A 72,089-nucleotide genomic window follows, 5' to 3' on the forward strand; every position below is an offset into this window, starting at 1 on the left:
GGACCCTTCACATCATTCTCGTGATGTGGTTACCAGATTTCTGCACAATACTGAAATTGTCTCTTAACCAAAGTTCATCTAGTTATCGCCCAACTTTAACAAATACCTCAACTCATCGTTAGCACGCTACCAACTGTGTTACCTCTTTCATGAAAGCTATCCATATCCAAGACCCGTCTGTACAACAAACTTATTAAGGGTCCCAGATTTCAGTGTGCACATCGCTAGCGAACTTGACCTCCCAAAGTGCAACTTCTCATATTTGCCAGAATTAACTCTGCCTGGTGACAGTCTGTTCATATTTCTAATTCGATGCTGAGCACTTTGAAAACAGTCCCAAATTTACTCAACACTGTCAACTGTGTAAATCGACTAATGAGTGCGCCCACGTGGTGTTACAAAGTATATCATTTTGAGTGATGCATAGTTTATTATGAATTTATTTAAATCACACACGACGCATGGCGAACCAGTGATCTTTGAGGACACTACTGGTCACACATCTTCAGCCAGAATAACGCTCCTCCTGTCCTGATTCTTGAAGCATTTCCAGGAGATCTTGGTGTCTGACAGTGTCAAAAGCTTTTGTATAGTCGATTAAACATAGGTAGATGTCTTTTTTTACCTGGATGGCTCGTTCACAGATCATTCGTAGCATGAAAATTGCATTTCTGGTTCCAGTGTTTTCCACAAAGCTCCATTGTTCTTTAATGGATTCTGGTTTTAAAAGCGTCTTGCTCTCATTCTGATTACTCTGAGAATAATTGTTCCCACCTGGTTCCTCAGGCTTATTGTACGATGTAACTCACATTCTGTTGCTCCCTCTTTCTTTGGAAGTGCGACGAACACTGATTTACTTAAATCATCAGGTATCTCCCCATGATCACAGATTTCATTTGCTATTTCTGTTATTTTCTCTATTCCAAATTCTGCTAAGGCCGGTATCATTTCAACAGCGATGTTGACTGGACGAGTTGCTCTGTTACGTTTTGTTTTATTTATGGCTGCTCGAATCTCTGATTTTAGAATGTTAGGTCCTTCAAGATTCTTCTTTATGTTCGGCTAGACTCGGACCAGACAGCATCCATTAGAATAGAAGGAGAAGTGAGTGAGTATGAAAATACCATGACAGGCAAGGTTGTGTCTTTTCACCTGACTTCTTCAACCTGTATAGTAAAAATGTCTTGAGAAGTATCAAAGACATCAAAGGACTCACAAATTGGAGGCCAGAATATAAATAACATCCGATATGCTGATGACATCGTACTAATAGCTGACTCGGAAACAGAATTTAAAGAACTACTCACTATAGTGGCAGCACAAAGAAATTGAAGAGGCCTCTAAATCAACACTAAGTGGACAGAAAGCATGGGCATCTCCAGAAAGACAAACATCCCACAATGTGTGATCAAGATCGGAAATACAAACATCAAACAAGTCAACAAATTCAGATATCTTGGCAGCCAAATAGCAAGCGATGGCAGGTGCGACACAGATATCAAATACAGATTAGCAATGGCGAAATAGGCTTTCCTGAAAATGAAGACCATATTAACAGACAGAAAGATGAGTCTGTACACTAAAAACAGAATACTGCAGTGCTACATTTATTCTATCCTGACTTATGGAAGTGAATGCTGGACTATTTGCCCAGCAATGGAAAAGAGACTAGAAGCAGCTGAATTATGATTATCAAGAGAATGTTAGAATATTAAAATATCATGGGCTACACACAGGTCAAATGAAGAAGTTCTCAGAAGAGCACAAGCAGTTAGATCACTCATAACAACAGTAAGAGAAAGACAACTCAGATTCCTAGGACACATCATGCGGAAAGATGAACTACAAGAACTTATACTGTCTGGAAAGATCGACAGGAGCAAACTCAGGTGGCTGCATATCGGGGAAATGAAGTCATCCAAAGAGCGAGGGATAGATCCATGTGGAAAGCAATGGTCACCCACACCCGCATCGGACATGGTACCTAGACAGACAATCCTATTCTATTCGATGTGCCCAAAACAACTTTTAAATCAATGTACAAATTCTCTAATTAAGATTCCTTAATTCCTTAAGATTCCTTAACCTGAAACGTTGATACTTAATTTCTCTTTATAGATGCTAGCTGACCTGCTGAGTTCCTCCAGCATTTTGTGCGTTGCCTTCTCTACTTATCATTTTGTTTTACTTTAATCTTATTCGCCAAGGACATTTCATTGCTTCGGTAGCCCTCCCCCCCCCCCCAGATTCCCTGTTTAAAATTGCTTCTGTTCACTGCATCCCGCATCCAGTCGGTTCTCCCTCAATATAACGTTCTTTAGCTCGGCCACAAAAGACAGACAGCGGGAATCTCCGCTCAGCTCCATTGTGCAACAACCCGGAAATCCGGGGAGAATTCACCATTGTCCTTCCAAACGAGAAAACAACATCTGTTTTTCACACTGGCTGTTGGAGGCATTTTCCACATCAGTTTGTACCAAATATTCTGTCTGTTCCCTGGATTGTTGCATTGCCCGCTGCTGTATTCCTGAGCTTCATCTACTTATTCAGAAGCTCCTTCTCCTTTCACTCAGGTGAAGATTTGCCTGGTGAGCGGAGCGATTCGACCATTCCCCTTGTTAGGTCCTTGTGCTGGAGCTGCTGAATTGTTCCAGTGCTCAAAGTCGCTTTACCAGTAGGATCAATGACCCCGTTTGATGGTACTTTTTCCCTGCCCCTTTATCGCCTAAGTTTATTCCACTGAACTATTGATGACTTGACTACACGTCTAACATAAGGACAGGGTTTTAATAAGAGCACAGTGAGCATACCTGTGTCCATTCTGACTCTGACTGAAGTTAGTTGATTGTTGTCTTCTTGACTGCCGTCCGAGTGGAAGAAAGCCCCACCTGCTGGCAATGACCTGAATTACACAAATAAAAGAGAGAATCAGTGACTCTGAACTTCATGATTTTAACCACTTTTGCAAGGTCACTGCTCACTCTCCGACATTCCTGGGAGTAAATGGAGATTGGAACAAAGACCTCCAACTGAACACAAATTTCAAAAAGATAGCAAGGAAATATAAGGAAACGTTTTTAAAGGAGTGATGCATTGAAGCTGAAGAAGCCAACAGAATTGGACAATGAAACTAGATATCTGTTGCGGAAGATTAGAGAAATCAAAGGAACACTTCATGTAAAATGCATATAGGAAAATGAGTACAGGGAAGGACCTTACAGAAGCAGAAGACATCAAAGGGAATTGGCAGGAACACACAGAAGAATTGCAGACAGATCCAACAGCGAAGACACCTGCAATGACTCCCTCAGCGATCCAGAGCCAGACATTCTGGAAAGTGAAGTCGAACGGGAGATAGAAAACATTGCCAATAATAAAGCTGCAGGATATGACGGGAGTCCAGTTGAATTGTTTAAAACTAAAAAAATTTGATGCTGTACTGAAAACAAAAACAACAATGAACTTAAGGCTGGATATAGATCCGTTTTTATCTCAATTCCCAATAAAGGAATGTTGAAATTACCAAACTATTTCACATGGTAGCAAGTTAATGCCAAAGATCATTCAAGCAAGACTCCAGCAATATATAGATCGAGAACTGCCAGAGGTGAAAGTTGGTTTTAGAAGAGGCAGAGGCACCAGAGACCAAATTGCTAACCTACGCCGGATAATGGAGAAATCGGGGTAATTCCAATAAGGTATTTATCTATGTTTAATTGACTGCTCTAAAGCCTTCGATAGTGTGGACAATAATAAACGATGGCAAATTCTTAAAGAAGTGGACATATAATCTGCCTTGTGTGAAACGAAGATCAAAAAGCAACAGTCAGAACTGAACACAGAACAACAAACTGATTCAACATTGGGAAAGGAGTGCGACAAGGCTGCTTACTGTCACCATACTTATGTAATCTATATGCTGAACACATCATGGGGAATGTTGGTCTCGCGGACTCAAAGTTGCCAGATGAAAAACTAACAACCGCAGATTCTACTGTAATGGCTGAAAGTGAGGAGGATCTGAGGAAGCTTCTGATGAAAGTGAAAGAAGAAAGTGGAAAGCTGCCCTCTTGATCAATATTAAGAATACCGGCCAGTCCTATCAGCTCCGTGGTAATAAGTGGAAAGGAATTGGAAATAGGAACAGATTTTGTCGGTTCAACGCCTTTTATAGATGGCAAATGTAGCCACGAAATTAAACATCTCATGTTTCTGGGGAGGGCAGCAATGGGAAATTTATATAAAATATGATGAAGTGCAGAGACGTAACAATGCCTACGAAGGACCGTAGAGTCAAGTCTATGGTATTTCCAGTTGTGATATATGGCTGTGAGAGCTGGACTATTGGTAAAGCTTAAATGCAAAAGGAGCAACGCCTTTGAACTTGGATGCTGGAGGAAAGTGTTAAGCGTTTGTTGGACAGCAAGTAGATCCAACAAGACTATACTTGGTAAGATACAGCCAGAATGCTCACTAGATCCAACAAGACTATACTTGGTAAGATACAGCCAGAATGCTCACTAGATCCAACAAGACTATACTTGGTAAGATACAGCCAGAATGCTCACTAGATCCAACAAGACTATACTTGGTAAGATACAGCCAGAATGCTCACTAGATCCAACAAGACTATACTTGGTAAGATACAGCCAGAATGCTCACTAGATCCAACAAGACTATACTTGGTAAGATACAGCCAGAATGCTCACTAGATCCAACAAGACTATACTTGGTAAGATACAGCCAGAATGCTCACTAGATCCAACAAGACTATACTTGGTAAGATACAGCCAGAATGCTCACTAGATCCAACAAGACTATACTTGGTAAGATACAGCCAGAATGCTCACTAGATCCAACAAGACTATACTTGGTAAGAAACAGCCAGAATGCTCACTAGATCCAACAAGACTATACTTGGTAAGATACAGCCAGAATGCTCACTAGATCCAACAAGACTATACTTGGTAAGATACAGCCAGAATGCTCACTAGATCCAACAAGACTATACTTGGTAAGATACAGCCAGAATGCTCACTAGATCCAACAAGACTATACTTGGTAAGATACAGCCAGAATGCTCACTAGATCCAACAAGACTATACTTGGTAAGATACAGCCAGAATGCTCACTAGATCCAACAAGACTATACTTGGTAAGATACAGCCAGAATGCTCACTAGATCCAACAAGACTATACTTGGTAAGATACAGCCAGAATGCTCACTGGAAGGCTTGAAAAGCTCAAATATTTTGGCCACATCATGAGAAGACGGAATTACTTGGAGAAGAATCCAAGGTAAAATAGAAGGCAAAAGAAGGAGAGGATGACAGAGACTATGATGGATAGATAATATTATTCAGGAAATGGGTTTGACCTTGGGGGATCTTAGAGAGACAGTTTCTTATAAGAAGGCTTCGTGTGCAGAAACACTGTTTTATTTGGCTGAATTCATGGATTTTCATTTATGTTTGAATGACTATTGAATTTGAACATAAGTTGGACAATGATTGTATCATAAACAAAATACAGAATAAATATAAATGTTTTCGGTCAATAACAGACTTGTAATTGTTGCAATTTGTTCTTCAGATAAGTTGATAGTGCAGACAGGGAACAACTAAGCACCAAGTATCTGACCCACAGCATCTAATACCACAGTCTGCTGGCCCGATGTGGCTCTGTTTACTCTGTTATTTAAACCCAGACACCTGAAACAAAGACCAACCACAGGGTTCCTCTAGCTCAAGGTGCCATACAGTAAGATCATCCCTTGCCCTCAAAATCACCCCAGCACCGCAATTGCCGGTCAACACTTCACCAGTGTCCCCCACAATATACTGAATCCTTTTTCGTCCTCGCTAGTTCAGAGGATATTAACCCCTGTTTTCCCACTTCAATCCGTCGCCTTTACAGCTCCGCAAACTCCTTGTCGAAGATGAGTGACATTTAAAAGAAAAGAGCTTATTGGATTTTTCCCATGAGTCAGGATACTAAACAAGTAATGGGGTCTACGGGAAGGGACTCCTTAATGGTGAAGCCCATTGGCTGCTGTGCTAAAGTAACATTTGCTGCCATTAATAGGAGATAAGATAAATCCCGTCACTTCACGGCAGTTATCTGAGAAACGCCAGGCACGCGCAGCGTGAACAAATCGTCTCAACCTCAGCCCGGGAGCGCGCGGGTGACGATGCTCCGCGCGAGGGCGCGCGTGGGCGGTGGGCGGGGCGGTGAGCTGGTGCGTACAGTAGATGTGGAGACGGTAGAGTCAGGGACAGGGAACGGGGAGCGCGGTCTTCGGTCCCGTACTGTGCTGGCCAGCTCACCGAATGAGTCAAAAGTTATACCCACTAATGCAGCGGGGGCATACAATTAATGCACAAAGCTGAACGCAAATCATTTAATCAAGCAAACGGCTTGTGTTCAGCTCAACTATTCTAAGTAAAATCATATCTCCTTCCACATACGAGTAAGCTTACATTAATTAAGTTGTCAGAATTTTTCCAGTCAACACAACAAAACACAGAAGTGGACCACCCGGCCCCTCGAAACTGCTGTGCAGATAATGAGATCACGACCCAACTGATCTAAAATTTCATTACATATTCTCTCTTGTCCATCCCTGTAACACTTCAATCCCGCTGTTTATCAAAAATATAGGCCTTCAACAGAATCACAGTCTTTGCCTCCACTGGCCATTGAGCAGAGGAGCTCAAAACACCCACAATCGACACAGGATCAGTCGATGCACTCGTCTGAAATCGTAAATTCTGGAAAAGGAACAGGTGTTCACTGTAAATCTCTCACACCCTTGCTTCGAATCAGATGGCCGTCGTTCTTAATCTTTACCTAAACTGTGGAAAATGTCAAGCATGCAAACAGGAAACAGTAGGAACACATAAATCACCACCACCAGAAGTGGCTTAAAAAAAAACAAATATCTTCTTGATCGCTGATCCAATGCACAAACAACTGATTGTTTCGAAATAAAGGTCCGAAATAAATATCAGAAGATGAATTATTCTCACCTCAATTCCCGAACGATATTCTGACAGTATGGATACTGTGAATCGTTACTTACAAATAACCCCTCCCACTGCCCGACACGGATCTCTCATAACCATGGCAACACAGACAATGATGGAGGATCTCAATAGGTCAGGCAGTATCTCTGGATGAGTGTAAACTGTCGACGTTGCGGATCGAGTCCCTCCATCAGGACTGGACTGGAAAGGGGAAGAGGGCAGATGATTGACTGATTTGGAAGGTCCGGCTTGTTGTTCTGTGAGACTCGGGCTTCAGGGTCTACGAGCAAGCGGCTGCCTGTCCGGTCACATTCCTCAGAACAGGGAGCGGCCGCTCCGCTGAAATCAATTCCAAACCGGTTCGACTAGAGACTGTTGTTCAAATGTGAAGGAAGTTTAATATTGTATTTACCCTTTCTGCTACATGGCGCGATGTAAAGAACATGACCTATAGCCTTCAAGGTAACAGTATCTTGTTCCATAGATGCTGCCTAGCCTGCAGATTTGCTCCTGCATTTTGTGTGTGTTGCTCCGATTTCCCGCATCTACTGTTTTCTTTAGTTTGAGAAAGATCGGTGGCGGGTCACTGCCCTGTGAGATATTTCATATGTCACTACCGGGGTGAAAGATGCCTTCTGCTCGCACTCAGTAGAAACCACCCTGAGGAGTATTTGTGGTTGACGGCAAAGTCTTCGTTTCTCTTAACGATTTGGACAATGATCGACTCGTTACCAAGAACATATCAAGACACCGCTCTCCCACAAAATTCACTCGCGATCACGACCAAAGCCAAGCCTCACAGTAAACGCTGTATAATTGTACAGAATCATAGACAACACTTACCTCTGATATTTAACCGGACGGCGTTCAGTGTGGTCCCGGGAAATCACAGTCTGACTACCCGGGTGATCGACAATGGTCCTGCACTGGTGTGCTTGCCCTGTACGGAGAGTTGAGTCTGAGCTGCTGCACTAACCTGTCCGTCCGGATTTCCGTGTAGATCTCTCATTTTTCTTTCACCGCTGCAGTGGGGTGGAGTTTCTCTGTTTAACTCAGCGAGTCCCAGGCTGCGGATTTGATCCAGTTCGAGTTCTGGGAGGGTCTGAGCTCCTCCCCGTGTGTAAACAGGACTGCCCGGCGTAGGTACCGTTTCAGTTCAAATGTCTCTCACCTGTTTAGGTGTTAAGTCCAAGGAGACAACTTTCTGCTGAAATTAAACCAAAGTGTTCTGCTATATATAGATAGATAGATAGATAGATAGATAGATAGATAGATAGATAGATTGATAGATAGAAAGATACGTCTATATATATATATATATATATACACCAAAAATCATTAATTAACACTATCATTGAGATGTTATTGCATTTCCACCCGGATTACTATTGTCACAAGAGTCCCACTCGCCCACAGTTAACGAGGGGATCATTTCACAAACAGTCTTTGTTGATCCACACCCCGCCGGAAATACTTATTGAATTTGTTTCTCATAAAATGTCATATGTTCTAAATGGCCAGAAGTTTTACTGAGAGGGCTGGGGAGGGATGGGCTGATTGAAAATGGGCGTTACTGAGAGGGTGATGCAAAAACTTAAGTAAAACAGTTGTCAGAATGGCCGCCTTGGAGGGGGTAACGTATTATTTGAAAATCAGCGCCAGGGAGGGAATCGTGTGCTTGTTTAAAATGGAAGACTCACTCCCCACTATACCTTGATCTACTTCTTACTCTCCCTATCCCTCTAACCCATCTAGCACATCTATACCCCTCATGATTTTGTAGACCTCCGTCAATTTTCTCCCAAAATCTTCTGCGTTTCAATGAACAAGTCGTAAACTACTCAAACTTCCCCTCTAACTCAGGTCCTCTAATCGCAGCAACATCCTTGTCAATTTTCACTCTACCCTGTTAACCTTATTTAAATCTTTCCTGTTGGTACGTGACGCAAACTGCACTCAACACTCCAAACTGGACCTGATAAATCTCTAATGCAATTTTAACATAACATCTACTGCTCAACCTTCCTCAATGTGTTTAGTCACATCCACAAAAAATTCAACCAGGCTCGTAAGACACAACCTGCCTTTGACAAAACCATGCTGACTATTCCTAATAATATTATGCCTCTCCAAATGTTCATAAATCCTGCCACTCAGGATCATTTCCATCAACTTACCAACCACTGAAGTAAGATTCACTGGTCTATAATTTCCTGGGCTATCTCTACTCCCATTCTTGAATAAGGGAACAACATCTAGACACTAGACACTAGAATACTACAGCACAGTACAGGCCCTTCAGCCCTCGATGTTGTGCCAACCCATTTATTCCTTTAAAAAAAGTACTAAACCCACTCTACCCCGTAACCCTCTATTTTTCTTTCATCCATGTGCCTGTCCAGGAGGCTCTTAAATACCTCTAATGTTTTAGCCTCCACCACCATCACTGTGAAGTCATTCCAGGCACCCACAACCACTGAGTTGCTTCCTGTACTGAATAATTTATGAAGGCCAATGTGCCAAAAGATTTTTTTATTACTGTATCAAGGTGTGCCGCCACTTTCAATGACTTATGTACTTGTCTTCCAGACGGCTTTGCTCGACCGCACTCCTCAGTACCCTACGGTTCACTGTGTAAGACCTACCCTGGTTGATCATACAGAACAGGAACACCTCAGACTTGTCTGCATTAAATTCTGTCTGCCATTTCCAGTCCACTTTTCCAGCTGGTCCGGATTCCACTGCACGCTAATAGTCTTCTTCGGTGTTAACTAGACCCCCAATCTTGGTGTCATCCGCAAACGTGCTGATTCAATTAACCGTTTTGTCATCCACATCATTGATATACATGACAACAGCATCGGACCAGCAGCGATATCTTCGGTATTCCTCTAGTCACAGGTCTACACAGGAGAGGCAAACATCTATTACCGCTCTCTACCTTCTCCCACAATGCCAATATCTACTCTAATTTATTACCTCACTCTGAATGTCAGGCAAATGACTTTCCTCGGTCAGCCACTCACGTGAGAACTTGTCAAATGCAAAGTAGACTGCATCGACTGCCTCCTATTGTGGATGTAACAGGTATGATTGATCGGATAGGTTGTGTGTATATTTTAATATTAGGAGCGTTATGGGGAAAGGTGATTAACTTAGAGCATGGATCAGAACATGAAACTACGATGTTGTAGCCATGACTGAGACTTGGTTGAGAGAGGGGCTGGAATGAGTGATTAATGTACCAGATTTTCGAAGTTGTAGAAAAGATACAGGAGGCGGTGGAAGTGGCGGGAGGGAGTTGCACGACTAACCAGGGACAATTTCACAGCTGTACTCGGGGAGATATAATGGATGGGTCAGACAGAGTCCATTTGTGGGAATTGAGGGAGAGGCAGAGTATAATCAAACTGATGTTATTGTACTACAGACGCCCTAATAGCCACCGGGACATTGAGGCAAAGATATGTAATCAGTTTAAGGAAATGTGTAAAACATATATTTGTTGTCATGGTGGATTTCAACGTCCCTAATATAAACAGGGCCTTTTTTAGTGTCGGGGTTTAGTTTGGGGCAGAATTTCTTAAATGCATACAGGAAGGTTTCTTAAAGTAATATGTGGACGGTCCAATGAGAGGATGGGCCATATTGGACCTGGTTTTGGATAACGAGTTTCACCTTTCAGTGGGTGAACAGTTAGGGAACATTGAAAATAAATCCTTAACTTTCAGGATAATGATGGTTAAGGAGAGGCATAGTTACAGTGGAAGTGTTTTAAATTGAAGTAGGACAAACTTCGAGTGTATTAGACAGGAACTAAGAAGCGGTAATTGGGAACATATTACATCAGATATGTACAGGGTGTTTAAAGTTTAATTGATGAGAACAGGAAAGGTGTGTTTCTGTTAAAAGAAAAGACGGGGTTGGAAAGACAAGAGAAAGTCAGATGTCCGCGACGTAATAAATTTAGTCAAAAAGGAAAGGGAAACCTATTTTAAGATTCAGAAGTTAGGATGAAAACACATGATGAGGTGTTGGGCCTCCTAATGAGTATTAAGACTATAGGACCGTAAGACGTAGGAGTAGAATTAGGCCATCTGGCCCATCAAGTTCGCTTCGCCATTTAATCGTGTCTGATCGTTTCTTTTTACCTCTCAGACCTGCTCCCTGCTGCTCCCCATAAAATCTGATAGGTGGATAGATTCCCAGAGCTTGATGGGGTTTACTCCATTTCATTGAAGGAGGCAAGACATGAGATTGCTGGGACCTTGCCCAGTATATTTCTGTCCTCTCTAGCACCGGCGAGGACCAGGAGAACAGGCAATCCGATAATTTTCCAACTGTCTTTATGAAAGGAGTGAGGGACAAATCCTGGGAACTGTAGACCGGTAGGTCTCACCTCAGGTGGAGTGAAGCTGCTGAAAGAAATTATTCGGGTTCGGATTTTTGAGCATTGGGAAACCATGGCCTAATTAGGGAGAGCCAGCTTGGCTATGTGTTTGTTAGGTCGTGTCATACCAAATTGATTGAGCGTTTTGACAAGACGATGAGAGAGATTGATGAGGGTGGGGCACTGGATGTTGTCTACATGGATTTTGGTAAGCCATTTGGCAGTCCTTCGTGGATGGCTAATCCAGAAGTGGAGTATTCATGGGATCCGCAGTGAATTCGCTGTTTGAATTCAGAACTGGTTTGTGTATAGACGGCAGGTGGTAGCGGCTGAAGAGACTAATTCGAGCTGGTGGTCTGGAATTAGTGGAGCTTCGCAGCATCTGCATCGGGACATCTGCTGTGTGTGCTGTGTATAAATGATCCGCATGAAAATGCAAAGGGGTCGGTCAGTACATTTGTGGATCATACTAAGACGGGTGGAATTGTCTATCGTGTAGAAGACTGGCAATAAATACAACGTGATATAGAATAGTCACAGATGTGGCTGAGAAATAGCAGACGGAGTTTTTACCCAGATAAATATGAGGTGCAGCACTTCGGTAGGGCAATATGCAAGGAGACAGTACACTCTTAGGAACAAGATCCTTAACAGTTTTGCTGAGCAGAGAGATCTGTGATCCAGGTTCATAGCTCAATTAAAATGGCTACACAGGTCGATAAGGTGGTTAAGGAGGCTTATGGAATGTTTGTCTATATCAGTCGAGGCATTGAGCTGAAAAGTTAGGAGACTGTACTGCAACTTTATAAAACTCTAGTAAGGCCACATCTGGAGAACTGGTACATTTGTGGTCACTCCACTATGGAAAGGATGTCGAGGCTTTGGAGAGGGTGCAGAAGAGGCTTACACGGATGCTGCCCTGCACAGAGGGTATGAGTTATCATGCGAAGCTGGATAGATGAGCTGATCACTGGAGTACAAAGCTGAGCAGAGATCTGATAGAGTTTTAAAACATTATGAGAGGTTTAAATGGAGTGGACAGGGGTTATCGGTTTCCCGGGGTTGCAATGTCTGATACCAGAGTGCATGCATTGAAGGCAGGAGGGGGTAGCTTCAAGGGGGATGTGAGGGGTGAGCTTCTTTATTCAGAGTCGTGTTCAGAGAATGTGCTGCCTGGTATGAGGGAGAGGCCAAGACATCAGTGGTTTTTAAGAGACGTTTGGATAGGCACATTGAAGTAAGGAAGACTGGGGATATGGACATGGTGTTGGTGGGAGGGATTAGTGTCTGTGTGCTTTGATTTGCCTCTGAGGTGCTTCAGCACTACATTGAGAGCCGCATGGTCTGTTCCTGCGATGTGCTGTTCTGTGGAAGAGTTTTCCAGTCCGTCCTGACTGAGCAATGACAGAACATTTTCCCTGACTAGTAACGCCGCAACCCCCCTTTAATCCCTCCCACTCTCGTGCGTCGAAAACAACGGAACCCCGAAATTCTGAGCTGCCAGGCCTGCCGTCCTGTAAACAAGTCTAATGGCTACAGTAGCTGATCTGCCTATCCTTCAATAATTATTACACGGAATTATTAGTTATACCATTAGGACATGATGAAGTCGTACTTAACCTTTTGATTCCTCACTCTCTCTCCACTCCTTACTCCCTCACCTTTCCACCTTTCTCTCCTATCCAAGTCACACGCTCTCTACCTCTCACTCACCCTCTCATAATCCTTCAGACCCTTGCCCTCACGGTCTCCTCCTCAAACACCCTCTCTCCCCTCGCTGTCGTCCGCTCTCTCCCTCTCCTCACCCCTCACTCTCTCCTCTCTCTCCATCTCTCTCCCTAGCTCGCTCTCTCGCTCCCCCTTCTCACTCCCTCTATCTGCCCCAAATAGTGAAACATCTTCAATTTTCCCCTCTCCAATTTCCACACCCACACCCTGCCCTTCCCCTGCCCTGCTCACCCCCTGACTATTCCCGTGTACCTTTTGCTCTCTCTCACATGTACACCAAACCCATTTAAAAGTTTACTGGTAACTGTGACCGGGACTGAACCAGGTTCCTGATACTTGATAATGTTCTTTATATTGTGCAATGTCAAGGATGGGTATGCCAAGGGTTGAATTATTTAAAGGGATCTTGAAAAAATAGTTTTTAAAACAGCAGCAGATTCTGTGAGTCTCAGGTGAACATAAAATACTTAAAATCGCAGCAAACGGGGAAGCAACTGTAACTGCTGACGTGGCGGGTTCACGACTCCAAGCAATTTACTATATATCACTTGTTGTTTTATCGCATTATCCTGCAGCGGAAATGATTAAATACATTATTGAAGTGACTTTTTTCACACCCGCATGAGGGTGAATTGTCAAAGTGGTCCGATTTGATTTCAGCAAAAAGGCCCTTCCCTGTTCTGCGGAATGCGCCCGGAGTCAAACAGAACAACAACCCATATCTTCCAAATCAATGATCTGGCCTCTTCCTCATTCCTTTCCATTCCACTGACGGGTCTTGGTGCGAAACATCGATTAATGGTTCACTTCCATGGATGCTACCAGACCTGCTGAGTTACTGCAGCATCTTCAGTGTTACCATGGTTACGAAAAATCGGCGCGTGGAAGCGTGTGGGCCAGTGGGCGAGGCAGTATGAAACTACTTCAAACCACATCCACGCTGTTGAATTGTATTGGGGGGGGGGAGATTAGTTGTGAATAATTCAACTTCTGATATTTATTTTGGACTATCATTTAATCACCCCATTGTCTGCATTATGGATCGGACATCAGGGAGTCATAGAATCATAGAAAAGTATAGCACAGAAATAGACGCTTCGGCCGAGGAATTTAAACTGCCTAATCTCATCGACCTGCGCTGGGGCCATAGCCCACCATCTAAATTATTAATCCCACCGACCTGCGCTCGGGCCATAGCTCGCCATACCCCCACCATCTAAATTATTAATCCCACCGACCTGCGCTGGGGCCATGGCTCGCCATACCCCCACCATCTAAATTATTAATCCCACCGACCTGCGCTGGGGCCATATCTCACCATACCCCCACCATCTAAATTATTAATCCCACCGACCTGCGCTGGGGCCATAGCTCACCATACCCCCACCATCTAAATTATTAATCCCACCGACCTGCGCTGGGGCCATAGCTCGCCATACCCCCACCATCTAAATTATTAATCCCACCGACCTGCGCTGGGGCCATAGCTCACCATATCCCCACCATTTAAATCATTAATCCCACCGACCTGCGCTGGGGCCATAGCTCACCATACCCCCACCATCTAAATTATTAATCCCACCGACCTGCGCTGGGGCCATAGCTCGCCATACCCCCACCATCTAAATTATTGATCCCACCGACCTGCGCTGGGGCCATAGCTCGCCATACCCCCACCATCCGAATGATTAACCTCATCGACCTGCGCCGGGTCTAGTGCCCTACCATCCAATCGATCAGTTAGACAGTGATATGGTGTTCTCATGCACTACTCTTGCTGGCCGCTAATTCCAGGATCCTCTGAGTCAAGAAGTTTCCACTCACGTTCCTCTTAAACTTATCATCATTCACTCTTCACCCATGACTTTTTGTTGTAGTCCCACTCACCATCAGAGGAAAAAGATTCTTTAGACTTACCCTATATGTATCATAATTTCGTATACCTCGATCAAATTTCCTCTCAATTCTATTGAATCTGTCCTATACCTCACGTCATCCTGACCCGGCAACATCATTGTAAAATGTTTCAGTATCCTATAACCGTATTCACATCTTTACTGCAGGTAATCTTTCACACTGTTCTCCAAAGTCTTATACAAATTCAACATAACATCGCATCTCCTGTACTCAATACATAGATTTATGAAGGCGATTGTTTGAAAATGTATTCTTTACGACCCTATCTAACTGTCACGCTACATTCAATGAATTATGGAACTGTAACCCCAAGTCCCTTCGTTCCTCCACACTCCTCAGTACCCTATCTTTCACTGCTTCAGTCCTACCCTGGCTTTTCCTACCTAAGAACAACACCTCACACTTGTCCGCGTTAAATTACCATTGACGGTTTTAGCCCATTTTTACAGCTGGTCCAATTCCCTCTGCAAGTCATAATAACCTTCCTCGCTTTCGACTACACCCCTAACCTTGGCGTTCTCTGCAAATTTGCTGACCTAGATAACTACATTGTCATGTAGATTGTTGTTTTCGATGACAAAGAACAACCGAGCCAGCGCTGATCTCTGCAGCTTTCCAGTCAGAGAGGTAACCATCTACAGCTACTTTCTGGTTTCTCCCACCAGGACAATATCTTATCCAGCTTATTGAATGCCGAGTGACTGGACCGACTTGGCTATCCTCCCATGCGAGACTTTGGCAATCCCCTTCTAAAGTCCATGAAGACTATATCCACTGCCTTGTTTTCATCAACTTTCGTGGTAACACCCTCAAAAATATCGATAAGATTGCTGAGACAAGGCCAACCACGTACGACTCCATGTTGACTGTCCATAATCAGTCGATGTCTGTCAAATAATTTATATATCCTATCCCTTAGAATAGCTCCCGATATCCTTCCCACTGTTGATATCAGACTCACCTGCCTAAAACATTCTCACAGAGTTGTTGACCCTTTCTGAAACAGAGGATCCTCTATAATCCACAGAGGATCCAGGACCTCAGTACTTATACAGACTCTCTATCCATCTCCCAAGTAAATTCAGATGCAGAATATCCATCTCTTCCATCTCTTCATCTCCCCATCTCCTTTGGCTCCATGTATGGTTTACCGTTCTGATCTTTCAGAGGCCCTTGCAATCCTTTTGGTCTAATCTGTATAATCCGTTAGCACTGGCCTTCACCCAAAGCATTCATTTAGCACACTTGATTTCTTTCCAAGAATTACCTTGCATTTCGTATACTCAATAACAACCGACCTGCCTACATCTAGTATGGAACTCCTTTTATCTCGTAACCAGAGCCTCAACATCTCTCCAAAAAAACAAGGATCACTAAACTAGTTTTCCTTGTCTTTTATTCTGATAGGCACATACATACTTTATACTGTCAACATTTCACATCTGAAGGTCTCCCGATTATTAGAACGCCTTTGCCGGAGAACAGCCTGTCCCATTCCATAGTGGCCAGTTCATTTCTGATACCAAAAAAAATTGTCCTTTCCAAATTTTAATCTCAACCTATGCAGATACCCCTTTCCATTTTTCCTCTCAATCTGGTGGTATTGTGATCACGAGATGCAAAGAGTAGCCCTCCACTCCCCTCTCTCCTTGCTGCCCACCTCACTCATTCCTCTCTCCTATGCTTCCCGGTCACTCACCCTCCTTACTCACTGCACTTTTCTCTCACCCCTCCCACTCGCCTCCTCCTGCACACTCCTTCCGCTCTCTCAATGAGCCCTCCTCGCATCCCTCTCCATCATCGCCTCTCCCATTCTGCTGAACCCTCTTCCTCCACTCTCTCCCTTCTCCTCATTTCTCACCTTCCTCACTCTTATCCCGTTCCGCTCCTTACCCGTGACTCACCCTCTCTCCAACTCTTTCTCTTATCTCCCAGGCGCGCTCGCTACCACTCTCACTTACCCTCTCCTAATGCCTCATACCCTTTCTCTCAAACACTCCCTCTCTCTCCCACTCTATCTGTCCCTTTCTCTCCCCTTTCCCTCCATCTGTTTCACTGTTCCCTCTTCCTCCATCTCCTCATTCTCTCTCGCCCTCTCCATGTCTCCCATCTCTTTAACTCTCTCCCACTCTTCCTGCTCCTGACAGAACTTCATCTTCCCCCTCATCAACTTCCACACACTCATCCTGCCCCTCCTCCGCCTGCTCACCCCTTCAAACTCCCCTCCTCCTTTCCAGCAGCCTCTCCCTCCCCCTCACTCTCGCGGATACAGCAAACATTTGAAGGTTACTGGCAGCGGTAACAGGGAACATTGCCAAGTTAATGTTGCGGTTATGAACGCCACGGCCAGATTATTTGAAGAAATCATAAAAATACTTGTAGAATAATTGCTGATGATGCGAGACCGAAGGAACATAAAATGCTGGAAACTCGCAGAAATCACTCCCAGCCCTGTAACGGGTTATTTTGCGGGTTCGAGACCCCAGGTAAATTTCTTAAAGACACATTAATGGTTCAATCGGTCTTCCCTGCAGCAGACATGGTTAAATACATTATAAAATTGAATGATTTCACACCTGAATGACAGTGAATTGTCGAGCCGGTCGGATTTGATTTCAGCAGAAAGGCCGTTCCCTGTTCCGAGGAATGTGGGGTCCAGCAGATGCTTCCACACAGACCCTGAGCTCCGAGTTTCACAGAACAACCACCCGCATCCATGGTCTGCCCTCTTTACCCTTCCTTTCCAGTTCCACTGAAGGGTCTTGGCCCGAAAGCTCGACTTATTTCTCCGTTCCAAAGATTTTGCCGGTCCTGCTGGGTTCCTCCAGCATTTTGTGTGTTACCATGGTTACGAAAGATCAGCGTGTGGGTCAGAGAGAAGGGGCAGCTTGAAAAGTCTTCAGAACATATCCTCCTTGTTAGAATATTCCTGGTGAATTAAGCTGTGAAAAATTAAGATTCTGAAAATTATTTCTGATCTCTGGTTAGTTAACCCGTTCTCTGTTATGAATCAGAGATCAAGGTGATATAGAAACGTACAACACAAAAACAGGCCTTTCGGCTGAGCCATTTAAACTGCCTAATCCCTTCGAGCTGTACCGGGGCCAAAGCCCTTCACGCCCCTCCCATCCAGACTGTCTCTTAATGGTTGAAATCGAACTGGCTTGTAACATGTGTATCCAGCAGAACGTTCCGCACTCTCTGGACCTTCTGAGTGAAGATGTTTCCCCTCATGATCCCCTGAAACTTTTCATTTTCAACCCTTCACCCATGACCTCTGGTTGTAGCTCCACCCAACCTCAGTGGAAAACGACTGATTGCGTTTACCCTCTCAAGCCCTCTCATAATTTTGTCTATCTCTATCATATCTCCTCTCGATCCACTTCGTTCAATGGAATAAACTTCGAACCTTTTCAATCTTTCCTTACAACTTAATTTTTCTAAAATTTGTTTTCTTTATATATTTAAAAAGGTATTTTAGAAACTGCAGATGACGCGAGTCCGGAGTAAAAATAAAATGCTGGAAACTCTCTGCGAACGGGGTAGAGTGACTGGTAAAGCTGCGTGTTTGAGACCCCAGGTAGTTTTCTTTGAATCACGTTAAAGATCCTATCACTCTTCCCTGCAGCAGAAATGGTTAAACACAATATTAAAGTGTTGTTGTTCACACCTGAATGAGAGTGAATCGTCGAACCGGTAGGATCTGATTTCAGCAGAAAGGCCGCTCCCTGTTCTGAGGAATGTGGGCGGACAGGCCGCTGCTGTCACACAGACCTGAGCCCCAAGTCTCTCAGAACAACAACCCGAACCTTCCGAATCAATCAGTAACCCGGTTTCTTCCCAGACTGGCGAGATGGAGCAATTGATGTATTGGGCGGGGCAGTTTTAACGACCTCAAAACAGATCCAAGAACATACTTGGGGAATGTAGGAGTGAACAATACAACTTCTGATTTTTACTTCGGATCTTTGTGTAATCAACCCGTGGACTGTTGTGAATCAGCGACAAAGGAGTCAGAGAGTCACAGCGTTAAAGTGACAGAGAAAAGTACAGCACAGGAAAAGGTCTGTCAAAACTGCCTGCTCCATCGACCTGCACCGGAGAGGTATCTACCATAGCCCTACCTTCAAAACTATTTCCTAAACGTTGCAATCCAGTTCGCATGCCCCACTAGTGCTGGCAGCTCGTTCCACGCTCTCAGGACCCACTGAGTCAGAATGTTTTACCTCATGTCCCTTTTAATTTCTTGACCTTTCACCCTTCACCCATCAGCTCCGGTTGTGGTTCTACCAACATTAGTTGAAAATCCTGCTTGTATATACCTTATCTATACCCCTCATAACGTTGTATACCACCGTAAAATCTCCTCTCGAATCTTCTATATTCTAAGGAACCAGTTTTAATCTATTCAATCTTATAAAGCAGGTTTTCCAGAGCCAGCCAAATCCTTGTAAACTCGTCTTGCCCTCTTTCAACCTGAGTTCATTTTCCCTGTGGGGAGCTGACCAAAGCTGTGCTCAACCTTTCAGATGAGACACCGACAGAGTCCTGTACAACCTCAGCTTACCATCCCGTCCCGTGTACTCGGTACTTTGGCCTGTGTGCCGGCAGCTTGCTTCTGATCTGTGACGTCATTTTGCCAGCTGGCCCACGTTCCGCTGCAAGCCGCTGTCGTATTCCCGCCGCCGAACGCACTCCTACGTTTGGCGTCATCCGAAACTGTCCAGATGCGTTTCACCACATAATCATTCAGATCGCTAATATCGATGAAAACAGCAGAGGACGGTCCCTAGTTTATCCTCCTAGTTTGCCTCAAGTCAGCAAACAAAACCTCGGTAATTTGTATAGTCCATGGTGTTGATGCCGTTTTGCCTTCCCTCCATAGACTCTCTCCGTACCCCAAGTAAATACAGATGCCAATTAAATGCATTCCTTTGGCTGCAGACTCGGTTTACCACTCTGATCTCCCAGAGGACCAAGTCAGTCTCTAGCTTTCCCTTAGCTCTTAGCATAGCAGCATCACCCCGAGGAATCTTCTTCAGATTTTCTGCTACGGCATCACCGTGCCTTCTTTTGAGCCTTCTGCTTTCTGTCGTAAGCGTTCTCTTGCATTTCTTACGGTCCTCCTTGCACGATGGGTTTCCGGCGGTTCTCCATCTCCTGGTCTCTGGCACCCTTCCCCACGTCAGCACACCGGTCACTCCTGCGCCATCTGCTGGTGACTAAAAGGTGCCCGACGGTTAATCCATTCGTCAGAACCATCAGGAATGGGATTTACAGAGGTGAGGATGCAATTAAATAAGTTCATTGACATCGCGAAAGATAGGGACAAACAGTATACAGAAGGTAAACAAATAAATGGAGTGAACATCATTGTATAATACTGTGAGAAATGAAAATACCAGTAAATGTTTCTTAACCAGCTAACCACTGTCACTGTCCGCAGATGCATTGCCGTGATTTTCGAGATGCAATATTGGGTTTTATTATTTTTTTGGCAACAAATGTCCACAGATCGATCAAAAGTGAAGGAGACGATGTACCAGATCGAAAAAGGAGGAACAACCTGGACATTAAACACCGGTGTACACTCAGACCAGAAGAAAATTCCGATTGGCATGTAACTATTCGGAATCCTACTCAATATCTGGTCCAGGACAACGATCAGTGGATCCGCCGCTTCCAATGCAACCAGTTAGCGAGTGACAACTCCGGGGAGAATTCAAAATGCAGAGCTGCAAATGGGACTTGGGGTTGTGCAGGATACCCTAAAGTTTAATCTCCAAGGTTGGGTCGGTGGGGAAGTAGGCGAGTGCAACTTTGGCGTTCGTTTCTAGTGATATAGAATACAAGAGCAAAATGATGTGACTGTGAGACTCTGTCAGGGCTCGTCAGGGGGATCTCATAGAAACTTTTCGAATGTTGAAAGGCTTGAAAAGATTTGATATGGCAAAGTTATTTCCCATGGTAGGGGAGTCTAGGACAAGAGGGCACGACTTCAGGTTGAAGGACGTCCATTTAGAACAGAGATGCGGAGTCGTTACTCTAGTCAGAGTGTGGTAAATCTGTGGAATTTATTGCCAAGTCGTTGGAAGTATTTAAGGTAGAGGAAGATATTCTCTTGATTAGCCAGGTCATCAAGGGGTATGGGGTAAAAGCAGATGAGTGGGGATTACCGTATGAACTGGATCAGCCCATGATTGAATGGCGGGACAGACGCAATAGACCGAATAGCCTTCTTCAGCTCCTATATCTTATGGTCTTATGTACATATGGAGCCACACTTAAATCAGCGCGAGATTAAAATCGTCACGAGGTCATTGCGAAGAGCATAAAAAAAACTTAATGGTTACACATCAGTTTAATTTCATGAGGCACAGTGTACAAGAGCAGAGACATGTTATTACAAATGTACTTGGCTCGTTTCAGCTTCGATTGAAGCGCTATTCGCAGCTTTCGACAACGCACGATCGGGAGAAAGATCCCCAGCGTCTCACGAGCATGTTCCTGAACGGAAAGTTCCATAACAGGGACACCCAGAGAGATTCAGTTTCACACCTACAGGAGCACATTATGACCCTGATCAGACCACAGAAAACTGGAGAGCTCTGGAACCATAATCAAAGGCCGACCGACGCCGCTAATTCCCTTTCTCCCACCACCCTCACCGCCACCATCCATCGGGCCGATGATACAAAACTATTAAAGCCCCGGCACCAGGTTCAGCAAAAAATTCTGTCATTTCTGATAAGAGATCTAAGTTGTTCCATTGTCCAATCAGATTAAATCTTCGCCACACAATCTCCCTCCTTATGGACTTGCACCTCTTTGTTTACATACACATTACCTGCTCTGTTAATGTTACACTTTATTATTGTTATTTATTTATCTTGTTTTAACCAATAACGGACAAGATTCGGCTGTTATTAACAGACTCCGCATTGTATAAAACCTGATAACGTCCACTCTTGAAATTCAGCATATACAAGGCACGAGGGTGAGGCCGGGGAACTATAGCTGGAAAAGACAAATAAAGGTGAAACAGCTGTGAAAACACCTCTTCCCTTAACCATCAGCAGGGCCTTCAAATAGCCGTGCCGTGTGAGACACTCCGTCACATGCAAATCCCGAGACATCCTGCCCTTGGTGTCCCTTCAGGCCAAATTGAGGCAAAAAAATCCTAAAGCAACTGCAACCTATATTCTGGATTGGCATTCTCATATCCACAACACGAACATCGAATTTGCAACCCGTTCATACTGAGATTGCAAGGTGCTTCTGGAATCCTTAATATAGTCACAGCGATACCCGGGACAACAGCTTGTGTCCGGTTTTCATCTGTGAATTAGTTAGCAGTGAATAACTGTGATTAAAATCACTGATGATTAGGCAATTTCGTAAGTGGTGAGGGAAAAGTGGTCTGTGGTACGTCAAATACAAGCACCGCCGAACGTAAATTCCATTAAATATCAGAATCAGAATCCGGTTTATTAACACCGGCATGAGTCGTGAAATTTGTTAACTTAGCAGTAGCAGTTCAATGCAATAGATAATATAGAACAAAAAGTGAAATAAAATTCAATAAATAAGTAAATTACTTACAGTATATGGGTATTGAATAGATAAAAATGTGCAAAAACAGAAATAACATATTTTTAAAAATGAGATAGTTTCATGGGTTTAATTTCCATCTCGGAATCCGTCGGCAGGGTGGTAGACGTGCCCGTAACAGTGATCACAGTAAGATCGAGTTCACTTTGAAATTTGAGAAGCAGAAACTAAATGACAATGTGTCGTTACTTCAGAGGAATAAATGAAATTTCAGTGGCATGAGTGGGAAACTGGCCGAGATGGACTGGAAAGGGACACTAGCAGGAAGGACAGCAGTGGAGATTCCGCGAAAAATGAGGAAAGTGTAAGTCAGATATAGTCCAAATAAGAAGACATTTTCGAATGGAAGAAGGACAGTACCGTGGCTGACAAGTAAATTCAGAGATAAAACAAAAGCAAAAGAGAGGGCATACAAGGAAGCCAAATCCAGTGGAAGATAGTCAATTGGGAAACTTTAAAACTTGTAGATGGAAACCAAAAATGTCGTTAGAAGGAAAAGATGAATTATGAAAGGAAGCTGGTGACTAATATCAAAGAAGAGATGAAAACCTTTTTAACTATATAAAGAAGAAAAGTGAATTGAGGGTAGATAGAGGACTAATAGAACATGACGCTGGAGGTATTGTGACGAGAGACGGAGAGATGGCAAAGGAACTGAATACGAATTTTGTATCAGTCTTCACAATGGAAGACGTATGCAGTACACCGGACATTGAATAGTATCAGGGAGGTGAAGTATGTGCAGTGGAAATTACGACAGAGAAGGTGCTCAGGGTGCATAATGGGAGTGAGCATAATGCTCAGGGGAGTGACGATGACAGGAAGAATTGGATCAGCCGATGATTGAAAGGTGGAGCAGACTCGATGTTGAATGGCCTACTATTGCTCCTATAATCTTGTGGTTTTACGACTTTCTACCTTACTGTTAACAGCGCTACCAATTCAGTTCATCTGCAAAACAGTTGTCATTGCTGGTACAAATGTAATGAATGCAGATACTCTGTCAGTTTAAGCAGTCACACCAATTTGAGGGCGATTGAATTATTTGCATCATATCGGTACAAACATTGCGTGTTCCTGGTTTACCAAGTGATGGTCTGCAATCAATGTTATACTGACACAAAATATTGGAGGAATTCACCAGGTCAGGCAGCATGTATCAAAATGAATAAACAGTTGACTTTTCGGGCTGCGACCCAGTTTCGGGATGGCGTAAAAAGGGGGAAAATGCCAAAATAAGAACGTTGGGAGTATCTGGAAAGAAAACAAGCTAGAAGCTAATAGGTGAAGCCAGACAGGTTGGATATGGGGCGAAATGTGGCTGGGGCTGATAATGGGAAAAAGCAAAGAGCTGGAGAAGAAGGAATCTGATAGGACAGAGTGGATCACGGGAGAAAGGGAAGTAGCGGGGTCCGGAGAGAGGTGACTGGCAGGTGAGGAGAAGAGCAGGAGGCCAGAGTGGTGAAATGAAGAGGGACGGGGGGAGGGGGGGGGTAAACACAGGAAGTTTCAGATATATGTGTTCATGTCATAAGATTGGAGGTTCCACAGAGAGAATATATTTGCAGGTTACTCCTCCAACCTGAGGGTGGGCTCGTGTGGCATGGGCCGACATTTCGGACTAGGGATGGGGATTAGAATTGAAATGGTTGGCCACTGGGAAATTCGGCTTTTTGTTGTTGGAGCTGAGGTGCTCGACGAAGAGTTAATTAATTTGAAGAAGGCGTCTCGGCATGAAAAGTCGACCCTTTATTCATCTCCATAGATGCTGCCTTATCTGTTGAGTTCTTCCAGCTTTTTGTACGTGTTGTGATTATTGTGATTAACAGTTTGCGTGCGTTCCCTGCCTCGTAAGCCTGGATGCGATATCAGCTTATTGCTGTTCACTATATTACAGGAAAGCACAAACAATATATTCGTTTGTATATTTCTATTGAAACATCTATAACGGAGACAATTTCCAGAGTGGAACAGAGCAACCCAGTGTCAGTATAGAATTGGTCTATGACGACAAAGTCTATGGAGTCTGGGAATGGACAAGATCAACAATGAGAATCATGAAACAGAGAGGCGAGCCTGAGAGTGTCTCACAACAACATTCACTGACTTCTCCAATCGTCATTTCTTCATCTGTGAGATTTTGCAATTTCCTGTGAAGCTCTCCATACCTCATCACATTTGGGATTTTATTTGAATGAAATCATGCTTATTTTTACCCCAGCTGTTGAAAACACGTCAGCCTGGTATATTTAGCGTTCTGGAGCGGGTATAAATGAATGGCCGTGGAGATTCATTAGCTCAGAGTATCTGAAGCGTGATCGCGGGCAGCTGGAATACAGGCTGAGTCTCACACAACATGCTTGAAATTATTTACCGCGTGAGGAAGATATATTACTTGATTGTTGCCGTTATTGGTGTCCCTGGTAAGAACAGACGCGAACGAACATTTGCTGTTCAATGCGCGCGGGAAAAAAAACAACAAAAGAAAAGATTGAAACAGATTTAGAGTGTAAGATCGGGGCGATGGATATATATCGTGGGTCCATGGCAAGCTGTTTTGATTTATCAATAGAAACACGCGTTCGAAGTAAACTCCGATAATTCAGCGCGCTCGGCACCTTTAAGGACTACTTGATTTTTTTCAGCATTAATAGTTCAAGATGCTTTAATTTAAAATTTAAGGGATTTGTTTGAAAAAAAATACTGCGAGTTTGAAGGGAACGCGGTAAGCGAAACCCAGGTGAGATTCACTTGTGTGTTCGATCTCGGAACATCGTGAGTTTCGAAAATTCAAATAGTGTCGGTGTGCGTTTCAGTTTACAAGGGTTTGTTTCCACGCCATATTATCAGTGAAGTGGGGATTAGCCAACCCAGAGCAGTCTGTTAGATGGCTGACGGTGTAAAGTAAATGGGATACTCCGCTCTGGAACAATGGACATCGATCCATTTGGAATAATGCTTCTGTAATTTGGAGCAGGTCAGGAAGAATATGCAAAACAAAAAATGAAAATGGGAACTTCCAGATCCGATCCTATCAGAGAGTGTGAAGGAACTGCGGCCAATGGTAGCTGCGGAATTTAACAAAAGCGAGCCAGGCTGGGCCCGTGCGGACGGGTGACAAACGGGAAGTCGAGGAAGAGATGAATGCCTGCGAACAGAGGAAGTAAATCTGCTTCGAACTTTGAACATTGTAAATGGACAAAGTCAGGCAGCGGGGCTGGGTGATATGCCAAGACAGCCAAAAGATAGATGATGGGATCGCGGGAATCACAATGGCCGTGAAAGTTGCCAAAGTATTCAAACTTTATATATCGGCCGAAAAGAGCCCTTTGCGATTAGTTGACAATGCCTCCTTCCCAAATCCTGCTTCTCTTTCGATACCGAGTGCCGTGACCTTTCTCCCTGCTTGAGACGTCTGCAAAATCCGATTTACAACTTTTTAAACCCCAGTAATGAGCACCCGCAAAGTTTGATTTTTCTCTCTTTTCAGCTTATCTCGGCACAAAGACCCAGCGAGAGTAATTCATTCAATCTTTCTGCTTTCCTTCTCCCCCACCTCCCCCTCCCCCAGTGAATTTAGTGGCAATAGTGATTCTGTCCCGGGGAAAGTGCGGTCTATCCACCTGCACCACTCGCTACCTGGTGGCCATGGCAACTGCGGATCTACTGACCATTGTGTTTGCGGTGATATTGTGGCGGGTCAGTTATTATTACTTCCCCGGGACTTTCCTGGACATCACCCCCGTGTGCAGTGTGATCTCTGTCCTGGGAGAGGCAGCCACAGACTGTTCTGTCTGGTTCACCGTCAGCTTTACGTTTGATCGGTTTGTCGCCATCTGTTGTCAGAAATGGAGAGCAAAGTATTGCACCGGGAAAACTGCGTCTGTGGTTCTGACAACAACCGGTGTTGTGTTGTGTTTGAATAATGTGCCCTACTTCTTCATATTGCAACCTGTGAAAGTGATTGACAATATACCCTGGGACTGTATTCCAAAGCCGAGCTACTTTACGGATGCCGGGTGGTTGGGATATGACTGTTTTACTACTGCTCTATCGCCATTACTTCCGTTCGTGTTAATACTCCTGTTCAACGCTCTGACAGTCAGACACATTGTCGTGACCAGTCGCGTCCGTAAGGGGCTGAGGGGTCAGAGCAAGACGGAGATCCGCAGTGACCCGGAGATGGAAAGCAGGAGGAGGTCTGTGATCTTACTTCTCACCATCTCCGGAAGCTTCATAACCCTGTGGTCGGTAAAAGTTTCTGAATCCCTTTCTGGATTGGATAATTACAATGAGTCGGAATACATTTTTCAACATACCGGATACATGCTGATGTTATTAAGTTGCTGCACAAACACGTTTATTTATGGGGTAACTCAGTCCAAGTTCAGAGAGCAGTTCATCAGCGCAGCGAAATATCCACTCTCGTCAATTATTCATCTAATCAATAAACAAAGCATCTAAGCTCTTCTCAGAGGGGGTTATGGTGATTTCATCTTAACACTGCAGAACTAACATCGGAGAACATGGCAGCGGGGAGAATAAAACTGGTTTAGTGCCGAGAGAAGCACAACACTGGAAAATACACATTCACACCTTCAGCCCGCGACGTCCACCTCCTGTCAATTACTGAACTCACCCTATCTTTTATGTTTATTCCCCACCATATTCCGGCTCCTGTCACCGCCACAACCCTTTCGGTAATGATGGAGCGGGAGAGGATCCGGGGGCATTCAAGTCCTAATCGGCAAAATTGCATCTCATTTGTTACGTTAGCCTTTTGCATCAGAATGAAATGAGAAAGCGAGTCAACAGTCTGCACGAACTCACAGTAAACCTTGCACTTGTCCTTAATTTTAGATAAACCTGTCATGGAGAAATGATTAACGCTACAGAGCTCCTGGATTTGGTCCATAATTGTGCGAATTTCCATGGAGTAACCAAACGTCTATTTTGCCTCCCTTTCTCTCAGTTAAAACGGGTAAAACGTGAGGTCTGGACATAGACAAAAATCTAATTTCTCAATTGCGACGGATTTTCGGCCTGTTCTAGCGGTGTTTATTATTGTCCTGCAGCTCTAATTGTCTAATGTTTCAGTGTACTGACTTTGGGATTATACCTGTTGTATATATTACAATTGGGACAATATCGCAGACTTTCATTTTCCTTTACAAGTCGGCATATTTCATATGTTATTCACACTGACGTTTGTGTGTTGTATGTGTCGGAATGACTATACCAATCAAGTAAATTATCTTTGCATGCTTATCCTGTGATATTATATCCTGACGGTGTATCATGTACTTACTGCTTGCCAAACAATGGATCGATCATAATATAATCGTCAGACTCCGCCTTAAAACGGCATTACGCGCATACTTATACTAATCTATAGGATCTTGCCAAAATCTGCATCTTCAAGCGAGATTCTGGTGAATGATGCTTCCCACTGTGTAAGGAAACAGATTGAAGTAAATCGTTCTTGCATCATGTAATGCGTTGGATAGTTTGAAACAGCATACTGTATTCTGCTTTACAGCCCGAGAGAGGCACAACACAGGAAAATACACTTTGTCTTGAATTTGTCAGATCTTTTAATGAGCATTTCTGTTACCTTTTTTTCAGCTACCTGGTCCTGTATCGCCACAAGGAACAACTCAGTTTCTGGGAAGAGATCTCCAACTTTTAGCCTGGCGTCAGACGCTTCTAGTTGACACCTGGTCTGCTCAGGTGGTGGGGATCTCATCCCTGGACAATTATGCTCATCCAGGTTAACTCTTTCTTCTACAGCAGTGTTACCCAACCTATTCTAGACCTTTTCGTGCCGCGAAACAAGTGGAAATATCGAACACCCTGGTTGCTAATTTATGCATCCCCAACAACGTCTGTTAGGTTAGTAAGATTGCCGAGTGTCAGACGCGTTGTGATGACGAATGTTCAAGGCTGCAGTGCTTGGCTTCTTAACGCGTCCCAGTGCCACGTCCTTCTTTGGTTAGAGGCAGCTTACCGCCCCACCAAGAATACTGAACGCCCCCCCACCCCACCCCCGGCGAGTGTTGTTGTTTCTAAAGCCATCTGAGGAAACGTCACTGCCCCCAGAGGGCATCTCTGTTCCATTGCGATATTTTCTTCATCTTTCTGGGTTAGGCTTTCATTTCAGTTCAAAATAGCACATGCTCGCAGCGTGTTGAATCCGGTTTTCGTTGATGCAAATACAGCAACGTAAAAAATAATATTTTAAAAAAGTAAAATAAAGTATAAAGTAAATCCTTAGAAGAGTTTCTGTGAGTGGGACCCAGGTAATGGAAGTCCCCCAACACTGAGTGTGTGCAGCTCCCTCAAAATCTTGCTCCCTCCTCTCTCCACAGTGCGCTCACAAGATCTGTCACTCCCTTTCTCCCCACCCTTCACCCTCCTCACTCCTCAAAACACTGCTTCTCTTTCCTCCATCTTCTCACTCTCCCTTTCCTCCTCTCCCCTCTTATCCTAATACGCCCTCTCCCACTTCCTCGCCTCCCTCTCTTATTCTGCTCAACCCAACTTTGTCTCACTCTCACCTCTCTTCTCCCCTTTCTGTCTACAAACCACACCCCCACCCCGACACTGAATCTCAGCCCGTGTTCACTCCAGGATAGCATCCCGTCCGTTTCAATGTGCGACGGTGACATCGACAAGATAAGTAGCCTTGGTGTTGTTTGCACATCGGAACTTGCTGGCATTTGGAGTTGGAGGAAGCAGAGGAGGGAAAGAGACAGAAACATAGAGGAAGAGGGAGAAGGAGAGAAGGGAAGTGGGAGACAGAGGGGGTGGGAGAGAGAGACAGAGAGAGAACAGGCTTAGTGGTATTGAGAGAGACACACTGAGTTAGAGAGAGCAACAAGAGGCTGCTGGAGTGTTACCGAGACAGACTGAGGGAAGTGGCGGAGGCAAGAAACAGAGGGGAGAGACGGGTGGCGACAATCAGTGAGGGATGGCGGAAAATGAGATGGACGTGGGTGAGAAATAAACGGGGAGCGAGTGAGGGGGCATAAAGAGGCGTGGGAGAGAACGACAGTGGAGAAAGATTGGAGGGAATGGGGAGGGAAGAGAGATGGGGAGTCAAACTGGGAAAGAAACCAGGGATTGAGATGGGGGAGATATACGAGGGAAAGTGCTGGGCTCTTTGATATCTCTGTTGATCAGTGAGAGAGAAACGGACAGGGATCGAAAAGGGCCACTCATTTTAAATGGAGACATATAGAAATTTCTAAAATTCTAAATCTTCCAAGTAAATTCCTTCAGGATCAGCAAAGTGTCTATCTACCTATCTATATATCTGAGTGCAGGCGGGTGGGTGGGTACATTTGAGGTGGAGGTAGACGGGGATGGGAACAGAAGCATAGATCAGACAAGGCCGTGTTGAATAAACATAATATCATAAGTTCCTCCTCATCTCTCTTCTGAATTGATTTCCCTGTAGTCTTGAGGGTTTACCCCTGGTCCTGGGCTCCGCATTATGGGAAACATCCTCTCCATAACCTCCATACCTCGGCTTTTCAGTATTCGGGAAGCCCACCCCGCGACACCAACACACCCCCCCCCCCCATAATTCTAAACTCCAGCGGGAACAGGCACAGAGACATCAAATACCATGAGCTGTGGTCTTGTTAAGCAGCTTCAGCTGCAGTACCTGGTTCAAGACCATCTGAAAATCCAAACAAACAACACCCACCGCCTTTCTTATTTCACCAAAGGATTCCAACAGATTTGTCTGGGAAGATTTCTACTGAGGAAAACCATGCCGAATTTGGCCGTACAGGGGAGGATTCAAAAGAACTGTCATGGTGGGGAATAAGATGGCGGCACAACGCAGCGCACACGGCCTCTCTGGAGAATGATATCTGTTACTTGTTAAGTACAGATTTGTATCTGTACATTAAGTATAATATTGTTGTGTAATAAGTACCCTGATTTGATGGAGACAGACGTGAGAGCTTGCAGGAACATCAGGAGAAACTTCTGAAATGCCCGTTTCGCTGCCGCTGCGGTCCGGAATCTTCGGAGGAGAAGGCCTCTGAGACCTCGGCTTTGCTTGTTTCGGTGGCCAGGACGAAGGCGCTCGGCAGAGGATGGCACTCGGGAGACTGTATCGCAGGCTCAAAGTTTTCGGAAGGACTCAGAGTCTGCTGTGGTCGAATGCTTCCAAGGCATCAGTTTGTCGGTGCCTGGGAGTTTATGGCAGGGAGAGTTTCTCCCTTTTGCTGCCTGATATCGGGACTATTAGAGTCAATCGGGACTTGAGACTTTCTCTTAAACCGTGCCCATGGTCTACTTTTATCAAATTATGGTATTGCTTTGAACTGCTGTAACGATATGTTATAATTATGTGTTTTTTTTTTGTCAGTGTGACTCTTTGGTTTGTCCTGTTTTTTGTGTGATATCACTCTGGAGGAACATTGTATTATTTCATAATGCCCGCATGCATTTATAAATGACAATAAATGAGGACTGAGTGTCCTCATAATCTAATGGAACAGAATCACTGGCAGGGTCCGGCTAGCCAGTGTTGACTCTCTACTGTACACTAGCTGTGTTACAAATTCACTTAAGTACCAAAGACAGAGTTTAAAATAAACTGATTTATTTGTCTCAGATCCAGAATATTAAACTCCAGTCCCGTTAAAGGTGAAAGTGCAGCAGAAGAAACTCCTCCCATGCCCAGAGACCAGTGTGCAGAACTGGATGTGGTGAGCAATAGTAATTCAGCTCCAACAGTAACTCTCGAAATTGCATTCAGCAACAGTGATATTCAGCAACAGCGATATTCAGCAACAAATATCCAGCATGCAGCTTATTGAAACTTTCTCCCCAGTATGAACAAGGCAGTGTGTGACAAGTATAATATGCTGTAAGGTTTCACTGCTGATGTAATGGTTTCTCTGTAGCAGCAATGCTTGGTTAAGACCAGAGAAAACAGGGTTTTGTAGTGCAGGGCTATCCAATGAGAGAAACCTTCTTTCTTGTGAGTCTGGAAGAGAGATTTTGTAGTCTTTTGCTGGGGAGAGATGAGAAGACGTGAATGGAGAGAGTGGGCCCTTTTCCTTTTTGCTTGTTTGTTTACTTTACTAACCCTATCGTCAAAGTAAGAATTATAAAGCTCAATTGGTTAATCACATATTGTGTACTGTTTGTAATTTCAGGGTACTGATTTGTAACAGGGGTCACATCACACAGCATCCACCCAAACGAGATTTCTTAAGTTTGACCGGGCTGGGGTCTATCAACTCCAAAGTTAAGCTGCCAGCCAAAATGAGTTACCATAAGGTTAGCTGGCTGAGTGAATCGCTTCCCACATTAACAGCAAGTGAACAGCCTCTCCCCAGTGTGAACTCAATGATGCGCATTTGGTTGATCTGGCTGAGAGAATCTCTTCCCAAAGTCCGAGCAGGTGAACAGACTCTACCCAGTGTGAACTCGCTGGTGTCTCCGTAGTTGAGATGACCGAGTGAAACCCTTCCCACAGTCTGAGCAGGTGAACGGCCTCTCCTGAGTGTGAACTCGCTGATGTATCTTCAGTTGAGATGACCGAGTGAATCCCTTCCCACAGTCTGAGCAGGTGAATTGCCTCTCTCCAGTGTGAACTCGCTGATGTATCTTCAGTTGAGATGACCGAGTGAATCCTTTCCCAAAGATGGAGCAGTTGTATGGCCACTCCCTAGTGTGAACTGCCTGGTGTGCCATTAGGGTGGATGATTGAGTGAATCCCTTCCCGCATTCTGAACAGGTGAGTGACCTTTCTCCAGTGTGAACGCTCTGATGTACCTTCAGTTTAGATGACAGAGTGAATCCTTTCCCACAGATGGAGCAGTTGTACGGCCACTCCCCAGTGTGAACTGCCTGGTGTGACATTAGGGTGGATGATTGAGTGAATCCCTTCCCACAGTCTGAACAGGTGAATGGCCTCTCTCCAGTGTGAACTCGCTGATGTATCTTCAGTTGAAATGACCGAGTGAATCCCTTCCCACATTCCAAGCAGGTGAACGGCCTCTTCCCAGTGTGAACTCGCTGATGTATCTTCAGTTGAAATGACCGAGTGAATCCCTTCCCACATTCCAAGCAGGTGAACGGCCGCTCTCCAGTGTGAACTCGCTGGTGTGCAATTAGGGAGGATGACTGTGTGAATCCTTTCCCACAGTCTGAGCAGGTGAACGGCCTCTCTCCAGTGTGAACTCTCTGATGTACCTTCAGTTTAGATGACCGAGTGAATCCTTTCCCACAGTCTGAGCAGGTGAATGGCCTTTCTCCAGTGTGAACTCTCTGGTGTATCTTCAGTTGAGATGACCGAGTGAATCCCTTCCCACAGACTGAGCAGGTGAACGGCCTCTCCCTAGTGTGAACTTGCTGATGTCCCTTTAACTCAGATGACCAAGTGAATAATTCCCCACAGTCTGAGCAGGTAAACGGCCTCTCCCCAGTGTGAACTCGCAGGTGAGACATTACGTCGGATGACTGAGTGAATGCTTTCCCACAGTCTGAGCACGTGAATGGCCTCTCTCCAGTGTGAACACGCTGATGTACCTTCAGTTTAGATGAGCAAGTGAATCCCTTCCCACAGTCCAAGCAGGTGAACGGCCACTCCCCAGTGTGAACTCGCTAGTGTACCTTCAGTTTAAATGAGCAACTGAATCCCTTCCCGCAGTTTGAGCAGGTGAACGGCCGCTCCCCACTGTGAACTCGCTGGTGTACCTTCAGTGCTGATGACTGAGTGAATCCTTTCGCACAGTCCAAGCAGGTGAAAGGCCTCTCCCCAGTGTGAACTTGCTGATGTGCTTGTAGGTTGGATGACTGAGTAAATCTCTTCCCACAGTCCAAGCAGGTGAATGGCTTCTCCCCAGTGTGAACTCGCTGATGACTCTGCAGGTGGGATGACTGAGTGAATCTCTTCCCACAGACTGAGCAAGTGAACGGCCTCTCTCCAGTGTGAACTCGCTGATGTATCTTAAGTTGAGATGATGAAGTGAATCTTTTCCCACAGTCCGAGCAGGTGAATGGCCTCTCCCCAGTGTGTAATGACTGGTGTGCCTGCAGATGAGCTGACAACGTGAATCCCTTCCCACAGGCTGAGCAGGTGAACGGCTGCTCCCCGGTGTCCACTTGCTTTTGAGCCATTATGTCAGATGATCGAGTGAATCTTTCCCCACAAATTCAACAGATGAGCAACTTCTGCCCAGTGTGAACTGACTGGTGTGTCCACAGGTGGGTACACTGACTAAATCCCTTCTCACACACAGAATAGGTGAATGGCCTTGTCCTAGTGTGAACTTGCTGATGCACCTTCAGTTGAAATGTCCGCATGAATCCATTCCCACTGTCTGAGCAGATGAATGGCATCTACCCTGTGCAAAATGACGGGCATGCCAGTTGGTCAGATGATTGAGTGAATCCCTCCCGACAGTCTGAGCAGGAAGGATGACCGAGTGAATCCCTCCCCACAGTCTGAGCAGGAAGGATGATCGATTGAATCCCTTGCTCCACTTCTTAAATATCTGGATAGAGACAGCAAAACTGGTATGTTCTGTTTGAGATTCCTGTAGACAAATTCCTTGTCATTTTCTAACCTGTAAAAAGATTTACAAAATCCATCAAAGGGTGTAGAACATTTCAGATGAAATTACATGAGTTGGCAAGATGTGATCTGGAATCACACAGTTACAGTGAAGTTCAACCCAAGTTGGAGAGAGAAATCATCTTCTAACTGGGCACAGTGCTGGAATGACCATCAAACACTCTGATGCTCTACCTGTCTTTAAAAGAATGGGGCATTTCTGCCACCTCCAATCTGTGACCTGCCTCAGTTTGACTCTCTCTCCATTGTTATTATTCCCTGTTCCCACTGAGCTGATGGGTTCCTGGCCCCACAGTAACTGAAACACTCTCACACAAATAGCCGGCAGTGTATTGCACGAACCCACCACTACCTGTGTAAAAAACTTACCCCTGGCATCCCCTCAGTATTTATTTCCAAGCACCTTAAATCTATGCCCCCTCGTGTTAGCCATTTCAGTCCTGGGAATAAAACCTCTGGCTATCTACACGATCAATGCCCCTCATATTCCTATACACCTAAAAAATGCACTAAACATAAACAAGGTGATTAAACATTGCTTTGAAGATTTGTTGGAAGTATACAGAATTATGAGGGTATAGATAGGGTAAATGCAAGCAGCTTTTTCCACTGAGGTTGGGTGGGATGACAACTAGAGGGCATGGGTAAGCGGGGAAGGTGAACATTTAAAGGGAGCACGTGGAAAAGCTCTTCACTGAATCGGTCGTGAGAGCGTGGCATGAGATGTCAGCACAAGGGGTGCATGTGAGCTCAGTTTCACAATTTGAAAGAAGTTTGGATGGGAGCCTGGATGGTAGGGGTATGGAGGGCGATGGTCCCAGTCAGGTAGTTGCAATAGATACCTTAAATGTTTTTTTAGCATTGACTAGCTGGGCCAAATAGCCTGTTTCCGTACTGAAATCCCCCATGTTTCTGTGACAGAGAAGCAGGCCAAACTTGTTTGAAAGGGAAAGATAGGAGTGACAACAGAGCAGCAATGGCTGGAGTTTCTGGGAGCAATTCAGGAGCTGAGTGATCGATATGTGTGGTCTGAACAACATCTGACTGGTGTCAAGAAACCAAACTCTCCCTCGTTGTCACAAAAACAAAGGAGCTGATTCTGAACTACAGGAGGAATGGAGACAGGCTAACCCCATGGAAAGGGCTCTCCAGCAACCTGTAAACATGACTAAAGTACCTGAATGCAAGACTAACCTTGGGGAATCAGGACCAGACTATTGGGAGTGATTTGTGGCCTGCTATGGCACTTTCACAGGAGACCAAGCCTTTTAACAATGGGAATCTGTATCCCCAGTTTAATGTCCTACTGCTCCAAAACTTACCAACTAAGCCAACATGATTAAAACAGATAATATGGATTGGCCTGACAATGACCGAAATCGAATGCGACGAGCTTTGACATATTATTGGAACTTGATTTTCGATTCCTGATCAACCCCGAAAGGAACTAATATTTAAAGTGAACATGTTCAGCGGGAAGAAGGATGCGAGCAGGTTATATTTTGGGATCAGAAATGGGATCAAAAACCTACCTAGGGACAGGTGGGGACAACAACCCGTTTAGAAATTGACAAGCAAAGATGTTTCCTACTGTGAGATTCATCCCTCAGGAAGAGCCCAGTGTAATATTGACAGTTGCTGGAATTTCAATTCCGTTTATGATTGATATGGGGCAACCAAAACCACTCTCGATCAGGAAATACTATCAAAAGGGATTCCAGCTATCAGACGCTACAATCACTCTGTCTGGGTTCGAAGGCACGGAACGTACGTATTCACGTACCCAGCCACTGCAGGTGGAATTCCAGGGGAACCAGTGTGAGGTTTCATTTACAGTCATCACCAGACGGGGGGTGAAATCTCGTAGGGAGAGACTTGCTCTGTCCGTTGGAAGTCGAGATTCTATACACGGACAAGGATATTATGCCGGAACTGCAAACAACTGATAGCTTCCTCTGACCACCCAGTGGTGGGCACTTTATCTGGACTCCAGTACCTTTAAACCCCTTCTGCCGGTGGCCAGCTCTCATGTGACTCTGTGCTATGACCCTACGTCGTGCTCACCTGAGGAAACCCCTCGAGGGACAGAAGTTCCCAGTCATGGTGATTGGAGAGGATAAAGGAAGAGACGGCACTGCATTTCTGGCCGAAGTTCCAGATTTCTTTTGGCGACAGACAGGACTGGTGGTTCCCAATACCACCGTTAGGGTTTGCCCTGGGTTCAAGCCAAAGAGCCGAGGGCTCCTTGCCTACACCCTGACGAAACAAGCCTCCAGCACCGAGGGAGACTGGCAAGACTTGGCCGCGGGCCAACTCCGGTACTGGAAGGAGTCTGTGGTGAAGACGGGACATCTGGTAAGACATTCTTTTAATAGTGACTGAACCCAAGACGTTGTACCCCATCTCTGGGCAATTTCAGTCCATGAAGTCAGACCTCCTGTCTGGATCACAGTGAAAGAAGGACAGACTCTCCCATCCATTCTGCAATACCCCCTCTAGCCCATCCGGATCACTGTGAAAGGACAGACTCTCACATCCATTCTACAATACCCCCTCTGGCCCGTCTGGATCACTGTGAAAGGACAGACTCTCCCATCCATTCTGCAATATCCCCACTAGCCCGTCAGGATCACAGTGAAAGAAGGACAGACTCTCCCATCCATTCTGCAATACCCCCTCTAGCCCATCCGGATCACTGTGAAAGGACAGACTCTCACATCCATTCTACAATACCCCCTCTGGCCCGTCTGGATCACTGTGAAAGGACAGACTCTCCCATCCATTCTGCAATATCCCCACTAGCCCGTCCGGATCACTGGGAAAGAAGGACAGACTCTCCCAGCCATTCTGCAATACCACCTCTAGCCCGTCTGGATCACAGTGAAAGAAAGACAGACTCTCCCATCCATTCTGCAATACCCCCTCTAGCCCGTCCGGATCACTGTGAAGGAAGGTCAGACTCTCCCATCCATTCTGCAATACCCCCTCTAGCCCATCTGGATCACTGTGAAAGAAGGACAGACTCTCCCATCCATTCTGCAATACCCACAATAGCCCATCTGGATCACAGTGAAAGAAGGACAGACTCTCCCATCCATTCTGCAATACCCCCTCTCGCCCGTCCGGATCACAGTGAAAGAAGGACAGACTCTCCCATCCATTCTGCAATACCCCCTCTAGCCCGTCCGGATCACAGTGAGAGAAGGACAGACTCTCCCATCCATTCTGCAATACCCCCTCTAGCCCATCTGGATCACTGTGAAAGAAGGACAGACTCTCCCATCCATTCTGCAATACCCCCTGTAGCCTGAGGCAACGTTTTATGAGGATGGAATGTCTTTTGTGGATCCAGCAGGAAAACGATGTTCTGGCTATGCGATATTGACGGACAGTGACATAATTGAACATGCCTCTTTTGAAGCAGCTGTCTCCGCGCAGAAGGCTGAGCTGTTTGCTTTGACTCGTGCCTGTATACCAGCAACAGACTAAAGTGGGAACGTTTACACAGACTCCCGTTATGCGTTTGGAATGGTACATGACTACGGGGCTCTCTGGGAACATGGGGATTCCTGACTTCCTCTGGCCACCCCATTAGTAATGCCACCTTTGCAAACAACTTACTCACCGTTCTACAGCTACCTCGAGTTTTGTTCTTCTGAGGGGGCTGCCTCTGAGGAGGAGTGAAAACTGTGGTCCCAGATGGGGTGCCAGAAAGTTCCCGGCCTAAGGTTTCTGATCACCTAGTGGGACAAGTTTGTGTTCCTACACAATTTTTACCAATATTGGTCGATCATATACATGATTTGACACCCCTGGGAAAGGAGGGAATGGTTGGTAACCTGTACCCTGCACACCGTGTACGACTCCTTTGACAGGTGGATCTTTCTGGTGTCTACAAGTTGCTTTTATTGAATTGCCTAAAGTACAATGCTATAGATACTGCTTAGTTATTATAGATGTGTTTAGTAGATGGATTGAAGCTATTCCAACTACCATTAATACAGTTATGACTGTTGTGAAGGTATTATTACGGGAAATAATTCCCAGGTACAGCCTGCAAAAGATGCTGAGCTCTGACAATGGCCCACACTTTGTGGTGAAAATAAATGAAGGGATGTGTAACAAACTAGCTATCAAGCAACAATTCCACTGTGTACACCACCCACGGGCCGCTGGCAGAGTGGAAAGAGCCAATGGCACTCTGAAGAGTAAACTAGCCAGACTAACAGTGGAGACTGGACTCACTTGGTTGAAGGTCCGACCATTAGCCCGATTCCATATGAGGGCTACCCCACAGGGGAAAACAGGGTTGTCACCAGCTGAAATCATTTCTGGACAGCCCATGAGGACACCCTGGGAACAAAGTCTCAGGATTAAAGGCAAAGTGAATAAGAATAAGGAAACTTGGTTCTTGAGGGATATTGGAACTCTGATAAAGAAGAGAGAGATGTATGACATGTATAAGAAACAGGGAGCAAATAAGGTACTAGAGGAGTATAAAAAGTGTAAGAAATTATTCAAGAGAGAAATCAGGAGGGCTAAAAGACGACATGTGTTTGCTTTGGCTGTCAGGGTGAAGGATAATCCAAAGAGCTTCTCCAGGTATGTTAAGAGCAAAAGGATAGTAAGGGATAAAATTGGTCCTCTTGAAGATCAGAGTGGTAGGCTGTGTATGGAACCAAAAGAAATGGGGGAGATCTTAAATGTTTTTTTTCCCGACTGTATTTACTAAGTAAACTGGCTTGGAGTCAATGGAAAGAAGGCAAACAAGGACTTATTTGTCCCTGGGACCAATAAGGCAAACAGGGAACTCTGTATTGAGGTCATGGTACCTATACAGATAGAAGAGGAGGAGGTGCTTGCTATCTTGAGGTGAGTAGATAAATCCTCAGGACCTGACAGGGTATTCTCTCGGACCTTGAAGGAGACTATTGTTGAAATTGCAGGGGCCCTGGCAGATATATTTAAAATGTTGTTACCTACGGTGCCGGAGGATTGGAGGATAGCTCATATTGTTCCGTTGTTTAAAAAAGGTTCTAGAAGTAATTCTCGAAATTATTGGCAGGTAAGTTTGATGTCGGTAGTGGGTAAATCATTGGAGGAGTATTATGAGATAGGATTGACAATTATTTAGATAGACAGGGTCTTATTAGGGAGAGTCAACACGGCTTTGTGTGTGGTAGGTCATGTTTAACAAATCTATTAGAGTGTTTCGAGGAGGTTACAAGGAAAGTGGATGAAGGGAAGGCAGTGGATGTTGTCTACATGGACTTCAGTAAGGCCTTTGACAAGGTCTGCATGGGAGGTTAGTTAGGAAGATTCAGTCGCTAGGTATACATGGTGAGGTAGTAAATTGGATTAGACATTGGCTCAATGGGAGAAGCCAGAGAGTGGTAGTGGAGGATTGTTTCTCTGAGTGGAGGCCTTTGACTAGTGGTGTGCCACAGGGATCAGTGCTGGGTCCATTGTTACTTGACAACTATATCAATGATCTGGATGATAATTTGTTAAATTGGATCAGCAAATTTGCTGATGATACAAAGATTGGAGGTGTAGTGGACAGTGAGGAAGGTTTTCAAACCTTGCAAAGGGATCTGGACCAGCTACAAAAATGTGCTGAAAAATGGCAGATGGAGTTTAATACAGACAAGTGTGAGGTGTTGCACTTCGGAAGGAAAAAATAATGTAGAACATATAAGGTAGATGGTGGGGCACTGAGGAGTGCAGTAGAACAGAGGGATCTAGGAATACTGATACAAAACTCCCTAAACGTGGCGTCACGTGTAGATAGGGTAGTAAAGAGAGCTTTTGATACATTGGCCTTTATGAATCAAAGTGCTGAGTATAAGAATTGGAATGTTATGGTGAGTTTTGTATAAGGCATTGGTGAGGCCGAATTTAGAGTATTGTATGCAGCCCTGGTCACCGAATTACAGGAAGGATATTAATAAGGCTGAAAGTGTGCAGAGAAAGTTTATGAGGATGTTGCCGGGACTTGAGAAACTGCGATACAGAGAAAGGTTGAATAATTTAGGACTTCATTCCTAGGAGTGTAGAAGATGAGTGTAGACTTGATAGAGGTATATAAAATTATGATGGGCACAGATGGAGTGAATGCAAGCAGGCTCTATCCACTGGGAGAAAAAAAAAACAGAGGACATGGGTTAAGGGTGAAGGGCGAAAAGTTTAAAGGGAACATTGGGGGAAGGGCTGCTTCACAACTGGGTCTGACAGAGGCATAACTGGTTCTTCTGGGCACATTTTGTCTCACTCCCAACTATTTCCTACCTTCCTTTGTGCAGGTACATAATGTCTAAAGGACCAGTGTTTGTAAATGAGACTCACCAAACTTTCTCCTGACTGAATCAGTGGAATCTCCGAGTCAGATGGGTTCTCTCTAGTTGATGCTCTCAATCCTCGGGCTGGTTCACTTGTTGCTGTTCCCTCATCTTCAGTCGTGGTTTTTCTTCCAATAAATCTCTCACTGCAAGTCTAACTTTAACGTGAAAGATAATGAAGCACGTTCACAATGAAAAGGAGAACCAAACATTTCTGCTTAATGTTACTAGGAACAAAACTCACTGAAATTTAAACGTTGAAAGCAAATATAATGATCTCAGTGAACAATCTTTTATTGTCCTTCAAATGTCACAAAGCGATATGGGATAAGAAGGAGCCATCATTCAGTGATGGTAAGACATACGACACAGGAACAGAATTAGATGATTCGATCTATCTGGTCTGCCACACCATTCAAACATGGCTGATTTTTATTTCAACACCATATTCCTGTTCCTCCTGTAACCCTGAAGCTAATTAGCAATCCTGAATATATTAATCTCTGTCATAAATATACCCAAATGGCAGCCTCAGCCAACCTCTGCGGTAACAAATTCCACAGATCAGACAACTTTTGGCCAAAAAATTTTTCTCATCTGAGTTTTAAAGGGAAGCATCTTTATTCTGAGACTGTGCTGTCAGATCACACACTCTCCATGTCTAATGGAAACATCCTCTCCATGTCCACTGTATCCAGGCGTTTCAGCATTCGGTAGGTTTACTTAACCATACACCCCTCCACCACCCCCACCGTCCCTCTGAACTCCATCGAGCACAGGTCCAGAACCATCAAATGCTCCTCCCACAGAAAGCCGATCACTCCTGAGATTATTCATGTGAACCTCATTAGCAACAACTGTACTGAACACATTTCCAGGAATAACAGACAAATCGGTTCCAGGATAATTGACAGGGAAAAGTTGTGCTTTCTTTACTGTTCTACTATCACATGTGTTGGCGCGTGGCCAAGTGGTTAAGGCGTTGGTCTAGTGATCTGAAGGTTGCTAGTTCGAGCCTGGGCTGAGGCTGCCCGTGTGTCCTTGAGCGACGACACCGGTCCCAAGCTGTATGGGTCCTAATGGCCTTCCCTTGGACAACATCGGTGGCGTGGAGAGGGGAGACTTGCAGAGTCTAACAGAGGCCTACAAACTATCACAGCCATTTTCATTTCCAGGTGAAGACAGGTCCATTTCATGAAATATAAACCAAGAAATAAAAATTACCAGTAACACTCAGCAAGTAAGGAACAGCTTACAATACAATTCAATTAATATCATTTCATCAGAATGACTTCAAACATTTACAGTTTTTAGTGGAGATCTCCAGCACAGCTGCCTGCCTGATTTCCACTGTGTGACAGTGAGGGGGGGGGGGGAATTTCCAAACACAGTTTGAACACCAAATTCACGGGTCTATTTCTACTGTTGTAAACATGGAACAGCCCATTTACTCCCAGCCTCTCCCTGTGAGGATGGAATGGGAACTCATCCTCTCCTCAGACTGGCAGTCATTGCTTCCAAAGGAACTCCAGAAACAAACATCTGATCCCAGACCAGAAATACTCGATCAACATCTCACAAGCACACACAGCTCAATCCCTGGGTCCACTTTGCCTGGATCAAAAACCGTGATCTCCCAGGACCCAACCTCACAGAGTCACACAGCTGAATCTGCCACTTACCGACCCTGAGAGTCTCACACATCGTCCCCACATCTCACACTGGGTCGTGCAATCTGGGATTTCCCCACAACCAATGTCCAGCTGCTCAAAATTTCTGCTTCATTGCAGGACGAGCATCCAGCCCCATCTGCAGAAGCTCAAACCAAAGTCAAAGCCAAAACACCAATAGTTCCATTTGCCTGGAAAGCCCATCACAGGATTAGAGCCCAGGCACCAACTCTCCCAGTACTATTTTCTGCCAGTAAAATGCTGCAGTGTGTCAGCCCGTCACTGTTCATAAACTAGCACCTCCACACCAATGCACAACAGAACTGGGTCCTGATGACCCTCCGGCATTCCAGCTAACAATAACCGATTCTGGAAATGACTCAGCGAGGCCAAAGGTACAAAAGAACACTTCACAATGAAGACAGAGATTGGAAGAAAGATTGCTGATATATAACATTGAGGAGGTGGGATACAAGGCGGACTGAGGATGACCCAGATGGTTAATGTATTTCACTGAAGCGGGGTTGGGGGGTGTGAGGAGACTGGACAGAGTTTGAACAAGATGAACAGATGGAACCAGGTGGGAGAAGGGATCAAGGACGATCACTGATGGTCCTCCAGCAACACGTAGGTACTGAATGAATAGTACATACTATTGTACAAAAGATTCTAAAATGACAGAATTAGCAAAAATAACAAGAGCTTTGCCAGATGTATTTTGACCCGCACCAGATTTTTATCAACACAACCATAGAATGTTTCCCATCCAGACACTTCACGCTTTGCATGGTAATTACTCTGCCCGTGACTATGAGGAACTGGTAAGACCTTTGGATCCAGATTAGCACATCACAGAAACCATTCTCCCCTATAGACTTCCCAGTCCCTCGGTAAAGCAGGCAGTGAAATCAAAGATCCCCACAATCTGGGACGTTCTCCTTTCTTACCCACCCCAATCCGGGAGGAGACACAACAGCCAGAAAGCTCCAGGACAAATGTGAGGAGCCTCAGGAAGCGAGGCGAGTTCGGGAGAAGTTAACGGGACTCAGTGGCCAACATCAGATTTCCCCAACACAATATGGAGGATGCGTGACCACCCATCTAGAGATTGTGAACATACGCAAAGAGATCGTTACATCTATGGTTAAATGGGAGGGACAAATGGGATCACGTGACCGGTGGGTTCTAACACCCCAGACAGAGTCTCCAGCTTCCCAGCACTCTGTGGAAATAAACAGACGCCCCTCACATCTCCTCTCACCTTAAATGTGTCAGATATTTTAAACCCCCAGGAAAAAACATACCCTCTGTCCACTCTATCCATTCCTCTCGTAATCTGATAAACGTCCATCCAGTCTCACCCCAGCCTGCGCCGCTCTGGAGAAAACAACACAAGTTTGTCCAAACTCTCGTTATAGCTCATGCCCTCTAATCCAGGCAGGGTCCTGGTAAACCTCTTCTGCGCCCTCTCCAAGGCTTCGACATCCTTCCGACAATGGGGGCGACCAGAACTGTATGAAACACTCCAGATGTGGGCTGACAAGTTTTACAAATCTGCAACATAACTTCATGAGTTTTGAACTCAGTGCTTCAACTAATAAAGACAACCTTGCCATTTGCCTTCTTAACCACCCGATCAATCTGTGCAGTCTCTTTCAGGGAGCGATGAACCTGGAGTCTAAGATCCTTCTGATCATCGAAATTGTTCAGGGTTTTGCATTTAACAATGTACTGTCTCATACATTCAGGGCTGCAGTGCTACCAGAGCGGAGCCGGAGAGCCGCTCCGACACCTCTGAGAAACAGTCAAAATAAACAAGCGCGGACTTTAGCAAGCCTGGATATTAAATAGAGGGAATTTTACGGAAGCGGGGATTGGGATGAGGGGGTGTTGGCTAGTGGGGAAAAATACCACTAATAACATTAGGATATTTGATCGTTTTTGGTGAAATCCTGGAGCTGTGACTGTTTTTTATTTAGGTATTTGTGACATTCCTTCTCGCTCAACCCGTTGTCCTAGGAAGCTGGGAAATAGCTGGACACAAATGCAAGCATTCATCCGCTCTTTCCCATGGATACCATTGGATTCCAGGAAGGAGCTATATTAAGCAAGGAATGAACATCGAAACCCATGTTTAAGAGTCGAAAATAATGAAAGAAATATTCACTCTCGCTCATCTTCGGCCTGATTTTGATCAGATACACAAGCTAATCATCCAAAATCCCCTTCTACACCTGGATAAATTTAATTTTGTTTTGGAAGCCAAATGGAAAAAAAAAATTCTAGGTTACAAGCTAGTTTTACGTCATTTCATATGATTAGTAGCTGATCAACTCCTTGGCCTCGCTCCACCAACTGTAGTTGATTGAAAAGAAGCTCTTTTTCTCTTTGTGTTGATAGGAAAAAAGAGTAATTTAGTGAGGAAATGAACTAGATGAAATGCATTTCCAAACCTCCTAAATGGTTGCTCTCCACCCGTTAACATTTGTCACTTCCAAAATACAATATTTTATATACGTATCGTTGTGATAATAATTTATGTAAAGATTCTAGCTTCTTTAACTTTTTATATATTTAAACACTAAACTGGATGTATGAAGGTCGAACCATGTAACACCAGACGTGTGAGGATATTTTGAGTATCGACACTCACAGGTACACTTCAATATATTGAGAAAGGGATGGAGCAGTGGACCCAGAGTGAAGTGATAAGCAGGTGAGAGGACGTACAAAGACAGAGGGGATGAGAGGGAGTGGGACGGAGGGGTATGAGGTAAATTTGTTCACCGGAAGGGGAAATCGATATCCATGCCATCAGGGTGGGTGGGGGCACCCAGACGGAATACAAGTTGCTGATCCCGCACCCTGAGGGTGGCCTCATCTTGGCAAGGGATGGGATGACACGTCGGAACGGGAATGGAAATCGGAATTGAAATGTTTGGACACCGGGAAGTCCCGCTCGGAGTGGATGGTTGAAAGATTAATTTATTATCAAAGCAGGAATTCATAAATAACACTGAGTTTTTTTTCCTTTTCCGAGAACCACGAAACAAAGAAAACGTTAGTCGTTCAGAGAAAAAAAAATGAAACTCCCTCCCCACCCCCCCCGCATCAAAAGGACGGCATCCCAATCATCAACCCCCAAAACCCACCCCACCCCCCCGCACAAAAGGGAAGAAAAATATCGACACCCGTTAAAAACGTTCCTACCCGACACAACTGCAGAGGAGCCGGTGTCACCAGTGTCGAGGCGGCCGCATCGGGAGCAGCGGACACAACCGGCGACCCCGGAAGATTCACAGGTGAATTGTCGCCTCACCTGGAAGGATGTTTGGACAACGGAAAGAGTTCGGCCGTCCGGCCCTGTCACTGTGACACCCCGAACTCCACATCAAATCCGTCCAAACGAATCTGGGCGAACTTTAATGACCAATAAATATAATTCCTCTCAGCGATCAGCTGTCTGAATGATCCCCTGACTCTGAGAGGAAGGGGTATCTATGGTCCACACTGTCAGGGTGTTGAGTTTACCAGGAGACAAAGACTGCAGGGACGAGAGGTTTTCTGTTGACTAATACACTGTGTGTGGATCCCGCTGGCAATTCTGGTGTTGTGACCCGAATCGAGACAAACACCACGCTGCCCACTCCACCAACAACACGGCACAGCCGTACACATAACAGGGGACTTTACATCCCACAACACTGGATTCAGTGATGAAACCCCTGATTAATATTGTCGTCTCACCGAAAAGTCCATTAACTCTAACCCTGCAATATGGTGTAAAATCCCGCTCCCCATATTAACACGGGTTATACAGACCAAACAGCAAACTGCCGGAGGAACTCAGTGGGTCGGACAGCATCTGTGGAGGGAGATGGACCGTAAACATTTCGGGCCGAGACCCTCCCTCTGGACTGAGAGTGGAGGGGAAATAGAGAAAAGAGGTGAGGGGTAGGGATGGGGCATGAGAGGTGGATTCAGGTGAGGGGGGAGGTGGAAGGTGAAAATAGTGACAGGGGTGGGAGCTCAATGGTTGGGGCAACACGGAGCTGCAGAAGATGGAAATTAATTCCATAAACAATGAGGTTAGAGAGTATTTGTTATAGAGAGTGCAATGAAGATCCACTTGACTGATCCCTGGAGAGGTGGGGTCATAACCTGAAGAAAGATCAAATGTGGTAACTCTAAATGTCATTTAGAGAATCGAGGACTGAGAGGTGAACACATTGAAATGCAGAACATCATTACCGGTTGAACCAGTGATCCCAGTCTCTGAAAAAGGGGATGGGAATCGAGCCAGTGACTCTGTGACCTGGGGGTGGAGGGAAAGGGATCGGGGTAGATATGGTGTGGAAAAGTAGACATGTATCTGGTGTAAATATGGAATAATGTGGGGAATGCGGCGGATGGGTCGGGCAGCATGTTAGGGCCGAGGAGCAGAGTCACCAGTTCAGGAGGGAGACCCTCCACCCGTCACCTGATCCCGTTTCCTGTTCACGTTTTTCTGCAGATCTGCAGCATTTGCGGGTCACTGCTCGACGTGTACATGCAGCTTCACCTTTGTCCCTTTCAGAGAACGCAGTGAGATCCGGATCAAATAGCTCCACACAATTAAATTAGATTATTACATTTACACAATTAGAATAGCTTATTACATTTTTTTTATATATTTTTGTACTATATATATATATACTTACTTTGTCACAATTGTTAAGATCTTTTGTTAATTAGGTTCTACTGCTACCGCAGAGACAACGAATTTCTTGGCATATGCAGGTGCTATTAAACTTGATTCTGATATTGATATGGGAGACCCACCGCCGGTCACCTGATCCCAGTTACTGTAGATCGTAATGTGAGATTGAAGCATTTTCCATATATTTGCTTTCCACAGAAATGACAACTGGTCAGTTTCCTTCTGTGGTTCCGGAGCAGAAGCTCAGTCTGTCTAATATTTCCACACAATTAAAGTGGTGTATTTGTTTATTATCATCACGTACTGAGCTACAGTGAAAATCTTGCCTGATGTACCATCCACACAGATCGATACATTACAACAGTACATTGAGCTCATAGACAACAAAAAAAATAACTGTAACAAAGTATTATGGCTGCAGAGAAAGTGCAGTGCAGATAGACATATGGTGCAGGGTCACGTCGAGTTACATTGTGAGGCCGAGTCCATTTTATCATTCATTTGGCTTATAACTGCAGATAGGAAGCCATCCTTCAGCCTGGTGTTACGCACTTTAAGGCTTTTGTATCTCTTCCCCGATTGGGGAGCGGGTTTGCAGGAAGAATGTACAGGTAATGAGGTTCTTTGTGTACATGGCCTGCTTTTCCGAGGGAGGGGAAGTGTAGGGAGAGTCCATGGAGTGGAGGCTTGTTTCTCTGATGTTCTCTGCTCTCCAAAGTTCTCTGCAGTTCCTTGCAGTCATGGGCAGAGCAGTAGCCATACAAAGGCATGAAGTATCGACAAGGAGCTCAGAGACCTCGGCCTTCACCCTGCCTTGTGTAGCTGGATCCTGGACTTCCTGTCAGATCACCAGCAGGTGGTAAGAGTGGGCTTCATCTCCTCTGTCTCTCTGACCCTCAGCACACATACCCCACAGGGTTGTCACTTTGGCCCTCTCCTTTACTCTCTGTGCACCCATGACTTGTGTTGCCACCCACAGCTCCAATCTGCTAATTAAATTTGCTGAGAATACTACATTGATTGGCCTAAACTCAAATAATATCTTTCAATCGATCAAATGCCCCTGACAAGGTTCAGTCCAAACAAACTTTTCACCCTTCTTCAGGAGATTAGTCAGAGGAAGAGCGAGAGCAGCAAAGTTCTTACAGAACTTACGATAATATCCATCCATTCCCAGAAACCTTCTAAGAGCCTTCTTACCAATCAGAGATATGCTCTTCCCAAGTGTCACTCCCTGTGACTAAGTCATCAATATAGGCATCTGTGTGTTCTAACCCTCGAATTTCAAAATTAATCATTCTCTGGGATGTTCCTGGAGCATTTTTCTTTCCAAAAAGCAAAACATTGTATTCATACAACCTAGATGGTGTCGCAAAGGCAGAAATTTCTCTATGTCTGTCCGTCAATGGAACACACCAATACCCTGTCAACAGATCAATCTTTGTAAGAAATTAGCTATTCCAACTTTATCGATGCAATCATCTATCCTAGCGATAGGATAGGCATCTGTTTTTGTTACTTCATTTACCTTCCCATAATCTGTGCCCCTGAGACCTACTGAATCTGTTTCCACGCTTACAACAATTGCTCAGCCAATTTACATTCTCTACGTTCATGCGATATGGGTGTTGTTTAATCGGTTTGGCTTGACCAATATCTGCATCATGTAATGAGACCGTGGTTTGCTTGCGAACATCGCAAAAGAAATCTTTAAACTTCAGAATTAATTCCTTCAGCTGTTGTTGCTTTGGCTGCAGATGAGCCAACTTGTTATCAATATTTTCTGGAACAACGGAGTTCATTAGCCTAACTGGGACCACGTTTGGCTTGTGAAAAGTCTCAGACGAGTCAATTGTTTCAAGCTCAGTGTTACCAGATTCATATGTTTTGACAACAACACTCACAGATGGTGCCTGATTGTCAAAACAAGGCTTTATCATATTTATGTGTGCCAGGTGTGTTAGTTGACGTAGGTTGTGTGTTGTAATAACATAATTCACATCATTAAATTGAGAGACTATTTCATACGGTCTATTGAATTTCACCTGAAGTGGATTCGTCAACATAAGGCAAGCACCTTATCTCACACCTGGTATTTTCTTTCACAACCCTGCTTATCAAACCAACACTTCATTTTGTTTTGAGAAATCTTTAAGTTTTGTCTCGCTAGACCACAGAATTGGTGTAGTTTATTTTTGAAATTTAAAACATAGTCTAACAAGTTAACATGTACATCCCCATCAATCCACCGCTCCTTTTACAAGGTCAAAGGTCACCTCACTCTGCGTCCAAATACGAGTTCAAATGGAGTAAAGCCCAATGATTCCCGAACCGACTCTCTTACTGCAAACAAAAGCAAATGTATTCCTTCATCCTAGTCGTTTCCATTTTCAACACAGTATGTCTTAATCATTGTTTTGTGGGTAGAGTGAAATCTTTCTAAAGCCACTTGTGATTCCGGATGGTATGTAGACGATGTAATTTGTTTTGCTCCCAGTTCATAAACTACCTGCTGGAATAACCCAGATGTAAAATTACTTCCTTGATCAGACTGGATTTCTTGAGGCAAATCAAATAAAGTAAAAAAAAACTCAGTAAGAGCCTTCGACACAGTTTTATCTTTAATATTTCTGAGCAGTATTGTCTCTGGGAATCTGGACGCAGTACACATAATAGTTAGCAGATACTGATGGCCAGCTTTAGTCTTTGGCAATGGGCCAACATAATTCTCTATAACTTTAGAAAAGGGTTCACAGAATGCAGGTATAGACCACAGTGGGGCCACTGGGGTGACCTGATGAGGTTTAGCCAAAACTTGACAAGTGTGACAAATCCCAGCATTAATTTCTGGTTTACCCTGGTCATCCCTGCTACTCTTTTCGAAACTCTTATTCAGGGTAACCATACGCTTATGAGTTGAAGCAAACTGATCTGCTAATCTAGCAGACTCCTGCATAGTGGCAGCATCATTTCCATCTAAATATGTCTTTATGTCATCAGGGACACTCTTATTGAATTCTTCAGTTAAAACCAACTCGTTCAAGCTGTTAAAATCATCATTTACATTTTTATATGTGCACCAGCGGGCAATACACACAAATTACTCATAAGCAAATTTCATATAAGTCTGGTTCACAGGTTTCTTCAAATTTCTAAACTTTTGCCTTTATGCTTCTGGGACCAACTCATAAGCTTTGAGCACAGCCTGCTTCACTAGGTCATAATGTGTGGTGCGTGGCCAGCTGGTTAGGGTGTTGAACTAGTGATCTGAAGGTCATGTTTTCGAGCCTCAGCCGAGGCAGTGTGAGTGTTTTTGAGCAAAGCACTGAACCACACACTGCTCCTGCACGTTTATAGCCCAGTGGCGATGATTGGTGCAGTATAAAAAAAATCAGCTGCTTCATCAACTGGCAAAGCAGTATAGGCATGCTAAGCCTTTCCCTTTATCACACTTTATGAGACAATTTTCTGTCTGTTTTTCTGCCTCTCTAGCCTCAAACTGCCTCTGCCTTTCCGCAGCCTCAATCTTTAATTTTTCTCACTTGTACTGGAGCTCAAGCTCACGAGGTTCACTTCCAGGAAACACCTCCAACTCCTCCACTTTAAACACACCCTCAGATACATAATGTTCAGCTATCACCCTCTGCATCTGTGCCCTCCTCGTTGTCAATTTCACCTTAACAAGTTTTAACCTTTCAGCAATACTCAACAACTCAACCCTTCTGGCGTCCTCTAATGCCTCAGAGGTTGGCGCTTCCTGACATCGATCAACATCCATTGCTGCAAATTTCCCAAACAGAAATAAATCAAAAGAGTTTTCCCCAATGAAATTGATAATTAATCAATCCTCAAATTTGATCATAACCCAGATGCAGGAGAACCGTAACGCTTCAGAAACGAACCAGCAGCAACAGACTACTACTGGAGTCTGTTTTTGATGTGAAAACCACAATGCTTATTAGTATCCACTTATAATATAGTAACTTAAGCAAGTTAAACGAAAATTAACAGTGTTATGTGTATATATGTGTGTAAATTTAACTCCCAAACTATTGAGCTCAGGGGAAACAAGGCTTGGAGTCCTGAGATTGTAAAGTATGAAAGTTCAGTTTATCCACAAAATAGGTGATGGGAGAGATATTTGTAATTTAGGGTAAATGTCAAGAGAAGGCAGTTATGTCGAACAGCAAGGGAGATGAGGCTGCGTGCAGAGCTATGGTGGAAATCTTTGTCAGATGGTACGAGCAGAATCATCTGCAGCTTAATGTGAAAAAGACTAAGGAGCTGGTGGTGGACCTGAGGAGGGCTAAGGCACCGGTGACCCCTGTTTCCATCCAAGGCATCAGTGTGGACATGGTGGAGGATTAAAAATATCTGCGGATACGAATTGACAATAAACTGGACTGCTCAGAGAACACTCAGGCTGTTAACAAGAAGGGTCAGAGCCATCTCTATTTCCTGAGGAGACTGAGGTCCTTTGACATCTGCCGGACGATGGTGAGGATGTTCTACGAGGCTGTGGTGACCAGTGCTATCATGTTTGCTGTTGTGTGCTGGGAAAGAAGGTTGAGGGTAGCAGACACCAACAGAATCAACAAACTCATTCATAAGGGCAGTGATGTTGTGGGGGTGGAACTGGACACTCTGACAGTGATGTCAGAAAAGAGAATGCTGTCCAAGTTGCATGCCATCTTAGACAATGACTCCCATCCGCTCCATAAAGTACTGGTTAGGCACAGGAATACATTCAGCCAGAGACTCATTCCACCGAGATGTAACACTGAGCATCACAGGAAGGCATTCCTGCCTGTGGCCATCAAACTTTTCAAATCTTCCCTCGGAGTGTCAGACACCCTGAGCCAATATGCTGGTCCTGGACTTATTTCCACTTGCAAAGATTAACTTATTATTATTTAATTATTGATGGTTTCATATTGCTATATTTCTACACTACCTTGGATGGTGCGGCTGTATCGAAACCCAATTTTCCTCAGGATCAATAAAGTACGTCTGTCTGTCTGTCTGTTCTGCAGGTTCCACAGTGTTAAAATGAGAGAACAGTTGCTGTAGATTTTATCCATCATCTTTACAAATCTACATACGAATTATCACCGAATGTGACTTGTCATGAGGGGTATCATCTTCAAATGAATGACCACATCACACACAGGCAAGGGTTAACACATAAGTGGTCTAAACAGGATATCCCAAATCAGATCCACTCCTATGGGTTAAATGAGGTGACAACCACACATTCGATGTACGGCGAATGGATAATTAACCCACCCTTGTGGGCATAGGAATGTTCTAAACAGTGACCTTTGGCCACTATTTCCCTGGTTTCAATCCTTTCATTTTTCATCCGTCTCCGTCTGACTCTGAGTGTCTGTGTCCTCGGTTAAAACGAAACAAGCTGCGAGCGATGTAAACAAGCTGCAAGTCAGACTTCTTAATTTCTGTCTCTTAAAATGACAGTCCACAGCAAACGAAACCTAGGGATTCATAACAACGGCCACTCCCCACTATGAATTGACGTGTTCCAGTAGTTGGGATGACTGAGTGAATCCCTTCCCACACTCTGAGCAGGTGAACGGCCTCTCTCCAGTGTGAACTCGCTGATAACTCAGTAGGGTGGATAGATCAGTGAATCTCTTCCCACAGACTGAGCACGTGAACGGCTTCTCCCCAGTGTGAACTCGATGATGTCTCTGTAGATTGGATAACTGAGTGAATCTCTTCCCACATTCTGAACAGTTAAACGGCTTCTCCCCAGTGTGAATTCGCTGATGCTTCCGTAGGGTGGATGTATCAGTGAATCTCTTCCCACATGCTGAGCAGGTGAACGGCTTCTCCCCAGTGTGAACTCGCTGATGACAAAGTAGGGCGGATGAATCAGTGAATCTCTTCCCACATTCTGAGCAGGTGAACGGCTTCTCCCCAGTGTGAACTCGCTGGTGTCTCTGTAGGTGGGATGACTGAGTGAATCCCTTCCCACAGACTGAGCAGGTGAATGGCTTCTCCCCAGTGTGAACTCGCTGATGATTCCGTAGGGTGGATGAATCAGTGAATCTCTTCCCACATTCTGAGCAGATGAACGGCTTCTCCCCAGTGTGAACTCGCTGATGACTCAGTAGGGTGGATGGATCAGTGAATCGCTTCCCACAGACTGTGCAGATGAACGGCTTCTCCCCAGTATGAACTCGATGATGTCTCTGTAGATTGGATGACTGAGTAAATCCCTTCCCACAGACTGAGCAGGTGAACGGCTTCTCCCCAATGTGAACTTGCTGGTGTGCCAGTAGGTGGGATGACCGAGTGAATCCCTTCCCACACTCTGAGCAGGTGAACGGCCTCTCTCCAGTGTGAACTCGCTGATGCCTCAGTAGGGTGGATAGATCAGTGAATCTCTTCCCACAGACTGAGCATGTGAAAGGCTTCTCCCCAGTGTGAACTCGATGATGTCTCTGTAGATTGAATAACTGAGTGAATCTCTTCCCACATTCTAAGCAGGTAAACGGCTTCTCCCCAGTGTGAACTCGCTGATGCTTCCGTAGGGTGGATGAATCAGTGAATCTCTTCCCACATTCTGAGCAGGTGAACGGTTTCTCCCCAGTGTGAAATCGCTGATGCTTCTGTAGTGCGGATGAATCAGTGAATCTTTTCCCACATTCTGAGCAGGTAAACGGCTTCTCCCCAGTGTGAACTCGCTGGTGTCTCTGTAAGTGGGTTGACTGAGTGAATCCCTGCCCACAGACTGAGCAGGTGAACGGCTTTTCCCCAGTGTGAACTCGCTGATGACTCTGTAGGGTGGATGAATAAGTGAATCTCTTCCCACATTCTGAGCAGGTGAACGGCTTCTCCCCAGTGTGAACTCGCTGATGACTCTGTAGGGTGGATGAATAAGTGAATCTCTTCCCACATTCTGAGCAGGTGAATGGCCCCTCCCCGGTGTAAACTCGCTGATGACTCTGTAGGTGGGATGACTGAGTGAATCTCTTCCCACAGACTGAGCAGCTGAATGGCTTCTCCCCAGTGTGAACTCGCTGATGTACCAGTAAGGTGGATGACTTAGTGAATCCCTTCCCACATTCTGCGCAGGTGAAAGGCCTCTCTCCAGTGTGAACTCGCTGGTGACTCTGTAGGGTGGATGGCTGAGTGAATCCCTTCCCACAGACTGGGCAGGTGAATGGCTTCTCCCCAATGTGAACACGCTGGTGAGCCATTAGGTCAGATGACAGAGTGAATCCTTTCCCAGATGTTCAGCAGATGACCAGCCTCTGCCCAGTGTGAACTGACTGGTGTGTCCACAGGTGGGAAGACCGACTGAACGCCTTCTCACACACAGAACAGGTGAATGGCCTTGCCCAGTGTGAAATTACTGATGTACCTTCAATTGTGATAACCGACTGAATCCATTCCCACTGTCTGAACGGGTGAACAGCCTTTCTCCTGTGTAAAATGACGGGTTGCCAGTTGGTCAAATGACCGAATAAATCCCTCCCCACAGTTGAGCAGGAAGGATGGTCGATTGAATCCCTTGCTCCTTAAATATCTAGAGAGAGACAACAAAACTGGTGTGCCGTGTTTGAACTTCCTGGAGACAAATTCCTTCTTGTTTTTAACCTGTAAAAAGATTTACAAAATCCATCAATGGGTGTAGGACAACATTTCAGATGAGATTACTTCAGTTACCAAGGTTTGACCTGGTATCGCACTGTTTCAGTGAGGTTCTACCCAAGTTGGACAGAGAAATCATCTCCTGACTGGGCAGAGTGCTGGTATCTGGAATGACCATCAATTCTTTGATGCTCTTCCTGTTTCTATAAGAATGGGGCATTTCTGTCATCTCCAATTTGTACCTTGGTGGAGTTAGACTCTCTCCATTGGTATTATTCCCTGTTCCTGCTGAGCTGCATGGGTGCCTGGCCCCACAGTAACAAAACCAGTCTCATGCAATTAGTCTTTCTTGATGTGCATCTAGGATTTTCTTTTATGTATTATTAACGTAAAGTGCCACAGTTTTAATGCCATATTAAAAATTCCTGTTGAGGTGAGTGGTTGGTCCGCACAACTGTTAAAAAGACAGAGTGAATTTTTGTAATATTTCACATTCTTGTAGAAAATTACAACACAGAAACAGGCCCTTTGGGCCATCTAGTCTGTGCTAAACTATTTAAACTGCCCACTCCCATACCCCTACCATCCAGGTACCTACATGAACCTCTGAAATGTTGAAATTGAGCTCGCATGCACCACTTGAGCTGGCTGCTCATTCCACACCCCGATGACTGTCTGTGTGAAGAAGTTTCCCCTCATATTCCCCTTAACATTTCACCTTTCACCCTTAACCCATGGCCTCTGGTTGTACTCCCACCCCATCTCAGTGGTAAAAGCCAGCTTGCATTTACACTATCTATGCCCCTCTATCACAATCAAATCTCCCCTCAATCTCCTACAGTCCAAGGAATAAAGTCCTGACCTGTTCAATCTTTCCTTATAACCCAAGTACTCCAGACCTGGCAACATCCTTGTGAATTTTCTCTGAACTCTTTCAAAGTCCTTACATCTTTCCTGTAGGTTGGTGACCAAAACTGTACTCAGTACTCCAAATTAGGCCTCACCAATGTTTTCTACAAGTCAACATAACATTCATCTATTGTTGTCAGTACTTTTGTTCATGAAGGCCATTGGGCTAAAATCTTCCCTTCCATCTCTATCTAACTGTGATACCACTTTCAGTGAATTAAGGACTTTCTTCTACAACAGGTCCCTTTCTTCTACAACACTCCTCCGTGCCCGACCAGTCACTGTGAAAGACCTCCCTCGGTAGGTCAGACCAAAGTGCAACAACTCACACTTGTCTGCATTAAATTCCTTTTTCCATTTCTCAAACCATTTTGCCAGCTGGTCCAGATCGCACTGCAAGTTTAAATGCTTTTTTGGCATTGACTAGATGGGACAAATAGCCTGTTTCTTTACTGAACTTCTCCATGTTTATATGGCAGAGAAGCTGGCCAAACTTGTTTGGAAGGGAAAGGGTAGGAGTGACAATTGAGCAGCAGTGGCTGGAGTTTCTGGAGCAATTTGGGACCTGAGTGATTCCACAGAAGTGGAAGCATCAGAAAGACAGGAGGACAGAACTGTGGCTAAAATGAGAAGCCAGAGCCAACATAAATGTCAAAGAGAGGGCAAACAAAAGAACAAATATTCGGAAGCTTTGAGAAACCAAAAGACAACAAAAAAATTCAGATGAGCTCAGTGCGTGGAATTATGACTTGTAGTCATTAATGGGTCTCGGTAGCACCCAACAGTCTGAGGCATTTAGTGGAATAATATATACGAGGCTTCAATTTCTCTTCAAAACCAAGGTTCCCTGGACCAGTTACCTTTCAACTTTCATTTTGGCAGGCACATACAAACTCTGCATCCTCAAAAATTCACATCTGAAGACCTCCCACTTACAGGTACTCCTTTGCCAGGAAACAACCTGTCCCAAACCACACTTGTCTGATCCTTTCTGATACCATCAAAATTGACCTTTCTCCATTTTAGAATCTCATCCCGTGGTCCAGACCTCTCTTTTTCCATATTTACTTTGAATCTCATGGCATTATGATCACTAATTTCTGTCACCAGCCCTGATCATTTCCTAACAGCTTATTGCACACTTCTACATCAGGAATTCTACGTATTGATTAAGGGCACATATGACAAACTCTACCTCATCTAGTCCTTTACAGTTTAGGAGTCCCAGTCAATATGTGGAAAGTTAAAATCACTTACTGAATCAACCTTTTTGTTTATTGGCATGGTCTGCAATCTCTCTACAAATTTGTTCCTCTAAATCCCTGAGACTGTTGGCTGCAACCAAGTCCCAATATTGGTTACAATATCATAATTCCCTACCTGAGCTCATCTGGCTTTCCTACGATGCTTCTTGCATTGTGATATACACAGCTCAGCACATTCATTGCACCAGGCTCAACCATCTAACTGCTGAATCTATCTATGATCTGAACATCTGACTGGTGTCAAGGAAACAAACCCTCCATCATTGTCACAAAAACAAAGGAGCTGATTGTGGACGACAGGAAGAATGGAGACAGGATAACCCCTGTTGACATCAATGGATCTGGGGTTAAGAAGGTGAACAGCTTTAAGTTCCTCGGCATAAACATCACAAAGCACCTTACATTGTCTGTACATACCGGCTGTGTTGTGAAAAGAGCACAGCAGTACCTCTGTCACCACAGATAGTTGAAAAAGTTGGAGATGGGGACCAAAATTCTGAGGACTTTCTACAGGGAAACAATTGAGAGCACCCTGACTGGCTGCATCTCTGCCTGATATGGGAACTGTACTTTCCTTAATTGCAGGAAACCTCAGAGAGTGTTGCGGACAGCCCAGCACATCCGTAGTGGTGAACTTTCCACTATTCAGTACCTTTACACAGACAGGTGTATAAAAAGGGCCCAAAGGAAATCAGGGACCAAATTCACCAAAACCACAAAATGTTCTTGCTGCCACCATCCAGGAAACGGTACCACAGCAAAAGGAGCAACAGGCTCCGGGACATTATCTTCCACCAGGTCATCAGACTGATTAATTCATGCTGATACAATTCCATTTCGATGTTATATTGACTGTCCTATGTACAAACTATCTATCATAAATTACCATAAATTGCACATTGCACATTTAGATGGAGACATAACATAAAGATTTCTACTCCTCATGTTTATGAAGTATGTATCTAATAAAGTCAATTCAATTCAATTCACCCTCTCAATTATCTGTTTGGTCATTCTGGCTCCCATTCCCCTTACAGCTTATTTTAACCACATCTCCCGCTTCACCCTCACTAGCACTAGCATGCCTTACCACTTGGATATCAGTCCCCTCTTGTTCTGTTCCCCTAACTAATGAATCCCCTATCACCCCTTTGACTTTTCTCTGTCAGGTAATCCCCTTCACCACCAGTTTCTAAAGTGGTCTACCTTTTGTTGTGTTTGATGGGCACAAGAGTTCTCCGCAATGGCTATTTAACCTCATTCCCCTTCCTGACTCTCTCCCAGTTTCCTGTGTCCTGCTCCTTGGGTGTAACTCACCTCTCTTCATGTCATATCTATCACCCTCTCCAACTCCCAGATGATCCGGAATTCATCCATTTCAGGTTCCATCTCCTTAACGTACAGGGTGCACATCTTGTAGGTGAGGACATCAGGGACACTGGAGGTCTCACCACCTTCCCACCAATGTCCCCTCTAATTTGTAATGACCAGTGTGCACTCAAATCCTGTACCGTGCACTATTTTTAACTCGGTGACATGTGCACAGTAAATTTTATACAGAGAGGTAATTGTTTTCACAGCTAGCAAATCACTGTTGAGAAGTACTTTGATCTCCCCTGGGTTTGATCGAGTTCATCTGCACTCTCACACAACCTATGTAGCAGGCCTGTAACGGGTAATGAAGGATTTTCTCATCAAAGCTTTTGCATATTGCCCATATGTGGTTTGCTTGCTAAATTATGCTTTAAAAAGTCAGATTTGCAAATATTACTCCACTTCTTCCCACTTACAAATTCTCCAGCACCTCTTGCATTGCCACAATACACACAGGTAACACCAGTTTCTATATTGGGCATAAAGATTTCCACTGAACCCTCCTGACGAATTAAGGGTATATAAAAAATTCATTTTGAACCTGTGTAACCTCTGGCTAAAAGAATAATTGGGAGTGAATAGGAATTTTGAACTGGTGAACTCCGTCTTCAGCATTTAGCTAAGACAGACTCATTACCCGTTCTCTGTGGCTTGCAGAGAGACACATTGAGAGCTGATAAGATTATACATTGTATCCTTGTTGTGAGTATCCTTGGAGGAGGACTCACTGATAGGGACAGGAATGAACATCTGTTTGTAATTAAGTCAGGGCCTTGCAAAGGGAATAACTGATAAGGACTGGACAGTCTACTCATCTATAATTAAAACCAAACTCTGTTATCTAAGTAATTAAGTTTTGCATCAACACACTTAGTGTGTGTGCCAGTTCAAATAACATCTTGCAATATTAATGTATGGGATGTACTATTTATAAATATATGGCTGTAACCCAAATCATTCGACTTGTCAGAAGGTGGCAGTGCTCCCCTTTGACAACTGGGTCTCAAAACTCCTGCAGGCATTTGAATGCACAATAAACCATGGCGTCGATAAGAAGCTGGTCTCCTGAGTTTTATTCAGATTCAACTTTAACATTTGGCATCATGAATAGCATCCCAATATAGGTAGTGCCAAGCAGATGGGCTGAGTAAGCAGCTGGACCACTCTGGGGACTGCGGAGACCGAAAGGGAGCCCAATGGGTATTTGTCACTCACCGTTAGTTCCTTTGGACGTACGGTGCCTCACTCAAGGCTGATCACATACCTTGACAGGATCAGGAAAGAATTTGTTGGGAGATTTGTATAAGGTAGGCAAAATTTTACTAAGTGGCCAGGAGGCAGACATGCCAGGTAAATTCATCCATTAAGCAGGAGGTGCCAGCCGGGTACATTTATCTCATTGTTTATTGAGCAGGAGGCTTTGTGCCCAATAAATTACTTAGAGACCACTGGTCAATTGCAGTCGATTGATAAGAGTGGGCCAGCAGCAGCCCGACACAATTTGTGTGAGAGTTCTTCAGACAAGGAAAAATATTTGTGAATGTTGAGTGCAGTGCTGAATAAGAAATTGGGGAACAAAATGTGGCCATGGATGGGGGAGGGTGCAGGAGCCTGGGTTATTACCTCATGAGAACAAGCAGTAAATTTGATTTGGATAAAGAACTGAGGAAAGAAGTGGAAATTGTTGAAAAGGGAATGGAAGGAAAAGGCAGTTGTAAAGCAGAACGTTGCTGGCTATGCCACTGGTGGCATAGTGGCTTCAGCGTTGGACTTAGAGGCAAGAGGTCCCGAGTTCGAATCCAGCCGACTCCCTTACACTGTTTCATCTGTGCTGGGTTAGAGCTGGTGAACAAAACAACTCACCCAGCAGAAGGCAATGGCAAACTACTGCTGTAACTTGCCTTGTACATGATTTCCCAACACCACACAGTGGCGTAGAAGGAAATCCTTGGCTAACTGGAATAAATTCCATATGTGACATACCTTTAAAGTGGAACAGTATATTATCAGTAAGTTGGAGGAATAATGCATGTGATAAAGGGATAGAGTAGTGGTCACCAACCATTTTAAGCCCAAGATCCGCTACCTTGGCCTTACTAAAATGCAAGATCGACCCAGATCAATTAGTTACACGCATGCGCAGGAGGGCAGAAAAGACCGGAAATAAAACCCCACAACCTGGAAGTAGAAATAATGTATAAACACTGGGGCACCCGCCCTTTTTTTGCACCGCAGACCAGTTTAATATTGACAATATTCTTGCGGACCGGCTGACGGGGGATGGGGTGGGTGGGGGTGTGAACCAGGATAGGGATACAGCGATACTCGAAGCAGGTTCCTTATGTTCAGTCTATTCCGTAATATCGTTTTCGCGCCTCTCGGCACTTAGCTTCTGTCCCGTGCTGCTCACGTTTTCTCCGCTGAAAAAACTCAACGCATTTGCATTTAAGTGCAGGGTGCTTGGACTCGTGGTACCGAAGCAGATTTGAGGGCTTCATTGCCTCATTGGACAGCCTCCTGCCCGCCCTCCGCCAGATGCCTTGGCTTGGTTTGGTTGGTCGTGGGTTGGTTGAGAGGACAATGTCAGGGCCGGAGGTCCCTGTGCTGGGGCCGTGGTAGACACAGTCTGGAGAGAGTGACCGACCGAGCAAGGAGTGTGACAGGGCACGCGCCCGCCCCCCCTTGTAGGACCTATCAGCCGACAAAAGTTTGTTTCATTAGATCACAGCATGGTAGCTGCTCTGATACCTATGAAACGCTGAGCCCGAATTAGGTCGACGGCGAATATTTTAGCACCAGATTCCCCACGAACATTCAGTGTGCTAAACAGGTTTAGAGGCAGCACTCCAGGCCAGTAGTGACGGCACTTCCCACCGGCTGCCCGAGGCCAACTGGTGATCTCTGGCATGAGGGTGTCACTGCGGTTCGGCGACTGATGACCTCGCGTGCACTCAAGTTCAACAGTGGGCTGACAGGGAATGAGGAAAGGTGCGGCTGACTCATGTTGTTTCCTCGCGACCCAGTGGTTGGGGACCACTGAAGTATACTGTGTAGTGCGGGGGAGTTACACGCATGTAGAAAAAATGGAACTAAAACCCCACAACCCGGGAACAATCTCTCAACAGTTTCTTCCTTTCTTCCCTTTTCCCAGGATCTACTGGGGAAATTTCAAAAGCAGACCAGTCGATCACAATCAACAGGTTGGCGACCACTAGGATAGAGGTAAGTACTGCAGAAGGAACACCAAAGTTTGGGAGACGTTACAAACAGAGCATGGATGGATGGATGGGCGCCGAAAATGACAGCAGGAAAAATAACGTAAGCAAACCAAGGCCGGTCTACATAGGAGAGAAAGGCAGGAATGTCAGTCTAAAGTTACAACTGATAGGGAAACATGGAATCCCGAACACCATGTCTGGCATATCGACACTGTATGAGTTTTGTGGCCTGCTAAAGCACTTTCTTAGGAGACCAAGCCTTTAATGATGGGAATCTGCCCCCCCCCCCCAATTTAATGTCTTACTGCTCCAATGCTTACCAACTAAGTTAGCCAACATCATTAACAAATAATATGGATAGGCCTGACAATGACCAAAATCGAATGCAACGAGCTTTGACATATCATTGGAACTGGGCTTTCGAATGCCTATCAACCCCGAATGGAACTAATATTACAGGTGAATGGAGACTGCCTCTGTCTGTCGATGGAGTAGCACTAATTCTGTGCTGCTCTTAGTTTTCTCTCCCGCTCACAGCTTAAATTTTGAATTTCAAATTTTTAATTGCTGATTCTTGAAGGGGAGTGACATGTCTATGTCTACGAGAAGTGGGAAGAATCTGCATGAACCTACTGACAAAGGTAATGAAAAAGGAAAGACATCGAAGGAAAGATCTGATGAAATGCCATCATGGGCTGAAGATATTGTTCGGACACTGAAATCAATTCAAGATCAGAATAAGGCAATTAAAGATCAACTGGAAAAGAATATAATGAAATGAACTTATTTCTGGGAAAACTTAAAGATATGGAAACTCAAGTTACTAATCATGAAGAGGAATTGAAGTTAACTAAGCAAAAACTGTCTGAAACTATAACCTGTTTGGAAAAAAATCGTTAATAAGATTATTGATTTGCAAACTAGGTCTCGCAGAAACAACATACGAATCATTGGATTGCAGTAAGGAGCTGAAAATGGAGACATAATGGTTTACTTTCATAATGGTTTAATAAGCTCTTTCATGATCTATTTCTGACTATTTCATCACAGCTGCTTGCTATTGAAAGAGCACACAGGCTGTCCACTTCGAAATTTAAAGACTCAACCAGATCAAGATCTGTTTTGGCTTGTTTTCATCACTTTAAAATAAAAGATCAAATAATGCGACAGGCAAGAAAACAGAGTTTTCAGATTCAGTGAGTCTGAGCTCCGTTTTTACGAAGATTATCCAAAAGAAGTAATGGAACAAAGAGCAAGATTTGCTTTGGTAATGAAACAAGCATATGATAAGAAATGATTTCCCTCTTTGAGTTACCTGACAAGAATGAAAGGTTTTCCTCCTAATTCTTCCCCATGTACTTTCTTTGACCCAAAAGTCGAGCTGGATTTTGTCCAGGCTATACCTGTCACCACCACTGACGTTACTACTGAATGAACTATCTGAAAAGCTGTTTGTTTATCTGTATATTACTCACACTATGAAAAGAAGATATATGAAGGCTATTTGGATATTTCATTGACAGATTAATAAAAGAAGAAAAGAAAACCTGCTCATCATTACATCCTATTGGATTTTTGTTTGGAAAGAACATTTACGGATCAAGTTTGACTGTTTAAATGGTTAATTACATATTTGACTGAGAAAAGAGGACAATAGGATTTGTTCCTTTTATCTAATATTTGGTTTGATTTTTTTTGTTATTTCTTAAATTACTAACTGGTAGTTTTTTTTCTACCAACAGGGTTTCTTTTTATATATTTATCTGGGAGGGTTAAGTTACTATGATTTTACTAATTAATATTTCCATCAATTTAGATCAGTTAAGTATACTATTAACTTTTTTAAATCTGTTTTATTATAGCGCCCTATAACTGAATTTAAAGTTTTCTTAGGGATTTAAAGCTAAACTTAAGATGGGGCTGGCTATTCTCTATAAGAGATTATGTTATTTTGGTTCTTTTACTGTTTAACACATGATAGAATGTAAACACTCTCCTTTGTTGAGACTTTACTGTCTTTCTTGCAAGGTCATTTTATTTATTTTATGTACTGGCTGGGGGGAGGCAGAGATGAGAACAACAGAGTGGCCCAAGTCTTTGCATCTATCTTAGTTCACTTGCCTTTTTTTCAGGCTTTTGGGAGGGTGGGTGGGTTTAAAGTTAGGAGTTTTTTTTTTCCCCATTGGGTGGTTCCAGAGCATGCGTGTTTTCTATCTGGCTTTATTCTTCATCACTGCCATCTTTGATAATCCTGTATTGGTATGTGTTCTGCACATGTATAAAGTAAATTAGAATAAAATTATAGTATGGCAGTTAAATGGATTCATGTAATCATTTGGAATATACGTGGTTGGAATTATCCTATTAAACAAAAAAGACTTAAAATTATTAATCGGTTCCAAACTGATATAATTTTTGCTCAGGAGACGCATAACAAGGCAGGAGATCAAAATAGATTTCGCTGGTGGAATGGAAAACAGCTCCATGCTACTTCTCAGAGCAAAAGTAAGGGTGCGTCTATCTTTATCAAATCTAATATATTTACTCAAGAGGATAATGGTCCTCATTAGGTCAGATTCTAATGGTAGATTTTTAATTGTTAAAGGAGTGACTTGTAATAGAAAGGTTGTTTTGGTTAATTTGTATGGTCCTAATTTAGATGATCCTGCTTTTTAAAAAAAAAAATATCTGCTTTACTGCCAGATTTAAATGAGTATATGTTGTTAGTGGGTGGGGATTTTAACTGTTGCTTAAATCCTATGACTGATAAGAGCTCAACTAATCAATGACTTCCAAATCATTTTGCATCAGTTATTAACTCTTTTTTGACCAATTTTGTGTTGATCGAATTATGGAGGCATTTACACCCTGATAACAGAGAATATTGTTTTTCTTTCCATGTTTATAAAATATATTCAAGGATTGATTATATTATAGTTGATCCCTGTCTTTTGCCTAATGTTAAAAACTGTGACTATGACACTATTGCTATACCTGAACATGCGCCTTTGAGTTTGTCCTTTGAATTTGATGATGACATTTTTGGCTGTCCACCATGGCACATGTCTCAGACTTTATTGCAAAGCTCTGACATTATCAGTTTTATCAAAAGCCAGATTAAAGAATTTTTTACTTTTTAATGATATAAGTGGTATGTCTAAATTAATTATTTTGGATACATTCAAAGCATTTTTAGGTGGTCAGATTATTTCTTATTCAACTAAACTTAAAAAACAGGCTAAAGCAAAATTAGATAAAATTTCAAAACAAATTAAAGATTGAGATAATATCTATGTGACTTCCCCTAATATTGATATTTTAAAAAAGAGTGGAACTTCATTCATAATATAACCTATTATTAACTCATTCAATTGAGGGTTATCTACTTAAGTTAAAGACCCAATTTTATACACTTGGAGATAAAAATAATAAACTACTTGCAACTCAATTAAAATCAGCTGGAGCCGAGAGGCAAATTTTGAAAATTCATAGAAAAGATGGTACCCCGGCTCGGCATTATGAAGAAATTAATACAATTTTTCAAGACTTTTATACTGAACTTTATAAATCTCAATGTCCAGTGGACTCTTCTGAAATGAATGTTGTTGTTTTTTTACAAACAATTGCTTTTCCTAAAATTTCTGTTGAGGATCAAAAAACTCTGGATGCCTAAATTACTGAATCCAGAATTCATAAAGCTATTTTCTCAAGGCAGTCTGGTAAGGCCCCGGAACTTGCCGGTTATCCTGTAGAATTTTATAAAAGATTTGGAAAATTGCTTTCTCCATATATGTTGGAGATGTTTAAAGAATCTTTTCTGAAAAGTGATTTACCCTCTACTTTTTATGAAGCTTCTATTTCTTTAATTCTCAAAAAGAATAAAGATCCTTCTGATTGTGCCTCATACAGACCTATTTCATTATTGAATGTTGATGCTAATATTCACTTAAAGATAATGGCCAATCTGTTGGAGAGTATTTTGGGTAAAATCATTTTTAAAGATCAAACAGGCTTTATAAAGGGTCATTATTCTTTCTCAAATATTCGGAGATTATTTAACATTATACATTCACCTTCTTCTAAAACTCCACAATGCCTTATATCTTTGGATGCTGAAAAAGTATTTTATTGAATCGAATGGAAATATTTATTTAATACTTTAGAAAAAATTGGTTTTGGTATTAATTTTAATAATTGGATAAAAATGATATATAAAGCTCCTATTGCTGTTGTTATCACTAATAACTGTAGGTCTCCTTTTTTCAGCTATCACGGGGGACAAGCCAAGCTTGTCCATTAAGTCCTTTGTTATGTAAATTAAGATTCCAGCCCCTTGCTATTGCTCTTTGTGAAGCCGAAAATATTCATGGGATTTTTGTGAATGAGACCATGCACAAGATCTCTCTTTACACTGATGATTTATTGGTATATATATCCAAGCCTGAATAATCTATTCCTGCTTTGCTAAAATTATATGACTAAATCAGAGACCTTTCAGGATACAAAATAAATTTTAGTAGAAGTGAATTACTTCCTTTAAATGAATCTGTCTCTATATATGATAATATTCCTTTTAAAGTTATGGATTCTTTTAGATATTTAGGGGTTATAATTACTAAAAAATATCAGTATCTTTATAAAGCCAATTTTCCTCCTTTAGTGGACTTTTTTAGGTTTGTTTTTACAAGACTGTTTAATGTCTTTTTCACAGTTAATAGACAAATATGATATCTCTAATACACATTTTTCAGATATTTACAGGTTGGGAATTTTTTACATGATTTTTTAACCAATTTACCCCTTGGCCTGCTCTTTAAATTTGGCTTATGCTATTTTTCAGTTTAAACCTTGTCAAAAACAATTAATAGTAATCCTTTATAAACAGTTAATGAATCCTCGCATGTCGCCTAATGATAGGGTTCAACACACCTGGGAAGTACAACTTCAACATTCACTTTCAGATAATCAGTGAAAATTTATTATTTAGTCAATAATTCACCTATCTGCACATGCCATATCTAAATTCAGTTTAAGATAGTACACAGGGCCCATATGTCCAAAGATAAATTGGTGCATATTTTTTCTAATATAAGCCCTATTTGTGACAGATGTACTGAAGAAGTAGCTACTGTAACTCATATGTTTTGGTCACGTGCAAGTTTAAACAATTTTTGGAGGGATGTGTTTGGAATATTATCTAAAGTTATAGATGTGGATGTTCAACCTAATCCACTTACAGCAATTTTTGGGATTATTCCAGAAGAAGCAAGCAAAATGTCTGCTTCCGCCCAACAAAATTTTTATATTTATTTCAGAATATTCCTGTTTTTGTTTACTAAGAAGTTTTTTTGATCGGATTGGTTCTATTATTCTATCTTTTATTTGGGATAATAAAAGACCAAGAATTGGTAAATGTCATTTGCAAAAGTTGAAAAAGGATGGTGGTCTCACTTTGCCTAATCTATGAATGTATTATTGGGCTGTTAACGTGGTGTATGTCCTTCTGATTACATTGGGTTGATAGGAATGAACAGCCAATATGGGTAGACCAGGAACTGAGAGCTGTGAAACAGTTTTATTTAACTTCGTTATTCGGAGTTACCTATACAATTAGCTAACGTTGCTAACGCTGTGAAACAGTTTTATTTAACTTCGTTATTAGGAGTTACCTATACAATTAGCTAACGTTGCTAATTTAAACCTATATCCTGTGGTTAAGCACTCTTTACAAATTTGGATCCAGTTCCGCAATTTTTTTAATCTTAAAAAGGTTAAACTTTGTAGTATAATTTATCATAATTACTTTTTTAAACCTTCTTGGAGTGTTGCAATTTTTTTTTTACTTTGGAAAAATAAAGGTATTAATTCGTTTTTGGATTTATTTAAAGAAGGCAGATTGATGTCTTTTGAACAATTTGTCGATAAGTATTCTCTCTTATATTCACATTTTTTACAATATCTTCAAGTTCGACATTTTTTACAAAAATATTTAAATAATTTTCCTTACATATTGGAGGCCGATTTGTTAGATACTATTATGAATATGAACCCCTCGTTGAACGGTTCTGTTGGAAGAATTTATAATTTATTATTACAAAGGGATAAGCGTCGTTTACTTCAGATTAAACTGGATTGGGAGAAGGAACTCAATTTCTCTTTTATATGGCAGAATTGGACATGGATTCTGAAGCTGGTTAACTCTTCTTCGATCTGTGCTAGTCATTCACTGATTCAATTTAAAATTGTACATTATTACCATTTGACGAAGGAGAGACTTCCGAAAATATTTCCCAATGTTAACAAGTATTGGGATAGATGTAAAAATGAGATAGCCATACTGACACATGTGTTCTGGTGAAGTTCTATATTAAAACAGTTTTGGAAGTCAGTCTTTTCGACAATTTCTAAAGCACTCAGAATCAACTTACAACCTAATAAATTGACTATGCTTTTTGGAATAATTCCTCAAAATATCCATGGTGTTTCTTACATTGACAGCTAGGAGGGCCACCTTGTTGAAATGGAAGTATATATCAGCTCCTACTTTGTCACAATGGCTCTCTCAGGTGATGCTGTGTCTTGGAGAAAATTAGAAGTCGAACCTTTGTACTTTTATTTGATTTTGAGAACAGATGGGGCTCACCTGTTCATTATTATCATTTCAGTTAACTGATAGATTTCCTCCACGATCTAAATGTAAATTTTTTTTGATATATCTTTTCTTTCTTTTTGGCGGTTTGATGTTTATTTTTAGAAGCTTTTTGTATGACGCACGGCTCCAGGGTTGTACCTCCAATGGGTTTCTTTTTTTTCCCCTCACTTTTCATTCATTTAATTTTCAAAATTTTCAATCCTTAAGATAATTTTCTCTTTTATGAGGCATTGTAAGTGTTGTTACTTCAATGCTCTTGTGCTATTTTTGAATAATAATAATAATAATAATAATAATAATAATAATAATAATAATAATAATAATAATAATAATAATAATAAAAAGATATGAAAAGAATATTAAAGGTGAATATGTTCAGTGGGAAGAAGGATGTGAGCAGGCTATATCTGCGGAACAGAAATGGGAACAACCACCTACCACGGGACAGGTGGGGACAACAAACCATTTAGAAATTGACAAGCAAGGATGCTTCCTACCGTGAGTACCACCCCTCAGGAAGAGCCCAATGTAATATTGACATTTGCTGCTTTTCCAGTTCCGTTTATGATCGATATGGGGGCAGCTACAACCACTCTCAATCGGGAAATAGTATCGGAAAAGGGATTGCAGTTCTCAGACGCAACATTCACTCTGTCTGGGTTTGAAGGCAGGGAATGTATGTATTCACATAACCAGCCACTGGAGGTGGAATTCCACGGGAACCATTGTGAGGTTTCATTTACAGTCAGCACCCCGCAGTCGGGGGTGTAATCCAGCAGGGTGAGACTTGCTCTGTCTGTTGGAAGCTGAGATTCTCTGCACAGGCAATGGTGTCACCCTGTGACAGGTGAACAACTGACAGCTTCCCCAATTTCCGACCCCCCTTGTTGTGGGCACCTAATCCAGACTCCACTGCATTTGAACCCCTTCTGCCAGTGGTCGACCCCTACGTGACTCTGTGCTTTGACCCTACGGGGTGCTCAGCTGAGGAAAGCCAATGTTATGCACCCCTCGAGGGACAGAAGTTCCCGGTCATGGTGATTGGAGAGGTTAAAGGAAAAGTGGGCAGTGCATTACTGGCCGAATTTCCGGATTTCCTTTGGCGACAGACAGAACTGGTGGTTCCCCATAGCACTGTTAATGTTTGCCCTGGATTCAAGCCAAAGAGCCCAGAGTTCATTGCCTACACCTTGCTGAAACAAGCCTCCAGCACCGAGGGAGACTGGCAAGACTTGGCTGTGGTCCAACTCCGATACTGGAAGGAGTCTGAGGTGAAGGCGGGACATCTGGTGAGACACACTTTTAATATTGACCGATCCCAAGACGCTGTACCCCATCTCTGAGCAAATTCAGGCCATGAAGTCGGTCGCACCAACTGTCCCCCTGTCCAGATCACTGTGAAAGAAGGACAGTCTCTCCCATCCATTCCACAATACCCCCTCTAGCCCGAAGCAATTTTATGAGGATGGAAACTCTTTTGTAGATCCAGCAGGGAAACGATATTCTGGCTATGCGATAGTGACAGACAGTGAAATTGTTCAGCAAGCTTCTTTTGAAGCATCTGACTCCGCCCAGAAGGCTGAGCTGTTTTCTCTGACTCGTGCTCTGTTGCTGGGGCAACAGACTAAAGTGGGAACGTTTACACAGACTCCCGTTATGCATTTGGGATTGTACATGACTACGGGGCTCTCTGGGAACATGGAGATTCCTGACTTCCTCTGGCCACCCCATTAGTAATGCCACCTTTGTAAACAACTTACTCACCGCTCTGCAGCTACCTCGAGTTTTGGCTATTATGAAATGTGCGGCCCACACACGCATGTCCGACTGTGTCACTAAACACAATGCTCTAGCAGATCAAACAGTGAAAAGTGCGGCACAATCCTCAGTAGTTGCAGCCTCCTCGGGTTCCCCGTCAAGCAACCCTCCATGACTCAAGCAGATCGGGTTTGCCAGACATGTGGGAGGTACATAATTTTCAGGGGGACGCCTCTGAGGAAGAGCGCAAACTGTGGTCCCAGATGAGGGTGCCAGAAAGACCCTGACCTAGCTTTTTGGATTACCCCAGTGGGAGAGGTTTGTGTTCCTGCACAGTTTTTACCAATATTGGCTGATTATATGCATGATTTAACACCCCTGGGAAAGGAGGGAATGGTAGCTAACCTGCACCCTGCACAGCGGGTACGAGTCCCTTGACAGGTGGACGTTTTTCTGTCTACAATTTGATTTTATTGAATTACCAATGGCCCACACTTTGTGGTGAAAGTATACAAAGGGGTATGTAACGAACTAGCTATCAAGCAACAATTCCACTGTGTACACCACCCACGGGCCGCTGGCAGAGTGGAAAGAGCCAATGACACTCTGAAGAGTAAATTGGCCAAACTAACGGCGGAGGCTGGACTCACTTGGTTGAAGGGCCTACCGTTAGCCCTATTCCACGAGGGTTACCCCATAGGGGGAAAGCGGGGTTGTCACCTGTTCAAAACATTCATGGATGGCCCATGAGGATATCCTGGGGACCAAGACCTTGTGCACCATTGCTCCCAGAAAGCCTACCAGCAAAATTAGATATTGGGAGGGAGAGGGGGAGGGAGAGGGGGGAGGGAGAGGGGGAGGGAGAGGGGGAGGGAGAGAGGGGGGGAGAGAGGGGGGGAGAGAGGGGGGGGAGAGAGGGGGGGAGAGAGGGGGGGAAAAAGAGGGGGGAGAGAGGGGGGGGAGAGAGGGGGGGAGAGAGGGGGAGAGAGAGGGGGGAGAGAGAGGGGGGAGAGAGAGGGGGAGAGAGAGGGGGAGAGAGAGGGGGAGAGAGAGAGGGGGAGAGAGAGAGGGGGGAGAGAGAGGGGGAGAGAGAGGGGGAGAGAGAGGGGGAGAGAGAGGGGGAGAGAGAGGGGGAGAGAGAGTGGGAGAGAGAGGGGGAGAGAGAGAGAACACGAACGCACGCTGGAACTATTTGACCACACAGCGTGTTTACACTTCCCAGTTTGTTTCATTGAAGGAAGGATTATTCATCCATTGTATACCGAATGTGTGATTGTCACTTTGTTTGATCCATTGGAGTGGATCTGTTGGTTTGGGAGTGTCCTGTGAGGACCACTTGTGCTAACCCTTGCATGGGGGTGGTAATTCACTTGAAGAGGTACCCCTGTGACCAATCACTGTTGGTGATAATTCGTATAATCCAAATGGGGATTTTGTTGGAGTATCTCATGGCTACCACTTTTGTTAACCCTTAGCAGGATTCGGGTGTGCTCTGTGGTAAACACTTGTGAGAAGGGATATTCTGTGAAAATCACTGTCAGTAATACTTTGTGTGTTGGATCTGGATTGGGAGTACCTTGAGGAATCTAGCCGTGCGTTAACCCTTGCTTAGGTGTTCATTCCCTTTCAAGACTTATCCCTGAGATAAGCTAATTTTGGCGATATTTCATATGTGGATTTAGAACAACAATGGATAAGACCTACAGCGACAGTTATCCTGTTTTACCACCGTGGAATTTGTGGAATTCAATGTAGTTGCCTTCTCTCGACATTCACCTTGGATTAAAAATATCTCTCCCGTCATTTATTCCATGGCTTACCTGAACTTTCATGCTTCACCATCTCAAGACTTTAAGCTTGGTATTCCCTGAGCTCAGTGGTTTGGGAGTTATAGTTACACATATGTGTACTCATAACACCTTTAACTTTAGATTATTTTGCTTAAGTTGTTATAAAAGTAGATACTAATAAAAACAGCGCTTTTAACATCAAAACTCGAATCCAGGTGTTGTCTATAGCTGCTGGTTCATTTAAACCGTTACAGGTGCGTAACAGTGGTGTTTGTGTTTATGTCTTTGAGAGGGCTCACCCCAGCATCCAGTTAAGATTTTCCTGTCTCTGTCACACTTATGCCAAATGGGTAGAACTAGGGGCCCTGACATTCACAGTGTTTTGACAGATGTATCTCAGGCCCCCACCAAACAGAACTTCCTACACTGGGAAACATGCTTCCTGGTCATAACTGCAGGTGCCCAGCAGCGGAGAGGAATAACTGAGACTGAGCGATCTTTGATGATAGTTTTTCTCTCCTAT

The 72,089-nt window shown here is 43.8% G+C and overlaps 1 protein-coding gene across 1 annotated transcript; it reads right to left on the reverse strand.

Moving 5' to 3' along the window:
• Positions 1–33,826: 33,826 nt before the first annotated feature.
• Positions 33,827–57,387, reverse strand: LOC132387118 (gastrula zinc finger protein XlCGF26.1-like). The gene is made up of 3 exons (XM_059959473.1): positions 51,938–57,387; positions 40,622–40,768; positions 33,827–34,268 (listed from the first exon to the last, which is right to left on the reverse strand). The coding sequence occupies exon 1, from the start codon at positions 54,204–54,206 to the stop codon at positions 52,506–52,508; it is 1,701 nt and encodes a 566-aa protein (XP_059815456.1). The 5' UTR covers positions 54,207–57,387; the 3' UTR covers positions 33,827–34,268; positions 40,622–40,768; positions 51,938–52,505.
• Positions 57,388–72,089: the final 14,702 nt, after the last annotated feature.

The sequence above is a fragment of the Hypanus sabinus genome, unplaced genomic scaffold (genome assembly GCF_030144855.1).
Source record: "Hypanus sabinus isolate sHypSab1 unplaced genomic scaffold, sHypSab1.hap1 scaffold_1540, whole genome shotgun sequence".
In the NCBI taxonomy this organism is placed as follows: Eukaryota; Metazoa; Chordata; class Chondrichthyes; order Myliobatiformes; family Dasyatidae; genus Hypanus; species Hypanus sabinus.

Bases quoted from the DNA above. Each gene is read 5' to 3' on its own strand.
- LOC132387118 (XM_059959473.1), bottom strand. From the start codon at position 54,206: ATGGCTCACCAGCGTGTTCACATTGGGGAGAAGCCATTCACCTGCCCA.